General features: G+C 42.5%; 1 protein-coding gene across 1 annotated transcript; it reads left to right on the forward strand.

Moving 5' to 3' along the window:
• The first annotated feature begins 380 nt into the window (after window positions 1–380).
• On the forward strand, window positions 381–29,708 carry LOC147693324 (extracellular calcium-sensing receptor-like). Its single transcript, XM_086935930.1, has 4 exons — window positions 381–1,085; window positions 17,814–18,032; window positions 25,158–25,281; window positions 28,786–29,708. Exons 1-4 carry the CDS (start codon window positions 381–383, stop codon window positions 29,706–29,708), a joined length of 1,971 nt encoding a protein of 656 aa, XP_086792056.1.
• The last annotated feature ends 42,381 nt before the right edge of the window (window positions 29,709–72,089 follow it).

Consider the following 72,089-nt stretch of genomic DNA (forward strand, 5'->3'; position numbering starts at 1 on the left):
GTATGGAGCCTGATTGATTTGGGTCACAAGGTGAGCATTCTTAGCTTTCTGGACTGCTGTACTATTTTCTCATATAATATATTAGCAAAAATCTCTGTTTAATGCAGTTTGTTTTTTCTCTATTATTCATGTTTCCAACCCATTTTTTGATACCTTATAAGGACTAATATGTGGTACTTCTAGGAGTTTTTGTAAGCTTCTACCATAAATAACTTTCTTACTTTAGTTTCATTTTCTGACAGATCAGTCATTCGGCTTCAATTTCCACCTTAAGTGACAAGTTGCAGTTTCCGTCCTTCCTCCGAACACTTCCAGGTAACACGGTTCAGAATATCGCCCTGGCACAGTTAATGGGACACTTTGCTTGGACCTGGGTAGGAATGGTCATTTCTGATGATGATGTGGGCCTGCAGGGAGGCCAGCAGGTGAAGATGTTAATTGAGGAAAACGGTGGCTGTGTGGCTTTTATGGAAAAAATTCACCTTCGGTACTCTAAGGAGAAAGTCTGGCGGGTTTTTGATGTAATAAGAAGACACTCCGTGAAGGTGGTCATTATTCACAGCGCTGCACCACAAGTGAAGTTGTTATTGGAATTGATTTCTGATCACAACGTCACAGGAAAAACCTGGATATTTTCTGCATACTTTGGAATATCTCCAGGATTCCTCACACATCAGGCATGGAGAATACTGAATGGGACACTGGGTCTAAAGCCATACACAAACCCTATGTCAGGTTTCAAAGACTTTCTTCTCCAGCTTCATCCTGGCAGGTTTCCGGGTGACATCTTCCTTAGGCACTTCTGGGAAAACACATTTTCCTGCAGATCGTTGGAGAACAAAGCAGTTCAATCTGTGGAGAAGGAAGAGCTGGTAACACAAGTGGTGTCCTGCTCAGGAAATGAGACAATGGATGAAAGGCACATATCCATGTTTGAACTCAATGATTTGAGCTTCACTTACCACATATACCTTGCAGTCCATGCAATTGCTTATGCAGTGAACACATTGATAAACTGCATTCCGGGGCAGGGGCCCTTCACCAATGGGACGTGTGCAGATAACAACAACATCCAACACTGGCAGGTCAGAGGGGGCAGTGGTAACCATGCTTCTATTGTAAACCATCATGAATCATATCCCTGGGTTCTTTTCCTCTGATTCAGTGCTCCCTTGTTCACTTTTGAGGATAGTGCTACATAAGTGCCCCTACATTCACACATTATGGTATATGAAATAAATACATATTATAAAAAGTGAAAGGTCAGCATGTGTAAGATTGGCATATCAAGAGATAAAGAGACATTCTGGGTAGCAGCAGGGAAAAAGAAAATCTTGCATAATGTTTATTTCTACATTTAAGTTATAAAAACATTTTTTTCTGGTACACCAGCATTACATTAAGAACTACATTGATATGGATTGGCCTGTTGGGGGTAGGGAGTAACTCTAACTGTAAAAGGTTGCAAAAACCCATGAGGTCAATAGGTTTTTGGATGTTTACATGCCCCCGGCAGTTAGTTTTCCATCCTGGAAGCTAACATAAATCTACTCCAGTCAAAGTACAGAGTAAGAACTTTTACAGTGTGGGACTAGCGATGGCACACCTCTGTATTCAATGGGAGTGTAGGAGTAAGGTCATGCTGTTCCCCATGGGAAAAAAATGAAAATATTACAGCCCAGATTTATGAAACATTCACACAGGTTGCTACAATATGGTGTATTAGGGGTAAGATGTAGCACTGTTTTCCTCTCTCCCTGCTCTGTTGCCCTTTAGGTGCCCATGTGCTAATGCACACACCCTGATGCCAGAGTGCAAGTCTGTGTGCATTCTGTACTGAATAGTTTTTGTACTGGTAGAGGACCCTTCCAGTTCATAAACGATCCTTTAACACTTTTCCTGGTCCGTATGTTGCTGCAGTAAGCCGTGCACATGCAAAGTAGGAAAAGCACAGACAAATGAAAATATTCTCCTTGTTACGCTGACCTCGAAAAGGCATAAGATTGTGGTGAAAATCCCTGTCTACAAATGAGTGTAAATAGGGCATTGATGCAAAACCCATGGGTGGTTACATGGAAACCCTCAAATACCACCCATAGAGTGCCCCTTCAATGCAAAGTAAAGCAAGGTAGAGCATAGGGCAACTTTGTGTTACTTTGGGAAACAATTCAACGCAAAAAGCTGATTTGCATTTAATAGTAAATCCCTGCATAACACTTTGAATCCGCTTTGTCTTACGAATGAAAAACAAACCAGGTGTAATGCTTTAGTAAATCTTGGCCTACAAGTGCAAATTCACTTTAGCCAGTACTTATTTTGAAACAGAGGTTATCTGTGGGTGTTACCTGCATTAATTTTTGGGGACAGGCACTTATCTTTCTGCATCAGAAATTTAACAAGTGAAAGAAAGGGAAAAACACACACACCAGAAAGAGGAAAAAAATAAATACAGAAAAGCTGCCTGGAAGGGAGAAAGAGGAACCTGTAAGAGTAAGATAAAAGGACAGGAAGCTTCTGGTAGTGAACTGAAAAGAGTGAAGCAGTGTAAAGGCTGCTTGGTCTTGGTTTTGGGCACAACAACATTAATTGCATTAACTGCGGGCTTCTGGTTAGTTCTGGGCACCCTCACTCATTCTAGTACAAATTAAGCATTACATGTAGAATATCATTTCAACATGCGAAAAAAGTACATCTACAGCATATACTGTATGTTCAAAATGTGCAAATGAATGTCAGCCTAGGCAGTAACACCAATTAAATTTACCCTTCCATATAATGTTAGTGGAAGGTACTTCCAACTCATTAGTGATTTGTCAATATCCTTTGCAACCCGTTCTAAATTATGCTGGGGGATATCCTGTAATAAGTTGACAAAGCTAATTCCCAGATACCTAATCTCTCTCTGGATACCCCCCTCCAGTCTGGGATATTCCAACACATAATCCAAGTTTTCTCCTTGTTCACTAAGAATCCTGAAAAGACCCTGTATTCTTCTGCTAATAGCTTTTCCCTTTGGATTGTAATAGCGGGATCTGCTGTATAAATTATAAGATCATCCACATATAGTGCAATTTTCTTTTCAAATGCTCCTGTATGAGAGGCCATGACCTGCTCATCTTGACGCAGCATCTGGGCAAATGGTTCAATATATATATTGAACAGTAAAGGGAAAATGGAGCAGCCCTGTCTTGTTCCTCTAAGAATCATAAAATTCTGAGTAAGAGCACCATTAAGAAGTATCATAGCTGTGGAACAATGGTATAGGGCTTTTAGTGTAGCTATAAGATGAGGCCCAAACCCCATGATCTTCATCACTGCCCATAGATACTCCCAGCAGACACATTCAAAAGCCTTGGTGGCATCCATTGTAACTGCTGCCAAGGGGATTGACCTTGATGTGGCTATATTGATGCACCCTATTAGCTGCTGGGTCAATTTGTGCATTTGTCTCCAAGGGATGAACTCATTCCGGCCTTCATGTATAAGCTGAGGAACTACTTTGGACATGCTCCCTGCTAAAATACTGACAAAGTTCTTATAGTCTGCATTCAGCAGGGATACCGGCAGATACGATTCTGGTTTGACCGGGTCCTTTGCAGGTTTTAGTATCAGGATTATAGAGGCATCTTTCCATGAATCTTGGACCTGCACCTCACCCTAGTATATCATATTAAACAGGCACTTCTTCCTCTATTACCATTTTATATACTTCTGAGGGAATAGCATCTAACCCTGCAGCCTTCACATTTTTGGATCGTTTGATTGCTCCCATAATCTCTTCCTGCATAATTGGAGCTTCCATTATTTTCCCCCCTACCTCATTCAAAACAGGGAGGCCAAGAGAGCTAAGCCAGCTTCTTAACTTTTGTGCATCTGGAACAGCATCTTCCTTGTATAGCTGCGAAACAAGTGCAACTATATGTTCCTGCTTAGTCTCCCAACTATCTAGCTTCTCCCCTAAATCTTTCCTCAACTCCTTTATCTCATTTCTAGATCTTTCTACTCTGCGTTCCAGGCTAACAAGGCTCCTGCTTTCTCGCCATACCTGAATTCCTTCATATTTGCCGCTTGCCATCTTGCCTTACATTTTTATTCTAACCTGATTTTAAATTCTAGTTGGACCTCTTCTAACCTTCTTTCTAACCTCCCCCTTCCCTCTCCCACACTTACAGTATACAAGGCTTCCTTGAGAGTCCTGAGTTCCTTTTCCATATTCATTAGTTCTGCCCTATCTTCTTGATTTTTTGCACAGGTAAGGCTTTTTTGAAACCCACACATATATGGCTTAAAGGCATCCCATATCATTCCTGGGGAGGCAGTGCCTTTATTATTGTTAAAATACTCTGCTGCCTCTTTTTCAAAGCTGTCTCAATCCCCTTTTCTAACAGTAAGGCACACTTTAGAGTCCATCTCTTAGGGGGTTGTGGTCCTAGGGCTTGTAAGGTTTTCATTAGAGCTGACTGGTCTGAAATATTAGCTGGAAGATGCTCAATCTTTTTAATATTAGTTGCTATGCATTTATCGACTAAAAAATATTCTAATCTAGAAAAGTGATGGTGCTTTGTACTGTGATACGTGTACCCCCTCATCTTCCCTCTCGAATGTCTCCACACATCTAATAAATCAAGATCTCTAATCATACTTTTCAAAGCATTCCTCATTCTGGAGACATATGCACTCTACCTCCTTGATGAGTGATCCAGTACAGGGTCCAACAGTACATTAAAGTCCCCATCCACGATTGCAGGAGCTGAAATATCCCCCAACCTCAATTCTAAATCATTAATATGCTGTGAGTCATCCTCGTTAGGTCCATAAAACCCAACACATATAAAAACACTTTCCGCCCACTTTAAACGGGCTAAAACCCATCTACCTGAGCTATCTGTACTCGATGCCTTGAGTTCTATCCCGCTTCCGCTCCTGATCAATATTGCGACTCCCTTACAACATTATGCTTGGTCAGAAACAATGTAATTTTGGACCCACCCACACCTGCCAAACAGCTCCTTACTTTCATTAGCTAATTAGTGTGTCTCCTGTAACATCATGATGTGTGCCTGCCTATTTTTTAGATATTCCATCACTTTCCTCTGTCTAGGTTTAGATCTAAGACTGTTCATGTTCCATGTGAGGATGTCAATACTTGGATTGTTAGCCATATTGTATGCCATGGTTTTTTACTGCATTGTTAGATTTCTCCTGCTTAAAAGGTTCTGAGGACTTTTTTTATCCCACTGCTCCCCACCTTTGCCCCCCACCTTCCCATCCCACCCCCTACACCTTCCCTGTGGAACCCTCCTTATCTTTTTAGGCATAACAATGCTTATGGGTGCACCATTGGGGGGGATCTTCCTCAGAAATATTAAGAATTAGGAGAGCGACTTATCCTATCCTAAACCCTAGATTAATAATTTTGCTGTAACTCCCTTTCTGATCCTGTCAATCAATAATTCTACATCTTCTACTGTCCGGAGATTGTGCATTTGGGTATTCCACATAATGCGCTACATTGTGGGGAATTTTAGCTGAACCTTTGCTCCCAGCTTCCGAAGCTCCTCCATCTTGCCTCCTAATTCCCACTGCCTCTGTTCAGTAGCCTTAAACAAATCAGATCTAACTAGCAGGGAATACCAATTTATCAATTAGGGGGCATTTTTCAGAGCCCTGTTAAGTATCTCTTCTTTGATGGTATATGAGAGAAAGTTCACAAAGGTCTTCTTAGGTTTAGTTCTTTGCAGGTTACAACTGGAGAGTTCTCTATGAAACCTCTGAACTGCAAACTCAAGGTTTATCTCTCCCTTATCTTTCAAAATTGTATTTCGTAGCAACAAAATTATAAAGGCCTTCATATCGGATCCTTCCTCAGTTTCAGGTACATTTAAAAGCCTTAGATTGTTCCTGCGGGAAAGATTCTACACTCTCTCTATGTCTTCTCTTAACATTTGATTTTGCCTTTCTAATTTGGAAATCTCAGATGTATTCTTCTCCACATCCTGTTTCACTGCATCCACCTCTTCCTCCAACATCTTTATACGGAGAGTTACTTCATCCAGCTTCTGCGTTAGCTCTAAACAATAGGCTTTCATGCCTAGCTGGTTTGCTTCTGAGATCTCAAAGTGCTTCTTTATGTCACTCTTAAGGCCCAAAAGTATACTTTTTAACAACAAGGAGCTACAGAGGGAAAATGCAAGCTAGATCACCCTCCAATCATTAAATATTCAAACAACAAAGATCTGGTAACAGGGGACTGGATTAGACTGTATAACTGATGTAGCAGTTGTTGGGTTGAGTTAGAAACCCCCTATACCAGTCTCACTTAGAATAAATGGGTGTTGCCCAATGTTACCAGAACTTTGTTGTTTGAATATTTACCAATAGTATACTTGCCCACAAGGTTTCTGTGTCTTTGCTTGCCTCAGACGTTCCTATATCCACTCTACACTGTCCCTGCCCTCTTATTACTGGGCATAAGAGAAGAGGGACTTCGCAGCCCCATATCCAAATGCACAGCTTTGTGCCGCTAAAGTAGCGTGCACTCAATGTTAATACTCCTTAGTTCATTATAAATTTTTTAACCATTTTCATCCATATCTTGACTCTTTGACACAACGTTTTGATTCATTATTTCAATCCACCAATCGGGTGAGGTGCAAAACTTTTCAATCTTTAACATTCAAAATGTGCCGTTCCAGGCCTTCATGAAAGAATGCGATGGATGCAAGAAGTCCTTCACAAGTGTTCGTTTATTATGCAGTTAAAAAACCGAATGCATTTCGGGCCTCCAGGTGCCCTTCTTCGGGGGTCACTACAAATTAATGATAATGCAAACAAATTAATCACATGCTGTATATACAATGCTCCATGTTTCAACGCTCTTTTAACATTGTGCTCAACTAACGATAAATGTAGCATTTTCCGTGATGCTCTTATTACTGGGGCCAGAATTCCTGAATCTTCAGGTGGTGGTAGTACTGCATACCTATTACTCAAAGGAACAGTTATAATATTTTCCTGAGATACCGTAGTACCATCTGTTGATTTACTTATTTCTCCTAGACCACCAGGACTGTTTGTGCCACTTTTTGTATTGACCGCAGTGACCTCTAGCATGGCCCTACTACCGGGCGTGACTGGTGCACGTTCTTCTATGCTAGGGCTTAAGCCCCCTACACCGTCTTTTTGCATGCTTGGCAGTACACAAAAAAAAGCTTTAGGTGAGGGGGTTATTTTTACTTTGGAAGGTAAAATAACAGAGGGCATATTATCAAAAAAAAGCAATAATTATCGCTAAATGCGCTTAGCACATTTTTTTTTATCGCTGGCTATCGCCGGAAATCTTCGCTGAGATAACGTGCTATTAGCAACGTTTATCTTCAATGCGATAACATTTCCAGCAAAAGCGGCGAAATGCGTGAATATCTCTGGAAATCCAGTGATATTCACACATTATCGCCAATGGGGACTTAGCTTGAATATCCACCTCCCATTGGATATACAGGCTAAGAAGTGGTCTGAGCAGGCGTTAGGATTTGGTGATATTCGCGCTTAGCGCACATTTTTCAGTTGCTTCGCCTGCCTTGCTAATAGGCTATAGCTGTGTTAGCGACTGTTTCAGTCGCTAACAGGTTGGGTACGCACACTTTGCATATCATTAGCGATAAATATCGCTGACATGCAAAGCGGGCCCCAAACCTGCAGCTCTCGCCTACAAGCTGTCGCATACTGCTGTTAGCGACAGCTTGCTAATAGGGCGATGAAAATATTGCCGCTTTCGCGGGAAAAAGTTCAGCTAAAGCGGCGATATTGCCCTTGATAATATGCCCCCAGGTTTTTTTGTACTTTTCCCCTCTTTGATTTTCCTTGCTGGGGACTTTCCTGATCCCTTGCTTTGGAGACTCCCACCTTGCCGTCCAAGCTATGCTTTTACAATTATTTTCGCTCCTTGCAATAGTTCTGGCAATGAATCCGGTGAAATAGGAAGTACATTTGCCTTACCTCTGATGTTTCTGGTCCTCAACATGTACCTGGAGAGTGCCTCACCTTCCTTAATGTCTCCTGTCTCCATATGCAGGTGCTGTCCCCTCTCCTGCTCAGCACACCCGGTTTCAACTTGCTTGCTGCCTTGCTCAGAAGCCTAGCCCCGTCCCTTGCTTCCTCAGCATGCTGCAGGAAGCTTGACTTGTTCTGTCTCTACCACCTCTGATACCTGCCTTCCAGGCTTGCCAGAGCTTTCCCACTGCCTCACTCCAGCATGTCCCTGGGATCCGTAAACCAACCTCCGGTCTCTTCCAGGCTCATAGATGCCACAATCCAGGATCATCCCAAAACCCAGGTAATCTGTTGATTCTAAAATCCGCGTTTGTACGCGTTTTTCTGACCACATAGCTGCCTCTCTCCTCCTCCAAACTGCCCTCACAATGGCGCCCGCGGCCGTGATCGTCTAGCTAGCAGTAAGTATGGGTGAATTTTGCGGATTCGCGATCCGCGAATTTGAGCGAAATGGAAAAAAAATCTGCGAACTCGCAGATTTTTTTGCTATTTGCACAAATAATGTGACATGTGTGTCTGTAACTTTGCCACCGCGCCGACAGGCGCCGAGGTACCTCGAGTGAGCTGTCCATCATAGCGAGGAAACGGTGGGAAAACGTTGCATACCCTAGAGTGTGTGTGGCGGGGCCAAACAGGCGGGGCTTCTATGCGAGTTCACATGCCTCTTGTTTATAAAGGGTCAGAGAACGTTCAGAGCATCAGATGAGAAGAAAGCAGCCTCCTGGTCACAGTAAGTAAACGGGGATTGCGGTCGAGAAACTCGTGGATGCAAAGACCTCCATCAAGGATTACATCTAATTGTAGGCGGTAGATATGGGGAGGAAGCACACCTGGACCGTGCTTACTAGTTGTTTGGGCTGATTATAATGCGCGACTGAATTAGAGCTTCAACTCGGGCACCTGCTTTTATCTGTAAGTGCTTCCTGTTTAGGTTTAATTTTTGTGACAGAAGCATTGTGCAAGAATAAATCCTGCCTGCATATTTATCCACGATGATGCCACCGGTTGTGCCATACCTCTACTCAACTGGAGTACTTTCTACTGGCTAATCAGTAAATACTCCTTCGTTGGGTAAATGTTTAGTGCTTCTCCTACACTGCAGCTGCGTAAAGGGCCAGAAGATTTGCCTCCAGTGAACGTGTGTGCCTGTAACTTTGGTCCCTTGAGTGAGCTGGCCATAAAAAAAATATATATATCCGCCCGCGAGTGAATTTGCGATTTTTTTGGCATATTTCTCAAGATTTGCGGATCGCGAAATTGCCAAAAATTCGCAAATTTTGCGAGCAGAACGGATTTTGCGCCCATATTTAGCTAGCAGCCGCCATGTTCTCCTAATATCGAGTGCCAGGAAAATAATTATTTTAATGTGATTTATTACATTTAAATTAGTTAGAGATTTAATACAAAATTAGGTTAATAGTCAAGTATCAATTTTTACTTGTGTTATATTTTAAAATAAACATATACAATCAATTTACAATACTTATTAGCATAACACATTTACTAGTTTATTGAAAGGCTTCATAAATTATTTTAATGTTCCCTTTACATGGGGAAATCTTCACCCTAACTATGGAGTCTCCCTACGGGAAAGTTTAGGGAAAAGAAAAAAGTTTATTGGACTAAAAAAATAGCAAAAAAAGACTGGCCTGCACAAACCTTTGTGAGTGGCACACAGAGTTCTTCATTCAATGAACAGCACTGGGGCATGTGCAACATTGTGAGTAATCCAGTCAAGCACTTGGCTTCTGGTGCACTTTCGGCAATCGGGTGGGGTGAGTTGCCATAATCAAGTCTTGAAAGAGCAAGGCCCAGGTCTATGGTTTCAAGGGTTGTTTTTGGTATAAACTGTCCAGACAGTAGCCTCCACAAAGTGAGCAATATTAGTCAAGGCATTTTTTGTGAAATAGAGGTTAACTTTTTTGATTATGTATCATGACTGCTTTTCTGTTGCAAAGGATAGTCAAAGAATTAATGGAATTGATTCAGCGCTGTACAGTCTTGCTGGACTGAATAAGAAAGGTAAGAAGAAACTAAGCAGCCCCCCCGAGGGCCGGACTGGCAGTAGCAGACAGTAGCATACATCAGGTGTTTGCCCTGGATACCATAAGAGTGGGGCCGGTTTTGGAGTGGTGGGGACTGTTTTGTTACTGGGGGCAGGTTTTGCAGAGATGCAGCAATATGGGCCCCTGTAACACAGCAGCAGTACTGGGGCCGGTTTTGTCAATTACCAGTGCTTCACAATAGCACTCCCCTCCCGAGGTGGCAGCCGGTCTAGAAACATTGCCAGGGCTTACTTTGGGTTCCCATTCCAGCTCTGTAGACCGCTTAGACACAGCTGGACAGCCCACCAGTCCCCTAGGGGGCGGAGGCCATAGCCTCAGCCCCCCCCCCACCGGAGGACCGCCCACCCTATCTAGAGACCCTCTCCTTCCAGGCCTTAGAGCACTGTAGGTTTACTGGGAGGGCGCACAAAGATTAAGCTATCTGCTCAGTAAACATTTTTGGTGTGTCTACAACTTCTTCCTAAATTCGCAGACTCTGGGTTATCATTTCTAATAGTGCACGAAGAAGTGTCAGTGTGGGCAAAGCCAGGGACACCAATGAGTGGGCATTTACACGGAAATAGAACAACACCACATCCACTTATCACAATACATGGCACATGACAAGACAAATAAAAAAACAACAAGAATGCAGCAGCGCACACTGAATCCAGATCCAGGTCTACCTATCAGAATGCACTGACACATGCCAAGATCAGTCACCATCAGACCAGTTATTACGTATTGACGAATACAGAAAAGAGTGAGATGCCCACCAATAAGAATGCAGTGACACAGCCCAACACCAGTACACAGAGGGCCATATTTATGAACCTTCCTGCTTTGCCCTGCATTGCAGGGAAAGGGCAGGAATGCACTGTACATATTCAATATGGCTAATTCCTGTTCTTTTTCCTTGCCCTGGTGCTGTTTTGTTGGCCTGGCACCAATGCAGGCACTTACATGCCATGGTGCAAGGGTGGCTGTATTGTAGGCAGGATTCTGCACAAAAACAATCCTGAGAGGCTTTTTAGGTCTTGCATAGAGCAGCGCATGCGCTGCCTCTAAGAGGCATCAAGTAATCAGTATTACTACTGAAACTCCACCCATTGCATTTGTCTTTGATTTGTGGCTTGCCATTGGTGGAATCTTGCATTGCTGTTTTTATCTTGCTGATTGTTGGCTTGTGGTCCAATACATCACTTCCTTTTCCTTCCCTTTCTTGGGGAAGCAGCATGGAACAACTACAGTTAACTTACACTGCTGTTAACTTTCTAATTAGGGACAACTTTTTTCTTTGCTGCTCCCATTTCCACATTTAGCAGCTTCCTGCACTTACCCAACCGTATTTATTTATGTTTAATTTATTCATAATTAAATCACACTTAAATGATGCAGTCCACACTGAGGATCGAACCCTGTTTACCTGCTCCAAAGTCAGCAGCTTTCTTTTTGAGCCACCTCCTTGCATCGTTTGTTATACTTGGTTTCAGATGCTATATTTCTCCATCTCAACCATGTTTTTTTAAATTGTACCTGTCTCCCCCTCCATGTGTATTATTTTTTTTAATTTGTCTCTCTCCGCCTCCACTCTGATTGCTGTTTATTTTTAAATAATTAAATAATGCAGCCCACGCTAAAGCTCGAACCCTGTTCTCCAGCTCCAAAGTGAGGAGCTTCAGTAGCGTGTGCAACCTGCCATCTGTTTTGGGTGGGGTTACAAATGCTTTCACTTTCGCTGCTTCGCTGCCACGCTTGTTCTCTCTGTCCCTTTAAATGCTGTGTCCTGCTGGTGTTCACGTGAGCTCATGCCAGACTTCCTTGCCTCGTCGCCACTGAAGGATTTATATGACACTCTAAGCGAGCCCAGCGGGCATTACTCAATAGTTGTGGAAGAGCGAGGCGGTACTGACAGCTTGTTAATTTCTTGGATGTGTTGGAGAAATGGCTCAGTGTGATGTGTGCCTGATGCAGAGATATTTGTTACTGTTCAGCAGAGCTATGATGTGACTCAACCCTTAATTATGTATTCACAGCAAGACACGATTTGCCTGTTAGTTTTGAGTCTGATAGTGCAGCCCGTTTATATACTTATTGTTAACAATCATGTTTTCCTTTGTCTTTCTGTAGGACCTTTCTTCCTGTTTTTATTTATTTAATGCGATTTTCTATAGCGAGAACATTACCCGAAGATGACAGAGCGCTTTACATAAGAACCAGTTGCGATACATAAGGACTTAGGATTACATGAGTTACATAAAAGATACAACAGAAAAAATTGCAAATGTACAAGTTGTAGAGTCACACAAGGAAGAGATAAAAACAGAAAACAAATGCAAATGTACAAGTTGTAAAGTCACTCAAGGAAGAGATACATATGGATAAACTCTAAGAGTCACATAGGAATGGTAGAGAGTACAAAGGTCTACTACATATACTAGTGGTTAGAGTTATCTCTATATACATAGGGAAGGGATACGAATGGATATACTCTAAGAGTCACATAGGAATGGTAGAGAGTGCAAAGGTCTATTACATATACTAGTGGTTAGAGTTATCTCTATATACATGTATATACAAATAGTAGATTTTCTCAGGTCAAGACCCAAAAAACCAGGAGAGCAGAGTTCCATTAAGTGGGGTCGGAGGGGGGACCAAGGAAAAGAGCAACAACAGGAGGCCGTCCCAAAAGGGCAGGGCGCACACGTGTTTCCAGTCCAAAAGTCACGAGGGCCAAGTCCAAAGAAAACCAGGGAGCCAAACCAACGGAGGAAGAACAAGAAGGGGAAAGGAGCCAGACAGACAAAAGGGGGCAGGCGGTCTCCGAAGCACAGCCGTGCCGTCCATGTGCACAGGTCCCGGGCAGCGGTGGCAATAGTGTCCAATCCATTCTCCCAGGCTGAAGGGAGATCGGCACAGGCTCCAGGGCAGCAGTCTAGAGAATGGGACGCTGCAGAGTCCGACCCAGAGGCGGCGCCACACTGGCAGGGATCGAAACAGACAGGCTCAGAAAATCCCGGAGAGCAGCGCCGCAGTTCCCATCCCCGCCAAAGCCTCCAGTGAGGCAGGCGGGCCAGCGGTAGCGAAAAGCAGCGGCCGTAGCATCAGGAGGGTCAGGAGGAGATAGCCCCAGCCTGGCTCATCAGCGGCCATCCAGAGAAAGCACAGAGGCATCGACAACGTTGCGGCAGGACCCACGGAACACCCGACACCAGGGGAACCCAGAAAGAGGCTGGGAGCAGGAAGACAGGCAGCAGAGATGAGAGGGGAGCTGTGCCCGGCTGGGCAGGCGTCGGCCGCGGCGATACACCGGAGGTCAGACGGCTCCACCGTGCAACGGCCATGCCTGCTCGGACTCCACAGTAGGCTTCACAGGCAGTTCTGGAAACAAACTCTTAGAACATGGAGTATTATTTTCCAACAGCTGCAAGTCATTTGCGTGCCACTGCTAGTGTTCCCTCTCCTCTCCCTGTCTCTCCAGCCTTCTCTTTCATGTCTCTCTGCCCCGTCAATATTCTCTTTTATTTACCTTTGTGAGTCTGTTTCTTTATTTTTTCCTCCAGGGACCACAGTGGCTTTGCGTGAATTTTGTTTTAAGCCCACGGGGCAGCGAGCGCCTTAAAGAGGGGTGTTGTGTCCTGCTGGACACTTTCTAGTTGTTCAAATATGTAAACCTACACTTAACACCCACCCACCACTGATGTCACGAGTCATGTGACACAGTTAATAAAAGGAGCCGAGCGCACGTGCTCGTGGCTCATTAACCCAGCAACCAGTGTGTGTCTGCGTCCAGTCATTACCATAATGAGGGCCTAGGTCCCCCAACACAACAATGGCAACGAGGAGTGGCTGTGCCCCCGGCGTGCAACAGCCAAAGATGAAGGGGGAGAGAATGCTGCCCACCTAGGGGCACCCCTGCAACAATCGGCGCCGGCCGCTAAGAAGCCTGTAGGGCGTGTGCAATGCCCCGGGCCTTTATGCAAATGAAGAGGTGACCGGAAGCCCACCTCGCACGCCTGCAGTGAACTGCCCCTCGGCGAGGCCGTCCCGGGGGAGAAAGGGCTGACCACGTGGAGCCCACCCACGGTCGCCGCAACCCTCCGACCTCACCGGAGAAAGCGAACCGGACAGAGCCCACCTGCACCGGCCGCAACTGTGCCCCCAAATGAAGCAGACCGACCGGAGCCCACCCGAGTCGGCCGCAGCAGCGTGCCCCACCTGAAGAGGCACGCAGGCCGAAGGGGAGCCAGTGTGAGAGGGGCGGCCCACGGACGAAGCAAGGCCAGCGGAGCCCACCCGCGACCTGCCTGCAGCGTCCCCTCCCCCGCCGCGCAGTGTGTGTGATCTAAGGCTGCGGCGGCGGGGTGAATAAACCTAAAAGAGAGCGCCTGCAGCGTGTGAAGAGCTGCTGGGCGCTGTCACAGAAAGGGGAGCCCACCCGCATGATTATGGAGCCCGGCCGGGTGCAATGCGGCTGAAACTAATTGTGCAGTGCAGCAGGGCCAGCGGAGCCTACCCGTGGCCTGCCCGAAGCGTCCCCTGTACCCCCGCCGCGCAGCGAGTGACTGAGGCTGCCGCGGTGGCGGGTTGACTGAACTAAGGCGCAAAATGCCCGCAGCGTGTGGTGAGCTGCCGGGCGAGAGAGCATGACAAGCGGAGCCCACTCGCTGTATGGAGTGACCGCAAACTGAACTGAAGAAGCGGCCCGTCGCGGGGCCGAGGCATGAGGTGAGCCCTTCACCAGCAGAGGAAAAGAGGCCCCGTTGCACCGCGAATCTACCCCGTCTGCCTGCACAGCATGAACACTGAGGGAGGCTGCTGGGGAGGAGAGCCAATGGAGGAGTACCACCCCTGGAGGCAGCCGCGGGCGTTAGTGTGGCCGAGAGGATCAGCTCCTGACAAACGGTGCCCGCCCCAAGGACAGAGCCTGTTGGGTGGCCCCAGTGCAACCGGAGCGGCTGCAAACCAGCAGGAGGCTAGCCCAATGCCGAGATTCAGAGAGCTGCCGGGAGCTGATAACACGAAGTGGAGCCCACCCACATTAACAATGAGCAGTGCCCCCCCCCCCCCTCTGCAAGTATACACGCAATGCCCTGCAGCAGCAAGTAAAGCGGTGGGCAAAATGCAGAGAGTCTGCCCCCCCTTCGCACCATAAACACTTTTGTGCCCTACTGCCCCAAAGTCAAAAGAGAAAAGAAATGGGACTTACCTCTAGTCAGCGATGACTCCAGCCCCCTCCTCTCCTGCACACTCCATGGACAGCTGGTCCTACAAGCTGCAACAGCAAGAGAAACAACAGGAGAGCAAGTCAAGTTAGATGTAAGCTGCTGCTGAAGGGAAGCCACAGCCTACACTGCCATCAAGTGGACACTGGGGAGCATTGCACCAAAAAAAATCCAATCAGCAAACAAGCATTGGACAGGGCAATCACCGAAATCCACCTAAAGCAAGCCTGCAGCGACGGTGACAAAGACTGAGACCCATCATCACTGCTGAGGTGACGCCTAGTGGCCACAGGTGATCACCGCAACCGCAGAAGAAGACAGCATTACCCTGGACAGTAAGGGAGAGTCAAAAGTCTACCGCAAGCAGCAAGATTCAAAGGCAACCGATGGAAGAGCGCAAGTGTACCCCCTGATGCGGACGGTACAGGACAGCGCCTGACAGTAAGGAAGCCACACCTCAAGTACTAGAAGAAGTATGCAGCAAGTACCCAAAGTACTGGAAGAAGCAGAAGTGCAGCACGCACATGGAGTAGAGCGATGATGCCAGAGAAGCTAAAGAAGAACAAGGAACAAAGCGACACTGAAGATGTATCACGGTGGTACGAAGTGAAGCACAAACTTGCAACTGCCATGCACAATGACGTGCAATGAAAGAGTGACGCAAGATCACCACACCAAGAAGCTAAAGAGCCTCACCGGCAGCGCGCACGAGAAGTGCACCCACCGGAAAAGGTCCATGGAGCGGTGAAGTAACCCTCCGGAAACAGCAGAGCACACGAAGAGCGCAGATTATAGCATTTACACACAAAATAATGGAGGTTGTAACAAGTAGATTATTTGTGTTTTAAAAATTATGACCTTTTAACAAAGCCAATAGGCGTGTCTTATATGCTGTGATGACCCTTGATAAAGCCAACAGGTTTGTTTTATTTACAGTGATAAATTGCTATATTTTGATATCTCTCTGGTGTAGGTGTGGAGGGAACTGTGATTAGGAGGGTCATGATCCAGTAGGGGTAAATATAATTACAGAATGTCATGTAATGTATTTTTTATCTGTTTTATGTAATTAATGCATAGTACTTAGTTGTGTGTGTAATAATTGTATTTTTCATTTTCTAAAGAAAAAGCATTGACATTCATTTATTGAGTGTTATTATTACGTGCCAGTGATTGGTGATTTGTAGCTACATCATCCCCTTGAGTATTACTTTAACTGCTCTGCTTCGCTACCCTGTGAGAGTCAAGCACTGCAATGGGGTGAGGATTTGGAAGAACAACGGCGGACTCTAGGTGCTGCACTAGCCTTGGACAGCGTGCTCAAAGTGGAGTCTAAGGTTCAAATAGAATGGAGGGTGGGCACTGTCGTCTCCTGCACCTGCCGTTAGTGGGTGCAGCCCGCAAAGGCCGGGAACAAACGTAGAATAAGCAATCGAGCGGTGCACTTCCCAAGTCATATATGTCCAATATGGAAGCCAAATCAGTGTCTTCGTTGGAAAAAACTTTATTCAGGTGCATCAAACATGATAAGCAAACATTAGCAAACGCGTTTAGTTCGTGTTTCGAACTTCGTAAGGGCCAGGCTTTCCGCTGTGACTGCACACTGCACTGCAGTTATACTTTGCACGCCAGTGCTGCTTTCCCTCCTGAACAAGAAACCATGCAATGCGGTGCTCGGTTCCAAGTAAGGGGGAATTGTGGACTTTGTACTTGTGTAGGTTACACACTCTGCACAATTCATGACCTAATATCGTACATCAAACATTGAAAAGTGAGAAGTAAAGACTGAGCACATTTTTGGTTTACTGGTGCTGGAGGGCCTCTTCTGTAGAATACAAAACATAAATTACGGTTTATTTCAACAAACCTGTAAGAGTGGATGGGCATTCAGGAGGGTAGACATAAACATTTTGATACAGCTCCCTTGATCCTATCTTGGCCAGGGTATTCTAATACGTGGTGAATTGTTGCAAGATTGCTGCCCTATGTTATCATAAGGTGTGTTTTATCAGCATGGGTTTAGCACCTTAAGGCAAAAGTATTTAAGTTGTTTCAAACACAGTTTAGGTACCACTTTGTGTGTCTTTAATAATGAAGTCATTACAGGAGAACACTTTATTTTAAAACCCCTCTCTAGCTTGCCTGTGGGACAAATTATCAAATATCAGTTTTGGGAATAAATATGTAAGTCCAGCAATGTTCCTGAATACCATAAGCAGCATTTGGTGTTACACATTTTTTTAATTAATTTTACTTTGAGCAGTGACCATAACAAGTGGCAAGACAAAGGAACATTCAGATCTAAATAGACAGACCTAGCAAAAACATCTGCAAGACAAAACATGCGCAGCTAAATGTGAAAAAATTGAATTTGATTGTACTATGACACACTCGAGACAAGGGAGGGGGGCTAAAAGGATGATCATAGAAAAGGAGATAATACAATCAATTTTTCGTCATACATTAACCTTTATTTTCTAACATGCCATAGATTCTTCACTATCTGAAAAATCAAAATTTTAAGACTCGCAGCGGACACCAAATATTCTTTGATGAAAATGGAGATCCACCCCCCTCTTTCGACATCATAAATTTTCAGATTTCTGAGGATGAGGAATTCCAGTTGTTCAAGGTGGGAAACATAGACCCCAGAGACAAAGAAATCAGCATCAGCACCGGCGGCATCCTGTGGAGTGACGGGACCTCTGAAGTAAGGCTTGTATGAGTAACAGTAGAGAATTTGGGGATCCAGAAATGACAGCATACATCCAACTAATAGGATATTCTCTCACTTTTATTCCGCTTATATATACAATTGATACATTTACCATGTTCATTTTCCAGGTGGAGTAGTTGGTCTGCAAATCTGTTTAATGTATAGATTGCGCTACTGAATATTGAGGGTAAGAATATTGAGATACAAGAATATCGCAGACAAAATATCAGAGACGAAAATATGAAAGGCGCGCATAGAGGAAGTATAGACTTACCATTCCTAACTCCTCAGATATGTGCCTTGAAAATATATTAATCAAAGAGGTGCACAGATGTGGAGTTAAGTTTAGAAGATCTATACTTACTTACCTTTTGATGTTTGGGATTCAATTTCAATTTCAAAGCTTTTATTCGATTTGTAAATACAAATCATACAAGCAAAACTTATAAAACAATTCATTACATTAAAATTATTATAAAATGCAAGGTTATACAAGAGAAATTCGGAATATTTCATATGGGCAAAGGACATATACTAACAAGCGCTAGACATCAAATCATGATTGGAGATGTAAGAATAAACTAAAAGGTGCGGGGATCATACGCGTACAGACAGGAATAAAGAAATTATCGCATGAAGTGCTTATCCCGGCAACTGTACATTTTAAAGCAATCCCAAAGCCAAAGACATGGGGCATTGTAAATTGCAAAGTAAATTTAAAAGACAGGTAGGTACAGACAGGACGGTGTGAAAATATAGCAGCACTAGACACTTCCTGGCAGCTGTACCATTAAAGATGCTAGAAGTCAGGGGAGCATACATGCACAGACAGGATGTTTGGGATTCAATATTTTGTTCTTGATATTGGTATACTTTGATAGTTGAGATTCAATATCCAGGCAGCATACCAATGTGTAGCATGACACAATAGAAGTGATTCACGCTCAATGACAGACAATGATTTGTGAATTGGTCCCATGGTGTGAGAAAATATGGGACCAGTTCATAGAGTCTGTGAATTTCTTTCAAGATGTTTTGAAGAAATCAGAAGACCACTGAATGGAGCATGTGCTCTAAAACTGACTCATCTATAGTATCATCAGACGACTGCCTAGTCATTTATAAACAGCGCATTGCTAATTACGATTCGCAGGGCCTAATATATGGGAAATTTTGGCGTAGGGCAGCACTGCAAGTCTTCTTGCCGTGCTGCCCTACGCCAATGTGAAAGGGCAGGAATGCACTGTACTAATGAAATACTGTACATTCCTGTCCATACCCCTGCATTGGAGCACAATTTTGTGCCTAGCACCAATGCAGACACCCTTGCACCATGGTGTGTTGATTGCAGAACGGATTGTTTTTGGGCCGGAAGGGGCACCTTCCGGCATAGAAACAATCTGAAGAGGCGTTTTCCTCTTTTTACGTGTACTGCCGAATGCAGCACACTTACAAAGAGGGATAAACAAGTAGAAATCAAAATATTTCTCCTCTGGCAAAGCATAATGTTCTAGCACTGCCCCAGGTGTACGTGATTAATTTAATCTGGGGCAGAGTCAAAATCAATGGGTGTTGCGGAGGCACACCCACCCCAATGCCCATGGAACGCCTCCCTGGTGCACAGTAAGGCAAAACAGTGACTTACGCTGCCTTCCCTTACTCCATATCCATCAGGCCATGCACAGCCATGTCGAGTGGCTTTGCCTGGCCTCATGGATATGATTCAGAGGTTTTCTCCCCTGGAGTATCAAAAAAAGTGACGCTCCAGCAGTGCAAGCCTCTCGTAAAAAAGAGTGCCTTCAAGAACATGCCATGTGTGTAGTTGCCAATGAGCTCACACCTTTTTTTAAAGTCTGATATTAAAAACATCATAAAATATATAAAATTGGATTTCTGGATAACTTGCAGACTGCACTATGTGTACTTCCCCAAGACTACATTTAAGGTATTGGACACGCTCCTGACTACGTTGATGTGGACAGGTAAAACCCCAAATAAAAATAGAGTGTTTCAAACGTGACGCTGGGTGTGGAGGTGTTGGGTCGCCAGACCTTGAATTGTACTACCTGGCAGCACAGCTGCAACAAGCTACATGGTGGTGTGACACAGACGATAACTGGGAAAAGCGACTTCTGAGGGGTTCCTTGGAGGAGGGACTGCTACAAATCACACTAATGAGAGGTAGAGTACTACCTACCTCTGTTCATTATCAAACATGTTGCTACAGCATGGCACATACTAAAGCATCCTCCCTTCTTTAGATCTCTGGATCTACCACTGACAGACACAGATGGGAATCACTGTGCAAACAATATCTAGCAATGCCATGTTTGAGTGAGCGCATTTTAATACTGTGCATCGTCTATACCTGGCCCCTTCTTGACTCAACGGGTACTCCCGTCTAGACCATTGGAGGACCTTCGGTGCGGAGGGGAGAGGCAGTGACCTGCATATGACCAGGAGGTATGCTCGATCATTGGCAAGCGGTGGTCAATAAACTAAGATGCATAGTGCAACTTCAGCTTGAACAAAGTATACGCCACTCCCTACTGAATCTCATGCCCATGCCCCGGGCATCTAGGTTGTGGTGCAAATTCCCCTCAATGGGTTTGGTACTGGCAAAATGCAGCATTGCAAGCTGCTAGACAAAACCGGTTGAAATCTGCATCCGAAAGGCCTGCACAGAGGAGAAGTTTGCTGATGATCTATCTGACTGGTCTGTAATGATAGACAGATGGACGGGTGGGGGAGAAAATGAGTTGAGTAGTCAACCTAGAGATGCTTGATGACAGCCTTTGATGTGAACAAATAAATAAAGGGTTTGCCCAATTAACCCCACATAACCTGGCCAGCTAATACAGAACACAAAACACAGCAGAATAAGATGGGGATACTTTCAAACAATCAAAAATACTCATGCCACAATGAAACAATCAATTTTCACTGGGAATTGTATTTGATCAATTATGACTTCTTGTGTCAATTCATTATGTAAAGTCTGCCTGTTCAACTGTAAACATGCCGAAATAAAACATATTTGTGGATCTCTGAAAAAATAGATAAAGAAAGGACAGTCACAAATATCAACCTACAAATACACGACACAAAGAATTTTAATATATTACAAAGGGCAAAGTAATTAATTGTCCATCTGCTCCTTGTTACTTAAGGGTAGTTATAGATTTAGTCCAGCATTCAATTGACCTGGAGACTGTAATGCAATCAAAGTCAATTCAAATCAAAGGGGTCCTGGGGATGCTCTCCCTTACTTTCTCCTTTGACTGACCCACTCAGCACACAATATATGTTGTTGGCCTCCCCCGAGGAGTCCAACGACAGTACTTGCTATGGACTCATTGCTGGTACCACTGAATATTATGGCTCAATATTATACTGATGCACGTAGTATTGATGAGCATGAACCATGTACTGCACTCAGATGCTGTTATTATTTGCAAAATGCAAACACATCACCCCCTTAAGGGTTTCAAGGTGCTGGGGCCGTCGGGGAGATTAGGGTGCATATTTACAAGCCCTCTCGCCACAGGAGCATCATTTTTTGGGACCTTCCTGTGGCGATAATCCCTTCACCTTATTTACAAGCCAGCATTAAGCTACTGAACGTGGCTTAACACCAGCTTGTAAATGAGACCCCCTTTCACAGTACACTTAGCATAAAAGGGGAGAGCAATGAGTGTTGCGGTGGGCGTTCCGCCACAACACCCATCGATTTTGATGCTGCCCCCTATTTACAAGGGTGGCGTAAATAGGAGGCAGCGCTAAAAATTAAGACCAGGGAAAACCTGGTCTTAACATGGCGAAAAGAGGGGAAATTATTATTTTCTCCTCGTTTTTGCTGTTTCTTTGTGTGCTGCATTGTGCAACACATATAAAAACAGTAAACAATCATTGGTGATTTGTAACTTCTATGTGTGCAGCACAATGCAGCACAAATAGGAGTTACAATTTGCCATTCTGGATTGTTTAAGGGTTACCTTCCTGCACATAAACAATCCTTCCCCTCTCGCAGACGTCCTTGCACTAATGGTGCAAGGGTACCTGAGTTGGCGCTAGACAGCTAGATTTTGCACCTGTGTAAGGTGAAATGCAGGGGTACAGCACATCCCACCTTTTCAGAATGGCAAAGCATGGCATTAGCAATTTTTGCTTAATGCCACAGTTTACCATTCTATTGTAAATATGCCCCTAAGTGAAATATTGCCCAGAGTCACATAATGCTGAGCTAAGCTGCTGCCAGTGCTGGGGATCAAACTGTGAGCCCGGCACTCCAGAGTCAGTCGCTTTGACCACTGCACCCCACCTCTACCCCTGTTATATATAGCCTTTGCTTCATGAAAAGAATATAAATAACATTTGGAAAAAGAAACCACGAAAATTATCTAACCTCTTTTTTCTCTCTGTCTACCTCTACCTCTGACTCTATTTGATTATTCCTGCATTGATCCTCTCCACCTATCTCCCTCGTTCCACAACTTACCTTTCTACCACTCCATCATCACACTCTCCCTGCTTTGCTTCCTCTCTTTACCTCCTGGGCCACACCGCTGTCTATCTCACTCTGTCCACTTAACTCTTTTTTTTTCTTCCCTACTACCTCCTTATTTCTGTATCACTGCTCTACACAGTCAGTCAGTCAGTCAAAATACTTTATTGCGATAACTTAATATCATATAAAGACAATGGCAAAGGCAAAATACAAATTATTTAAGATACAATTACAGAAAATCTCTACACATTCGATAACTCTGTTTTGTTGTATCCTATCCTTGTGTCACCCACCAACCACTACATTCTTGCCTTTCCTTTACCCTCACTTCTGCATCTCCCCAATCTCTGTCGCATTTCTCTACCTAATTTATCTTACTGTTACATGCCTCACAATGGATTTCACCCCATGTCTTTTCATTTATTTCACCAATATCCACATCTTAGTACCTATTCTCCTCTCTCTCTTTTGTTTCAACCCCACACATGTGCTGCACTTCCCTTTCAGTGCACCTTTTCTTCATGACTCTCACAAACTCACATCATTTCTAACACTCACTTTGTTTACCTCTACACCTCTACCATTATATCTGCTTTCACTACCTCAGATGATTCCATATCACCCATCTCTCTCAACCTCTTCTCTTTACCTTGCCTGCCATGCTCAATTTCTCTTTACACCGCACTTCTCTCTCGAAATCTCACAACATTGTTTACATAATCACCCCAACCTCCCCATTTTCTCAATACCTAGCCTCTCAATTTGCCCCACCAGCCATTTGCGGCCTCGCCTCTCCACCTTCTAAGTCTCTTTTTCTCCTTTTGTTCTAACTTGGAAATTGTGATCAGTTTTTGACAGCATATTAAATATCCCTAAAGTATATCTGAGGACTCCTAATACACAATACTGCTTACAACCCCCAAACAATGTGTGCCATAAGTATGTAAACCAAAGAACAAATGCCCATCCGATCAGTTAGAAACACTGTCTTCACAAAAACAGTTAAAATGTGGAATACACCAGCTCGATTAAGAGAATGAGCGACAATCTGTTTTCAATATAGTTGGAAGAAAACCACAAAAAACTCTACCTTACACAAACTGATTGATAATTTACAAAGTTATCCAGCTCATATAAAGACCACAAAAATCAACTCAGTCTTCATTTCAGGGCACAACTGAGTATTAGTGCCACGTGTACCTTTGCGCACCCACTCAGATTGGTGACTGTAACATTCCTAACATTCATCATATGAAGACAGAACAGATACGCTGTAGTCTATGGGGCCAAAATCAATCTGTTAGCAAGACTGACAAAATTGAATTGGCTGGAACAATGAGCTTTTGTCTCTGGCTACCTATTTATGCCCCTACACTATGTTTAATGTTCTTAATCAAACTGAAGCAAAGAAGACACCGCTCCTAGAGTCTGCTACACAATGGTTGATTAAAAATGTATAAAAGCGTAACATTTACAACAATTGGAATCAGTTTCCGCTGTGGTTTATGTTCAATAGAGAATTTAATTTGTATCCTATGTATTGAATGCCTGATTATTGAAACTGACTCTTGTTCTGACTACATGGGATTCTCATATGACAGACATAGTTTCATAGCCACAATACAATCTTATATAAAAAACTAGCAGCCCGCCCCAGCGTTGCCTGGGGCAGAAAGGGGCTGGGGCAGTACACCCGCTCCCGCCCGACCCCCTCCCGCACCTACTCCCTCCGGCCCGACTCACTCCCGCCCTCTCCCGCCCCGACTCACTCGTGCCCCCCTCCTGCCCCGACTCACTAGCGCCCCCCTCCCACCCAACTCACTCGTGCCCCCCTCCCACCCCGACTCACTCGCGCCCCCCTCCCACCCCGACTCACTCGCGCTCCGACATTTTCATTTACTGCTGCCTCCTTCTTGCCTCCCCCTGCATCACACAGTCTCACTTTCCCTTTCCTTACCTGTGCCGCCGCTCGTCACTGCACAGCCACTCGTCACTGCACCGCCGCTCCTCCTTCGTCGTCATCACGCACGTCGCGTCGCGGCCAGTGCTAGGTCCTGGCTGGCGCTACTTTCAGGGGACTACTTTGTTTACAAACGTAATTTTTTTTAATTTACTTTTTTTTTACATTTATATAGCCTATGTCCATCTATACACCCTGACATTTTCATAGATGTATCGGGTGTGTAGATTGGCGCTGTGGTTCCCGAGTTTCCCTGGCCAAAAGGTGCAAGTTCTCTCTTTATAATAGTAGTATAGATAAGAAACTGCTTTTAATAAAATGCAGCACAAACTTTTAGAGGTCCCTGTTGCTCAATCATAGGTCTGTGTACCCTCTCTTCAAGCCTGTCTATCCTTCTGTCCCCCCATTGGCGTTTTAGGGCATGGGTAAATATTCCTAGGGACCACCTGAGTAAGTGAACTTTCTCGCTAGCTCACATCTGTCTATCTCTCCATCTTTACCTTTACCATATTCTTCAATATTGTCTGACATCATGGGGCTTGATTGAGCACAAAATAGTCAGTAATATTCAAAGTTGTTCTGAATGGAGCCCCTAAGGTAGGCCTTCCCCATCCTGCTCAAAGTCCTTATGATGACCCTGTCTCTCTTTTAGATCCCCCGCTCTGTCTGCAGTGAGAGTTGTCCCCCTGGCCAGAGAAAGGCACCCAGAGAGGGGCAGCCTTTGTGCTGCTTTAATTGTGTCCTCTGCTCACAAGGAGAGATCAGCAATGAAACAGGTGGGTTTGACTTTAAATCAGAATGTTTCAATATTGTCAAATTCGTGTATTTTACTCTTCCTCTTATTATTTGAGTTGTTCCATACTCCCATCTTTTTGACTCCAGTACAGACCTCTAGCTTCACCTTCTCTCCCTCACCCTCTTTGTGTCATCTCCCCTATGGATCCTCATCCTCTCTCATACCTATGGTGGCCACTCTTTCTCAACATCTTCCTATGTACTTTTCATTGTAACCACTTGAATCTTCTCTCCAGTGGAAACTATTGCTCTCGTGTCCTTAAGTATCACTTCACAGTATCTATGTTTTCCCAAAATGTTCTTCGAAGTTAATCCACCTCATTGTTTTTTTTACTGTTCACCTTTTCGCATATCTCAGGCTCCCGGGTTCTTACTCCAGGCCGACCCATCCCTGCTCCATCCCTGTCTCATGAGAAAAACCATCAAGACTTTTGGCAGCAGTATTCCCATCTTGCTTCTTTTTGATTTTTCTAGTAAAATGTCCATAAGACTAATGGAAGGCCAAACTCTAGGTTGGTATTCACTTGTTTGGTTCTGCACCTTCTGGCATCTAGGAGACATTCTTAGGGCATCATTCAAAAAACAGGAAGGGGTGGGGGGGTTAACCAGCCTACTCATTTCATAGAGCAATAATGAGAGACCCCTGTCTGCTTGGCAGGGATGTGTGGTGGAAGCACCAAAGGCAGAGCAGTTTGCCAACCAGACATCGTGTTTTTTTGGCTCTGCTCAGCGAGATAATGCAACTGTGTTTAAAACAGCATGGTATAAGTAAGCTACATGTAGAGCTGTATTGGGAACATATTATTCCTAAAGGTGCACAGTATGACTGAAATACTGTGTCTAAAGCTGTGCGGTATCAGGATAATGCTGCATTTAGCCCCTTCGCCGCATGGCTAAATTCCCCACGGCACGGGGGCGCGCACGGCGCTGTGGTGCTTGTGACGAGCTTGGCTCATCATGCTGCATGATGGAGCTGTACTGATGACGAGCTGAGCTCATCACAACTCCGCCCACTCAATGAAACCCCCCCCTGCACAGCAGGGGAATTATCCCTGCGTGGGCGTTCCTCGGCTGTTATGATGAGCTCAGCTCGTCATGAGCACAGCTCCACTGTGCCTCCTCATGACGAGCTGAGCTTGCCATGAGCGCCGAAAAGGTTAAAGCAGAGCAGTAGAAATAGAAAATGTTGCCTGCAGCAGAAAAGTTTTAGGCTAGCACTGTACCTAAAGCGGAGCGCTATAGGATATTACAACAGAGCAGTAATATAATGATAGTCCTGCGTCTAAAGCAAGCTATAACCATATGATATATTGTCTAAAGTATCCCCAGGATAATGCTTTGCACAAAGCAGAGCAGGTTCAGGATGATGCAACTGTGTCCAGACCAGACTAGTATCCGAATTATTGAACTGTGTTTAAAAAACATGGAGCTATCAGGATAGTGTAACTATGCTTAATGCAGAGCTGTATGGGAAAATACCATTTCTAAACATCAGCAGACAATAAAATTACAACTGAAAATATTACAATAGTTTTGTGTCTAAAGAAGAGCAGCATTAGGATAAAACTGTGCTTAAAACAGAAAAGTATTAGGAGAGTATTCTGTCTAAAGAAGAACAGCATTAGGATAACACTGTGCTTACAACTGAAAAGTATTAGGAGAGTATTGTGTCTAAAGACCAGCATTAAAATAATACTGTGCTAGCATTAAAATAATACTGTGCTTAAAAAAGAAAAAAGTATTAGAGAGTATTGTGTCTAAAGAAGAATAGCATTACAATAATACTGTGCATAAAGGAGAACAAAGTATTAGGATAGTATTTTGTCTAAAGCAGAGCAGTGCCAAAGTAATACTGTCCTTGTAAAAGAATAGTATCAAGATAGCACTATGTTTCAAACAGAGCAGTGTCAGAATATTATCATACTGGAAACAGATAAGGAATAGCTTAGTATTGTGTTCAAAGCAGAGTAGTGTCAGGATAGTACTGTGCCTGTAAAAGAAACATAATAGGATAACACTGTCTCTAAAGCAGAGCAGTGTCAGAATAATCCTGTTCTTAAAACAGGTAAGTATTAGCGCAGTAGTGTGTCTGAGGCACAGTGTCAGAATAATAGTGTTCTTGCAAAAGAAGCACTAGTATCCGGATAATGCTGGGTATAATGAGTAACAGTAACCAGTTGATATAGTGTCTAAAATATCCTCTGGATAATTCTGTTCCTAAAGCGGAGCAGGATCAGGATAATAAAACTATGTCTAGTGCAACCCTGTATCACAATAATCCAAATGTGTTTAAAACATCATGGTATCAGAACAATGCAACTGAACTTAAACCAGAGCTCTATCAGGATAACTGTGTTTAAAGAAGAACAGTATCAATGTCTCAAGTAGCAAGATAATACTGTGCTTATACTGAGAAGTATTAGGATAGTATTGTGTCTAAAGTAGAACAGCATCAGAATAATGCAGTGTTTGTAACAAAACAAGATTAGAATAACACTGTCTATGGTAGAGTAATGTTGGAATAACACTGTGCTTAACATAGAAAAGTACTATAGTAGTATTGTGTCTAAGAGATTACAACATTTGATAATAATGTGCTTAGAAAAGAAAAGTATTAAGATGGTATTGTGTCTAAAGTAGTGCAGCATCAAGATAACCAGATGTTTAACAACAGAAAAGTAGGAGGATAACACTGTCACTAAGGCAGAGCTGCGAATAGTACTAAGCTAACAACAAAAAAGTATTAGGATAACATTGTACCCAAAGCAGAGCAGTGTCAGGATAATGCGGAGTTTACAGCAGAACAGTCACAAGATAATACTGTGATTACAGCATAAAAGTATTGGTATATCACATTGTTTAAAGCAGAGCACTCTAGAAAAATATCTGGACATTGCTGTAAATACACATAGGAGTACCGATGTGATAATGTGTCTAGAGACCTATATTGATAGTGCAATGACTGTAGCAGAGCAGTATCATGACCATGGCTCTGTTTCCAGACTGCCTGATCTCAGGATGATACTGTGTTTAAAGCTGTAAGAAAACACAATATTGCAACTGTGCTCAGAATAGTGTGGTTGTGCCTACATTAGCTTGGTATCAGCCTAATAGTGTGCCCTTTGTTACCATGCTTCCACAACTTAACTGTGCAGTAAACAGAGATGTATAAGCATCACATTGACTCTAAAGCAGAATAGTATTAGAAACTACAGTACTGAAGCAATTGAAAGGTAAAAGAAGCAAAGTATCATAAGAATACTGCAGGAAAAGCATTGCAGTATGGTGATAATACTGTGCCCTTCACAGTGCAATGCCTTAAGCAGCTTTGAAGGAATAGCCATGTGATAGGAATCATCAGCTCACTCAGTCAGTAGGTCAGCACAGTAGATAATACTATTTGAATTCAGCTTTGATGAATAAACGACAGTATTCGGCTATAAAAATGACTTAACCAAAAGTGATACTGTCCATCATATTTACAGATGAAGTGAAGTGCATGAAATGTCCTGATGGTCAGTGGCCTAACGAAAGACATGATGAATGCATCCAAAAAGTGGTTGAGTTCCTCTCGTATGAGGAGCCCCTGGGTCTCCTGCTCTCAGTCTCAGCCTCCACCTTGACTGTTCTTACAGCTGTGATCCTTCTTGTCTTCATCAAGTACAGAGCCACACCTATTGCTAAGGCTAATAACCGTGGGTTAAGTTACCTGCTCCTCGTCGCCCTGATGCTCTGCTTCCTCTGCTCATTTATGTTCATCGGTCGTCCGAAACAGATCACCTGCAAGCTCCGGCAGGCTGTTTTTGGGGTGGTTTTCACCATCAGCGTCTCTGCCATTTTAACTAAAACTATAATAGTAGTCATTGCTTTCAAGGCAACAAATCCCAATAGTGCTGCAAGGAAGTGGATGGGATTTAAAAGACTATGCTGGATAATTATGTTAAGTTGTCTGCTTCAAGTTCTCATCTGTGTTGCCTGGCTTCTTAGATCGCCTCCGTACCCAGAACTGAACATGAAATCTTACAATGAGAAGATAATCTTTGAGTGTAATGAAGGGGACACCATCTTCTTCTACTGCATGCTGGGATACATGGGTCTCCTGGCCACAGTCAGCTTTATTGTGGCCTTTCTTTCAAGGAATCTCCCCGGAAGCTTCAACGAGGCCAAGCTGATCACCTTCAGTATGCTTATGTTTGTCAGTGTGTGGATCTCCTTCATCCCGGCATACCTTAGCACACGGGGCAAGTACATGGTGGCCGTGGAGGTGTTTGCCATCCTGTGCTCTAGTGCTGGACTGCTTGTATGTATATTCTTTCCCAAGTGTTATATTATTCTTTTACGGCCTTCAGAAAATATCAGAGAACATGTAACAGGAAACGCTTCTTCATTGAGTAAGAAGCGGAAATAGCTACATTTCACCATAACTTACTTTTTGATATGTTGTCTCATCAGGTTGATTACACATCTTTGTGGATGGAAAATTAAAGATGTAATGAGAAAGACGTGCAAGCTGCTCATTAGGTATTACAAGTGGCTTCTGTATGGTGTGGGTATCTTAATGAGAATCAGTATTTAAAGGTACATGTTAATATCAGTTTTCAGTGTGTCCTAGAACGCACCCCATAACTTGTCCATACTAGAGATGCACAGAACTTAGCTCTAAATTGACCTTTAAAGGCATTATATTGTACCGACCACCAGGCACGAGAAATACTTTTCTAACAAATCTCTATAACCTGCTTGAATCCATCTTTTTAAATAAGGACTTCACCATCCTTGGAGATTTTAATTTCCATCTGGAAGATACAGATAATAGAGAGACGGCTGGGCTTTTAGATACCCTAGGAGCAGTTGGACTAGCCCAACTAGTGCAATTACCCACTCCTGAGGCCGGTCATACATTGGATGGTGTTTTCTCCTGATCCCATGGGCTTATAGTGAAAGAAATCCTTCCTCTGTCATGGTCCGACCATTTATTTATAAAGTTTAGTCTTCCATGCATCATGGTCGGACAGGCTAGCAATATGAAGCCGCCTGTCTCTTCCTGTAAAGCATAGAGCAAAGTGGACAAAACAATCCTTCAAACCCATCTGGAAACCTCATGTCCTCACTTTCAGGGCCATGTGGACTTAGCAGTTACCAAATACACTAATTGGATCTCTGAGGCAGTTAGTGCCTCGGTACCCACTAAAAAACTGTCTGGTAATAGGAATACCACGTCTGCGCCCTGGTTTTCGGAAACACTTTGGAAGAAAAAACCGAACTGTCGTCGAATTGAACGTCGCTGGCGAATACATTATTATGAGTCCGAAAAGCAAGCATATAAAACAGCTTTAATGAATTACAAAAAACTACTTATACTAGAAAAGAGCACTTACTTTACTCAACAGATTGAGTCAGCTAATAATTCCCCCAAGAAACTTTTTTCGGTTATCAATAGACTTACATTGCCCAATAATAAAGGAAAAAAGTGCAATTAAAGGTTCTGTAATGATTTTGCGGCAACTTTCAAATAAAAAGTATTGGACATTTTCAAAGTTTTTAAGGATGGATCAGGGCCTTGTTTTTCGCCCCAAAAGGCATGGTCCAGACCTTGACAAAAGTACCTTGCTTAAATGTTCTCCTGTCTCTGCGGAAGCAGTAGGAAAGTATGTTTTTAATGAAGCCAGGTCAGGATCTCCTCTGGACCCATGTTCACCAGCACTTCTTAAAGAATTAGCAGATCTGGTGAGCCCTGGCCTTGCGGAGATTTTTAACTTGATGTTTAACTCTGGCATCTTTCCAACTAGTTGGAAGGAGACTTCTATCCTTCCTTTATTAAAAAAATGACTTTAGATACCACCAACCCCATTAACTATTGACCCATTGCCAGATTACCTATACCAGCTAAGATAGTGGATTAAATCATGAATATTCAACAGTCTTAGTTTATTAGTGAGAATAGTTTGCTGGATCATTCCTAGTTTTGTTTTCGTAAGGAACACAGTATGGAAAAGGCGCTCATCAAAACTACCAAAGAGATCAGCGCGGCGATGGATGGAGGAGGCACAGCTGCCCATGTGCTCTTCGATCAATCTGCCGCTTTTGATACGATTGATCATGCACTCTTTCAATGTCGGTTGAAGAATTTGGGAGTGGATGCAACAGCTTTGGAACTGCTGTCCTCATTCCTAAAGGATCGGAGATCAACTGTGTCACTTGATGGCTTCAACTCAGCCCACTATGTTCTGCCATGTAGAGTCCCTCAGGGCAGTTCATAGAGCCCCTCTTTGTTCAACATCTACGTCTCCAAACTGGTCCCATTGATTCAGGAATTTGGAGTTAGTCTGACGTCATACGCTGATGACAACCAGATTGTGGTAGCTGCATATAAACATCAAATCTCTCCTTTTCAGCAGTTGCAAAATAGCATGAGTGCTATCAACAAATGGATGAGTACACATTGCATCAAACTTAATTCCGAAAAAAACAGAAGTTTTGATTTTTGGTAACATGCAGCCTACCTGGAGTAATCTGTGGTGGCAGGCAGAGATGGGCATACCTCCTAAACCTGTGGCCAAATTAAAGAACTTGGGGGTACTGATTGACAATAGATTAACACTCTGTTAACAGACTAATGCCATTTTATCAGCCTCCTATTTTCTGATAAAGAAAATAAGGAAGATACTTCCGTTTATCCCGGTGGATACTAGGAAAACAGTAGTTACATCTCGTATTTAATCCAAATTAGACTACTGCAATGGGCTATATTTGAATGCCTAGAAGTAGTGTCTAAAGAAGCTCCAGAGGGTTCAAAACTCTGCGGCATGTCTACTGCTCAATCTTCCCAGGTATAAAACGGTATCTAATGAAATCCGCAAGGTGCACTGGCTTCCGGTACTTCACCGCATCAAATTCAAGGCACTGTGTCTTCTCTACAAGGCCTTGAATCATACAGGCCCTATTTTTCTTCAGAATTTCCTTGTGTGGTACCAACGAACCAGACATCTTTGGTCGATGGGGGCAAGACGTCTGTCAGTGCCTAGAACTCGTACTGCACCTAGGGGTGGCCGCAGTTTTTATAACGGAACATCTAATCTTTGGAATTCTCTTCGCGAGCGCGAGCTCCTTAACTGGCTTCCGGAGAAAATTAAAAACCTGGCTGTTCCAGGACTAGGCGCAGAGCATGTTGATTGTAGTCCTTAGCGCCAAGACACCCTTGGGTATTTGTGCGCTTTTATGAATTTCATTAACATTAACAGTGACCAGCCAGATGTTGTAAGCGAGGCGGGTCCTTAGGTCAACAACAGCAGGGTGGTAAGAAGCTCTATGGAAGACCAGTGGCTTGCAGGTCTCTCAAAATGCATTTTCAGGTTGTTCCTGAGTGTAGGTAGGACCTGATGGGACTGCTATCCCATTCTTGTTTTCATAAACATTCTTGGTTGAAACCAGGAGCTCATTTTATGATTGCGATCTCAATGCCAAATTTTGGTTCCGTCAGGAGGTGACATTTTCTTTGATTCATTGCTTTCAATTTTATTTCAATCTGTATAGTGTGTTTTGGATTTCATATTATATGTGCTTATATTCAGTATGCATTAAATCTTAATTGCATGGCTTTTTATCTGAAACAATAAGCAATTGATTGATATTTTATCATAAACATTCATAAAGGATGCAGAAGACTACTTAGTGGCTAGGGAACTCACTTGATGCAAATGATTCTGTTGGTGGATGAAAAAGGATGACCATGTCCATAGAAGACATCTTTAAGTGATTTGAAAATGGAACACAACATACTGAGCCGGTTCAAGATTACAAGTGTTAGCAATATTTCATAACCACGTCCATCCAGAGAGTCTCTGGGCTGCTGAGAACAGATATCATTTTAAAGGACTGAGGGATATATGAATCCAAGTAAACGGTTGCCATCATCAAAATATGCCATATTTAAGAATTGCATGGTCTTATGAAACATTCATTGCTGCCATATATGATACAACTGTACAGTTACTGAATGCATTCTCCTGCATTTCAACCAGAAGAGGATAAAAGGCTTGAGAAAAACTGCCTTGGTTTACACCTGTGGCCATGGGGTTGACCTACGCACTACAGTGTTCGTGAAAGTGCTTTGAGCCATCAGACTCACTTCATAATCTTCAATGCTAAAACTACTTGAAGCTTAGGCAAGAAGAAAGCGGGAAAGAAGAATGTGCTCTAACAGTTTAATAGAGAAGAAACTCAAATGGCGGTTAAAATAGGTAAATCTAATATGTGTGGTAATTCCTGGAACACATCAGAAATATGGTTTGCATGGTAAGCAATGCAACCCTGGCAGTTTATTCCATGTAAATGATGGCAGGTTTCACCTGCCACTATTTATCAGAAGAAAATGCCCACGAATTACACAACTTGGGAATTTTGGTGGGGAATGCATCGAGCTCCATGTTTTATGACCAATGTTCTGGAAATAAAGGAAAGTGGTGCTATTTATCACACTCAATACATTCCTATATCTACACTGTCAGAATATGTCAGGTGAGATAAATATCACACCTTTCTCTGAGCCAACCATAAAGAGGACCTTAGTGGGGGAAAAAGACTGATGAATGTCAATGTCATAAGATTCAGGACTAGCTGGGCTAGACGAGACATCATCTCAAGGGGGTCATGAACACACGAATAGCAACTTGGACATTAGGACCTTAGCGAGACAAACCAACTTCTCTTTGGGTGTCTCAGCCTTTAGACGTGTGGCTCAGCACAGTGTCTACCTTCTTAGATGCAAGGTGTGTGTGTGGCCACTACAAATAATAGCAATAAAATTACCAGATCTAGGGCCCGATGTAGGTAATCCCAGATTACCGATTCTTAAATATCGAATCATACCGAATCGGTAAAATTACTGATTCGGTAAAATTACCGAATCTGTATTTTAACATGCCCCTACATCTCCATCTTCAAATACCGGTCGGTAACGGCGGAAATCGGCCGTTACCGACCGGTATTTGCCTTCCTACATCTGGCCCAAAGAATGGACACTTCCAAATCAAGAAATATTGAAACAGGAAGATATTTTATGACTTTAAGACACTCAAAAATTGAAATTAGAAAGTAGAAATTGAAATACAAGAGTATCTCAACCATTCTCAATTAAAATGCAGAAGGCTAACCTTTCATGTTGGCTTTGGATACACAGCGTAGTAAGCCCAAGGGAGGACAAAAATAGACATAAGAGCCAGGCAAGAGGATGTGTCTTTTGATTGTTGATTCAGGATGAACAGACTCTAGAAATCTCTGCAGTACAAAAGGGAGTGGTAATGGACAGAGCATCTGAACCAATCAAACACTCACACCCAGTCATAAGATCTGGGTTTAATCCATCACCGTTCTTTAGCCCACTCTACCACCCCAGATCAGACATGGCTATATGCAAATCAGTCTGACCCTGTGCCTCATGGGAACAGTCCAGCCCGAACTGCCAAGCCATGTCTTCCCTGGACCGGAAACAAGCTTCCGAGGACCAGTTTCTGGCATTCCAGCCGTCTTGAGATGGCTTGCTTGAATCCAGTGGCAAAGTGAGCAAGGGACTCACGTCTGAGCATACCCTGCCACACTTATGGCGGCCAAAAGCGGTACAAATGGGGGTGGTAATGGACGGAGCATCTGAACCAATCAAACACTCACACCCAGTCAAAAGATCCGGGTTTAATCCATCACCGTTCTTTAGCCAACTCTGCCACCCCAGTTCAGACATGGATATATGCAAATCAGTCTAGGGTGTGGAGTGCAAAAAAACGATGGATTTAGGCCCAGATCTTTGTACTGGGGTGAATGTAAGACATTGTTCTGCATTCTGTCCATCAACTGTGGTTTTTGCAATTTTCACCTCTAGAAATCACTGGTCAAGTATAAGTATGTATGTCATTGTTGAATACTGATACTTTATAGAACAAACCTGACCAATAGAATGTGGATTGTTGCAAAAGATCAAAGGCAAAACCAGAGTCAATGAGTGATTGCAGTGGAAAAGTGGAGGGGGCTCCTGCTATGATGTTTCACAAGCACACCACAGTGCTCCATAAGTTGAGACCAGATTGCACAGTTTTCACTAATCAGGCTTTGAAGGAGGAAGGCATTTCATTAATCTGATGTTTGTGCCTTTTCTGATGGGAGATGAGTTGTCCTTTTTGGCCATCATATTTTCAGGAAACACTTTCACCAATGAGAAGGTTACTGCTGTCTGTGCCTGGGTGGTAATTGAACTACTATCTAGATGATTTTCGGTACAATTCATGTTCTAGATCATTTTCTAGAAAACATCCCAGAATTCTGTTTTCTAGAACCCCAGCACTGAGGATTTAGTCAGTCAAGAATTACTTTATTCGGTTTACATGAGATCATAAAAGTGCATAAAAACTAAAACATGCATTACATAAGCTACCATGACAATATTTAGAAAACACTTGGAATATTAACGGACATGAACATACTAATTTACAAGGTAGAGCGACCACAAACATATCTTTATTGTCAACCCTGCACACTAATTATGCATACACTAGCTTTTTAAAACAATACAACTGTATGAATAACCTAACAGTAATGTAATAACATGCAATGTGCAATTGCCAGAAAAAGGAAATACTCAGGAAGAATCCTGCAATATTTCCAGCAATTTTCTCGATGATAAGTTGAAGAATTAAGCAATTGCATAGTTTGTGTAAATATCCTGAAGTAGCAGTAAAAACATGAGGGTGGGCCTAAACTGAACACAGTGCAGACATTTCAAAAGGGGCAATAGAAACATTCTGCGAGGGATCGCATACAAACTACTGAAAAAGACAAAGTTCAAGAGATTCTGTGGGGAAAATGTATCACAGGTATAGTGACATAGCTTTTTACTACAGAGCCAGGATGTGGGTATGCCAACAGTACTTGATACTGATTAAACCTGAATCTAGTGAGGAGGAACTGATGGTGGATGTTGAGAGTACTAAGCAGGCATGGTTCAATGGCTAAAAGCAAAGCATGTCAGTGAACCAGGAGTTTCTTAAGCTTGATTGCCTCCCTCGGTTTTTCTCCACAGCATAAAATTATCCCTGGTCCATACAATATCTGCCTATGCTATAGAAAGGAATGACTAAAACAGAACTGGCCTGCTTAGTTTCACAAAAGCGTACCTGATGTACTTCAACTAACTAACTAACCGATCTCCATCCATCAAGCTCAAAGCAACCCTTTATTATCTCTTTGCCTAAATGGTTTTCAGTACGCACCCAGGTGGTCAGCTAGTTAATCGAAGGGCGAAGGGCGGTAAGGTCCCACAGAAAAGATAACCCTAACTCCTCGTGAACCATGTGGGCTGATGTTGATGCAGGAACTTATATTAAACGTCAGCAGAATCCATTTTCAACCACTTGGAGTTCCTTTGCATTAGCATACCATACGTCGCTACCGTAGTTAGCTACTGGGACTGATTTGACCTGATAGATCTTCATCAAAGCTCGAAGTGGCTTGCTGCCACCATGTGGTTCGGTCTTCAAAAACAACACCCAAATAAGTATAAGTCTGGACCTTGGACAACTACTTGCCCTAGACATGGAAAGATCTTAGCGTTGTCTTTTTGGGGCCCAACACCATCACCTGTAAGTTACTGTAATTAGTAGAGAGGTCTAAATTATATATGTACTAGCAGCCCGTCCCGACGTTGTCCGGGTATGAATTGCTGCCGGCCAGTAGTATATTGTTTTGTAGGATTTCGTTTTGATAGCATTTCTTATCTGTGACAGGCCTGTGAAACGCTCCGATTCACAGTGCACTGCTGATGCACTTAAGAGTGTGCGTTCAGTAGTGTGTGAACTCGAGTTTCCCTACTTTATTTTTCCTTGCAATATTATATAGCGCGAACTCGACAACATGGCATGAGCACAATTTACATTACAGAAGAACACATTGATTTGTGGTAGGCACGGGGAGACAAAGCGATTTGCCTGGAATCACAGGATGTTGAGCTGATGCCAAGATTCGAACGTAGCACCCCAGCTCTAAAGTTCGCAATTCTAGAACTTTTAAACAGGAATAATGATAGACTCGGACCAAGAGTGCCGTAACCCCGTCTGAATGACTAGATTAAATTAACGGGTTAAAATCAGGGCCCATAGACTGGGAAACATCTTAAACAAATTGGAGGGAATCTCGTCCGGGCCAGGGCTTTATGGCTTGTCATACATTCAATAGCTAACTCAGCGTCATTCACTTCAAAAGCTAGACTACTCTGTTCTTGTACTATGGCTATGTTGGGGGCTCAATCATACAAACATCATGCTCTGCACCATAAATGCCCTCAAGATGCTCAATCCATTTTTCCAGTGAAATGTGGAAAGAAGTGGCATGGGTTCCATTATCATTAATATTAAGGCGATTAATTATCTCCGAGAATTGGACACCGCCTGCCTTAATCAATGCCTCCAACAAGTCAGACCAGGCGTCCTTCCTAAGTTCCCTTTTACTCTCCTCTTCTGCCTGATTATATGCTATACGTCTGTGAGAAATAAGGCAATGGTCTTTGGGCTGGGCTTTAGGTTCAGACAATAGTAGTTTATGACTAGCAGTGCAATCTTTGTTAAACCTTCTAGGTTTATTGTTGTTCTTCTTTTTGGGAGAAAGGGACAAACTAGATTTTACATCCACTAGAATCACCTGAAATGCACTCTGAAAGGCATCATCATCAGGCAGATCTTCCAAACATAATTTATATTCCTTACCCTAGTGCAATTACTACGCTCTTCACAAGTTTTCGGGGGAAATATTTGCCGATTTCAATCTTTTTCCCTGCTATGTGCTTTTACCTTCCAACTGGAGCATGATACTTTGTGCAGGGGCTCGAACAAAGAGGCTACAAATGTCGACAAAGATACAAACCTGGTCGCAAAAACCAATGATTCTAGCATCAAGAGCCATCCGCGATGAGGTGGTGCCAAAGATGTAATCTAGTAGAGTATGCTCCATGTCCAACAAAAGTAAGGAACAATTACCATCTAGATTTTTAAGATGACTTGGTCATGACACATTCCAAATTCAACTCAACCAGATGTTATTTAAGCAGTCACCTGCCTGGCTATGCTCAAGATGTAAAGTGTTCTCTCTAAAGGTGTGGTCACATGAAGTGAAAGAACATGGGCAAGGGTGTATGTTAAAATCTACCACTAAAATAAAACCAGCTCTGACACACTCCTTAGGTTCAATATCCAATAGTTGGGTCTTAAAGTGCTGAGAGTGTATCACAAATGGTGGAACCATTGGTTGCATTATAGAAACTCAGCAGCATAAAGCCACCAACCAGTGTTGAAAAAACAAATTGGCTTGCACATTAGCAGACGATGTAACCAGTTGTTCTACCTTACAGTCTGAGGACAGAGAGACCAGGGTCAACAGGACACCTTTGGGTTGTCCCCTGGTAGAGGGCACAGCAGAGATAAAAAAAAAGACTTTTAACTGTCCTAGAAAAAAGAATCTTCTGTCTTCCATGTCTCCTGAAGATATGCAAGCCAGTCTCGGTGGAGTGTATTACTCCTTACCCCGGCCACATTCCAGGTAGCCATACTTGGTACTCTAGAAGCCATGCTGTTTTTCGATATTGTGTGTCTCTCTGTCTTAACAATATCAAGCATCGCCTCATTGCTATCGAAGTCAGCAGCTCTAGCCATTACACTCACTTTCCTGGCCAGTAGTTGGTTTTGTTTTAGGCGGCGCTAACAGGAAAAATGGGCTGGTGCAAGCTGCCTCCTTTTCAATGTAACCACTGTTTGTATTGTACTGTGTTATTGTGTTGTGTACTGTTTCAACTGTTTTGTTGTGTTGGGCTCTGTAATTTTGTAATTGTGTTTTTACATTGCGTGTGTAGGTTACTGTGATTCGGTTGTTGACTTTAGGGATGTTATCAAATTTTGTTGCTTCTCCAGCCAGAAGCACAACATGTCTTTAAAATTCCATTGACAAGCAGAAATGTACACTGTCTAAGTTGGTAAAATATTGCAGAACCGGTTCTTCAGCTGCTTAAGACACCAATGAAACCAAGGAACTAGTGGAAAAATTAAAATATCCCCCACTTTCAAACCAATCTCTAATTACACTGAAGGAGTGTAGCAAGTAAAGGGAAACAGCCTTAATAACGAAGTTTGCAAAAACGACTGACCTGAACAACGAATCCTGAACAACGACCAATCTGTTAACCAAGTAAACCCTCTTCCGAGATTCGTTCTATTCACTTGCACACACTCCTATATATCCATTCTACCTCCCACCCGCTCATTCCTTGACCCTACATACCATTGTTTCGGTATTCCAACAATTCATTTACATTCTAACCATCCATCAGTCCACTCATTCACTCCTCCATCTTTTAATTCATCAATTCACTTTTCACCCTTACAGCCATCTGTACATCTAGTCTTTCATCATTCCATCCATTGAATGACCAGTTTATTCACACATCCATGCATTAATTCATTCACCATTCCATTGATTTCTCGATATATACTTTCATCCAACTTTTCATCCACCGCTCCATTCACCTTTCCTTCCAATTTTTACAAATTGATTCTTTTAATCCATCCAACCTTTAATCCCTTTACACTTTCTTCCTCTCCCTTCAATTTTCCAGCTTCAAAAATAATGTTTCTCTTATCTCAAATTATTTTTCTATCTTATGTTTCTTACCCACTCAGTAGTTGCTGCTCTCTCAGTTCTTTTTAAATATTTTCAGCATTTATTGTTCTCTCTCTCCTTTCCTGAGTTTTGCTCACTCAGCAGCTCTTGACCCTGATCTTTCAGACATGCACTGCTCTTCCATTAGACCCGTTGCTTAATTTGTAACACAATAAGTGCCGGGGCTCTCATCACGAGGCCACTGCAGTGTGCACCACACATTGCCTCTGCCATGTTGCCAGAACAACTACTATCCATCACACTCCCACAAGAGTGACAATTGGAACTGTTACAGGCCCCAAAGCTATAAGAATTGTTTGGGCGACAGGGAATAGTAATTTTTAATGTAAATGTAATTAATAAGTAACTGTTGTTGTGGTCATCTCTAAATTAGCCAGACATCACCACCTTGTGGCAAACTGCCTCAAGCGCTGATGCTGACAATTAAATGCTGACACTGAGCACCGGAAACCACCGGCTCAGATTAAGCACTGAATTGACAGTGTTATACAGCAGTGGCAGTGGCATGCCTTACATGATCAGTGCTCACTTTATGTGATATGGACCCTAGTTCGACCCATCAGGGGCCAGTCATTGCTGCCTTTGGTTGGCGATCTGGTAAGGATTAGCTCGAACGTTTTCAAGAATTTCTGCTACTAAAAGTGACTGTTAATGCTACACCAGTGGTGATTTTGCACCTACCTGCATTTTTGCTCCTGAACTCTGGTTTGCACTTCACTGCTATTCAGAATGCGCATGGGGAGATTTTGCACCTAAATATGCTTTTGCACCTACATGTGTTTTTTCACCTGAATCTCATTTCTACTCCCAAGACAAACTCGTTGCGATGTTTCACCAAGGGTGATTGTGCACTTTAATTTCATTTCAACCAACGTTTCTTCCTGATGTACATCTTTTACAACTAATTTGAACTTTTTCTACCAAATTTTCGCTTTCTTTACTGAGTCACCTTGCACCTAAAGTGATACCACACACCTGCTAACGTTGCTCTAAATTGGATTTTGACCTTAAGGCCCTCATTACGATGGCTGGGGAATGTTTGCCTATATCTGATTTTGCACCTTTAACCCCTTCGATGCTGATGACGAGCTCAGCTCGTCATCAGCCACGGGGGGCGTGTGCGGATGACGAGCTGAGCTCGTCATCTAACGCGGCTTTTTGAAAAAAGCCGCATAGCGCAAAAATATGCGCCGCAACAATGAGGTAAAGTCATTTTGCACATAACTGTGTTTCCCCACTCTGACTGGTGATGCGCCAAGGGTGATTGCGCCTCTGCCTGTGATTTATGTTCCTTGAAACCTTTCCACAATGCTGCTGATGGTGTGGCAACAATAAGTTTCGCCTAATGTGTTTTCTTGCATCTTTAGGTTCACTAAGTGTGATGCTACTAAATGCAGTTTACAGTGAACCACAGGTGATTTTGAAACTCAAATGTTAATCTGCACCTAGAGTACCTCGAGTTGCTACATTTGTTTCAACACTTATGCTGATGTTGCACAGAGGGTGATATTGTCTAGACAACTAAATGTAACCTCATAATCATATGTGCCTCTTACATGCTTTTTTTCTTACTTTATTTATTATTTTTCAAAAAATGCATAAAACAGGGATATACCGATTTGTGGATACAATATTCATAAGCATATGAATCTAGATCAGGAAACAATAACATTTGTCTTAAAGAAAAAGAGAAAAAAAAAGAAATTAAAGACAGTGGTGAAGATAAAAGAGATTGAATCAATACCGTTATAAAAATAAAAAACGTAATAAAGAGAGAGGGCTAGATCTCAGAAAAAGAAAATATTTCAAAGCATAGAGCAATGCTCCAGAGGGGCCCAAACCTTAGAGGCCAGCCGACGCCTTCTTCTTCCCCATAACAAATACACAGAGGACTCCAAATTATGCCAAGCTAGCATCCTAGCTCTCCAAATAAAAAAGGTAGGAGCCTCCAGGCTTAGCCACTGTGAGGTTGTACAAAGCTGTATCTTTGCCATAGCTATGAACAGAAATGTTCTAGTATAACTTTATCTTTCAATATTTCCAGAATATTCACACCCCAATATGACTAGCTCTGAAGAGATCTCCACCGGAATAGTTAGCACCTCATAAATAAAAACCTCAATGTCCCCAAGAAAGTCCCTCAAGTTTGAGGTTCCTAAAATATTGATATTCCCTTCCTTATCAAAATGGGGCTTTTCACCTATACCCAGTCACCTACTTTCAGCTTGCACTGCACAATTCATTAAAGGATTTTGTGGGGACTTTATTTCATATTTGCTGCATTTAAATTGTTTTCGGCTGTTTCCTATACATCTTTCACATTACACTCATCATGAAACGGACATAACTCAGTTGATACTTTCCTTCAACTCATAGGTTTTAAAAGACTCCTGTTAGTAGCTAAATTTGGTGTACTGAGGTAAGTTTAAAGAAAAATAGGAATGATGTGCACTCACTAAATAATCTTATGTGTTTTCTAAGTTATCACTCTAACCAATATTCTGTTGTGGGTGGTACACTACAAACTTGTGTTGGCTACACAATATAAATAAAATCTAAAGATGCAGACACCGGCCTGCAAGCAGTGTGCACTGTTCCTTGGAAAACTATATTCCACAATTAACTAAATGCATTATAAAAAATAATAATAAACTCTGTTGAGTGTTTTTTCTAAGTGCGTTTATCTAAAATATTCCAGTCTTTCATGTAAGTCAAACAATTACATCATTGTGACTGTAAATGTCACACAACTCTGTCAACATTTCTCTTTATATCAGAGATCACCATGTAATTTGTATAAAAGTGCGTTTTAACAATCAATGTTTCATATGTACAATAACATTAAGAATTCATGACAATGTGTTTCATTCAGTATCATATAACTTATGGTATCAGGAAGTCCGAAGCCCAATGCATTTTGGCAAATGGTTTTCCCTTCTTCAGGGGAAATTTCCTGAATTCCTCAGTCCTAAAGTTAAATCGTATCAAGTCTGTGCGCAAACCAACTTCCGTCTGTTAAAAAACGAATCATGCAGTATGTGGACGTTAAACTCATTCCAATTTCCCTGTTACCGCCAATGCGAAACAATGATGCTAGAACATCAATAAACAACATGACTCCCTTATGCTTCTGTAACAGTCACAATGATGTAATTGTTTGACTTACATGACAGACTGGAATATTTGAGATAAACGCATTTAGAAAAACACTCAACAGAGTTTATTATTATTTTTTATAATGCATTTAGTTAATAGTGGAATATAGTTTTCCAAGGAACAGTGCACACTGCTTGCAGGTCGGTGTCTGCATCTTTAGTGTACTGAGGTAAGACCACACTGAGGGCCAGATGTAGGTGGCCCATTACCAGTCGGTAACGGCCGAAATTAACGAATTTCGGCCGTTACCGACCGGTAATAGGCTTTTCTTATGTAGGGGGCCAAAATTAAGGATTCAGTACTTTACCGAATCAGTAATTTAAGGAATCAGTAAATTACCGATTTCTTAAATACCGATTCAGTAAATTACCGAATTCCTAATGTAGGGAGCACTTAAATGAGTGCATAGCCTTTGTTAGAATTCGTTATTTACCACCAAATACAAGTTTGTGGTAAATAACGAAAAAAAAACAAAAAGCAATTTAATGCAAATTGCTTCTGTGCCATGATGCAGACACACATGCCCTTAGGGCTTGACCCACACTTATATTGTTACTGTGTGTGCTTGGATACCCTCCTCAAAAAACGTATTAAAGCGCTCAACCCTTCCATTTTACTATGTAAAAATTTAAGTATTTCTGTTGAAACAAATTTCACTTTATTATTAGTCAAAACTTCCTATGGAAAACCTTCTGAGAGTATTTGTTTTTAAACGATCAATTACACATCTGGTAGTTGGAACACTAATTTGTTCCACTTCAACCCACCTAGACAAATGGTCATTTATAACAATAAAATACCTCATGCTCTAAATCAAGCCCTATCCTTTACCATGCTCTGTTCAGCGATGGAACAAATGATTCCACAGTACCCTAAGTAACTATCACCTCGTAACTCCTGTTGCACCTTACACACATCTTGACAAACTAACCAGTTTACCCATCCATTTGAGGCCTCAAGAAAATCATTTTGTATTTTACTTTTGGTAATGGTTGACCCCAAATATGCCGTAGGGGCTGTCAAAATTGTTCTTTGCCAAAAACATTCAGGTGGTACCAATTTGTCCCCTGCTGTAGCTTATTCCCCTCAATGGACAACTTGTCTGAACCTATTGAGAACACTTGTAAATCAGCTGACAAATCTTTCTCCTTAGGCCATCCTATTTTTACTAATGTCATCACTTCACTCAAAATCTGAACTTTACTTACTGCATCTACCCATTTATTCGCTTCAATACACATAATATTGTCTTTGATTCAAGCCATTGATTCTTGTTCTTCAGCATCCTCAATAGGTAGTCTAGACAAACAGTATGCTCTGCAATGTATTACTCCTGGAATGAAATCAATGGTGAATAAAAACTCTAAAAGTTTGGCTAAAAATCTTGCAACATGGGATCTAGGACGTTTCAATTTCTTGCCAGACAAAATTTCCACCTAAGTGTGGAGTGTGGTATTCATCTTTATAAGTTGTCCATGTCCACAGTGGAGACCCAAGCCACGGCTGGGAAATGGCAGCAGTACTCTCTTTGGGGCTCACTAAACTTTTCATCTCATGAAGAACAAATGATTCTGAGCACTCATTTACTTCCAGAGATTCCAGGCTGTGCAGAACTCACTACTCTGCTGCCTACTTTGGCTAGCTTGCTGTCCGAAGCAGAGGCTTCTCTTGTGATGTGCTGATTACTGTCAGTCACACTAACATTTTTGTGAGTCTACTGCATATATTCCTTGCTGCAAACAAATACTATCTTAGTCTGCACTCGGACAATTGGAAACTACAGAAAACATATTTTGACTGTGGGCATAGCAGTCATTATATAGTAGTGAATGCCAAAAATCGGACAAATGAACTGTAAATTACTAACAAGCACAGTACATTTATTTTATATTGATCACGTAGCACAGTATTCATTTTGCCAAGAATCGTCAAGTACAGGGAAGTGTTGTGTGTTTATCTAAGTAAAAAGAGGGTTTCATTTATTTTTGTCTTTTTTTAATCAAGTGCCAGTGGTTTGCTGTGATTGTTTTCTTCACTTGTGCCTTGGCAGTTTATTTCTGTGGTTCATGATTTAATGTTATGGGCCTACACTTGATTATAGTGATCAAACGCCTTCACTGCTACAGATCTAGAGAACAGGAGTGACAAAAGAAACTGAGGAAAGAGAGAGCAACAGAGAGAACCAAAAGTTACTAAAGAAGAAAATGCAGAAAACGGGAGAATCAAGTGAAAAAGATAATTATGTGATGAGGAGGAGTACGTTGGAAAGAGAGGAGACAGGGGGCAAGAATACAGGGGAAACAATAAATGAGAAACAGGAAAAGGTGGTAGTAAGAGGAGTGCACCAAAGGAGAATGAATGGAAAGCAAGTGTAGGAGAGAAGAGGAGGGTAGGTGATGTGAAAGAGTGGGGAGAACTTCTCTGGCTGCAGTGCAACCATCCGATGCTCATCGGCACATGTGTCTTGACCTATGAGGCTCTAGTGATGTAAGATCTGTGCACATTGACATAGAGGCTGAAGAACTGCGGATTTCCACCTGGCGCTCTACGATTTTACCTCTGCCAAACGGGAAAGCAGTTATAAAAATACAGGGGTGCACTCATAATATCACACATAAGGCAGTGACATGTCACACATAAGTATAGTGAAAACAAGTAAATGTCACACATACGTACACCGAAAAAAGTAAATGTCACACATAAGTACACTGAAAAGAATGTAAATGTCACTCAAACGTACACAGTAAATAAGTAAATGTCACACATAAGTACACGGAAAACAAGTAAATGCCATGCATAAGTGTACTGAAAGCATGCAAATGTCACACATAACTACACTGAAAACACGTAAATGTCACCAAAGTGCACTGAAAACAAGTAAACGGCCCGAATAAGTACAATGAAAAAAGATATATGTCATGCATAAGTACACTGAAAACATGTAAATGTCACGCATAAGTATGCTGAAAACACATAAATGTCACACATAAGTACACTGACAACAAGTAAATGTCACTCACACATAAGTACACTGAAAGCATGTAAACGTCATGCATAAGTACACTGAAAACATGTAAATTTCCCACAAACGTACACTAAAAGCATGTGTATGTCACACATAAGTACACTGAAAGGATGTAACTTTCGCACATAAGTACATTAAAAACATGTTAATGTCACACATAAGTACACAGAAAGTAAGTAAATGCCTCGCGTCAGTACATTGAAAGCATGCAAATGCCACACATAAGTACACTGAAAACATGTAAATGTCATACAGAAGTGCACTGAAAACAAGTACATTTCATGCAGAAGTACACAGAAAGCAAGTAAATGTAACCCTTATGTAAACTGAAAACATGAAAATGTCACACATAAGTACACTTAAAATACATAACTGTCACAGAAAAGGACACTGAGAACAAGTAAATGATGTACATAAATACAGTGAAAGCATGTAAATGTACCACATAAGTACACTAAATGTCACGCATGTGCAAGCATAAAGTTGCCAGCTGTGCATAGGTAAAAGAGGAGTCGCTTGAGGCATTGCAGCAACAGTTTTTCAGAGCTGATGTGTGTGCAGATTGTGTCATTGTGAAGAGATCCTTATGAAGGAGAATTGGAAAGTATATTATGCTGGAAATGATTTAGGCACTAAGAGATACTCTGAGTCATCTACACTCACTTCCCTCAAGAGAAGCCGATAAAACTTATCTTAAGCGAGCCATGAACAGAAAACTGCATTCATCGAAGGGAGAGGCTCGCACCTGATGATGTAATTGACCCTTTGACCTTTCCCGGAGTAGCGTTCCTAATAAACACAGCGCACTCTGGCTCTGCTGGGTGCTTTCCTGGCAAAGAAGACGTGTGACTTGAGGATTACTGTTTATGTTTGAACGACCAGGCCCGTAGCCCGGAATTTTTGTTTGGGGGGACATGGCACCAGTGGTTAATTTGTAAAATAAAAAGTGCTGGGGCTCTCCTCAGGAGGCAGCACCAGCAGGAGAAATGTGCTGGATCAAACTGCCTCCTGACGAGAGCCCCAGCCCTAATTTTCTGGAGAGGACTTGGCCCAATGGCTACAGCTGCTGATTTCGGAGCTGGGGAACCGGGTTCGAGTCTCTGCATAGCTCAACATCCTGTGATTCTGTGGAAAATTTCCTTCCTTCCAAAAGAGTGTGCCCTTAACTGGTGCTATAAGCACCGGTGCTGAGGATTAGGTGCCGATGCTGAGCACCGGAAAGCACCTGCTCAAATTAAGCACTGCATGGCACTCGTTATGAGATGAAGGAAATCGAATGGTCCAAATTCTCAGGGTAGTGAGGGAATCGTATTAGAATATAATCCGTCAAAAATGTATTGTTCTGGATATTGTTTATGAAAACATTGCATCACTGGCATTAACCCGCATTGGGAAAGCCAATAGGCCTGGTGTTGGTTCCATGCTTTTGGCTTTGCAAATACCTGTTTTGTTTTGTCGTAGTGTTTGTAAAATATTATTGCTGATGAAGCTGCCAGGCACTTGCCAATATATATTAAAAAAAAAGTGGCAAAAAACAAATCAACTGGTGGGTCTCAAAAAGCACATATTACCATAGTAGTTATTGCAGTAAAGAGGCATACTTTGTGTATACGTGCTGGTTGCGAAAGAGCATAATGCTGTCACTCATTGTGTCAGACAATGCAGAACTGGGCTGTCCTCGTGCCCCATGCTCTGTGCTATAGTGAGCGGAAGAAAATAGTGAATGAAACAAGATCAGAGCATAGGATGGAGAGGGATAACTCTAGACCTAACGATAGAAAATCTACAGGCAGCAGTGCATTTTGTACAAAATATTTAGGTCACAAATTTTACATCAGAGAATATTTGTTATCAATATTCTGACATGCAGTTGTATTGATATCTAGCTCCTTGCAATGTTTTAGTACAATTCTGTACTGACATTGAGTGTTTAAACACTCAATACATTCCTTTACATTGATATCAATAAATCAATCAGGGAACTGTAAACGCACTACTCACCCATGAGGCAGGGGTGTAACACAGGCCCCTACAGCCCCCGCGGTGCAGGGGTGCCCCAAGCTCCAGGGGGCCCCCTCGGCACTGCAGTCTGGCTGGAGAGCTCATGATTGAGCCCGGAGGGGGCCCCTTTACGTACCGTGCAGGGAGGCCCCCTCAATTTGCGTTACACCAGTACCGTGAGCATTTCAAGGTGCTGATAGATCATGGAACTAATACACATCATATATGTAAATATTTCACATCACTTCAAGTTTCCTGCTGGGTACATACATATGATGACTACTAACTTGCAGAACTCCACATAAACCAATCACATATAGCTATCACCAGGCCCACAACATCCTGGCACTAGCCTTTGGAAGACAATTGGATACATACTACAGGTCTTATACCCGAATACAGATAAGGAACATTTGCATGCACAATGATGTATTGTGGCCTCCCCTTAATTGTTCTGTGAGGTCAAATGCACTTTTGCTATTCTAAGAAGGTGACTCTGCACTTGTAAACTAATGATATATCAGCCAACAGGTGTCCATCAGGAATTCTACTGTGGCAATTAAGCACAGGCGGATTTCGCGGACTCACGATCCGCGAATTTGCGGATTTGCGTATTCGCGGATCCGCAAAATCCGCGAATTTGCGGATTCGCGGATTTTGCGGATTTGCGGATTTTTTTTAAATGGGGGGTCTTCTGTGCGAGTTCAAGTGCCTCTTGTGTGTATAAATGGTCAGAGACCGATCAGAGCAGCAGATGAAGAGAAAGAAGTTCCTGGTCACAGGAACAGCACGAGGATTGCGCTCCTGAAAGTCAAGGATACAAAGGCCTCTATCCAGCATCACAGCTGATTTTCGACGGTAGATTTGGGAAGAAGGCACACCTGCCCAGCCTCGACGACGCTCACGATTGTTTTTGGGCTGATGAATGAGTCACTGAATTTGAGCTTCAACTAGTTCCAGTGGCCATGTGTGTGTTACTATGCAATCGCACCGATGTGCACAGGGGTCCCTTGAGTGAGCTGTCCATCCATCATCCTGTAACTATTTTAGGATGGCGCCGGCAAGCTGCCAGCGCCATCCTAAAATAGTTACTAAATTAGCTTCATCAGGAAGCACTAATAGATAAAATAAAGCAGGTGCTCGAGCACCTGCTTTATTTTATCTATTAGTGCTTCCTGTTGAAGCTAACTTAGTAACTATTTTAGGATGGCGCTGGCAGCTTGCCGGCGCTATCCTAAAATAGTTACAACAACTTCAAGCTTGAAGGCTTGAACTTTTGCCCCCCGGATCCGCGGCTCGCGGATTTGCGGATTTTCGGTAAATTCGCGGGAGTTCGCGGATTGCGGATTTACCGAAAATCCGCGAAATCCGCGAGCGGAACGGATTTTGCGCTCACACTTTGTGGCAATACCCTGGAATGATTTTGTACACCCAGAAACATTTGTACAAGCCATTCGCAACCTATAAATGCATGTGGAGTTAATCCTGTCAAGTGAAGTATGAAACTGTTTCCAGGGTGGTAATTAAATTGCTACGGGGTGTAAGGAAATACATTTCTCAATGGGAGAAAATTTTGTCCCCATAGAGGTAAACACTTAAAACCCAAATAATACAAATCACTTTTCCTCTCATTCACTGTTGCACACTATGTACAAATATATAGATGGAGATGCTAAACCAAAGCCCGTCCCACCAACCAGAACCGCGCCAACGGGACCATGGCCCAAATCGCAACTTAAGTATCCTACAGACAGATTTAAGTACCCAGCCCAAAGTAAACCAAGTCAGTAAAACTACGCACAAGGTGATTCTTCCCCCTAGATATGTCATTAAAGGTCAACATGATATTCTTAATAGGGGCAACATACTCAGACTATTTAAGCATATTCCGACTCTCACTGAAATACACTCAAGCAACTTAGAGTGGGTTAAGTTACTGAGCCTTTCTAGTGACTCTCATGGGGAATCAACCTCAATAGGGCTGTGTCGCCATGCCCAGGTGGGGCTCACAGTAGAAGAAATAGCACATATGGAAATACCCACACGTAATAGTAGTATCATCGCCAACGAAGGAGGTATACTCGGTGTTAAGAGGGACAGCAAGCAAACAACCAGGGAAATCTCAGCTGCGGATTAAAGATCTTATAATGCCTATAGGATAACAAGTTCAATTGATTAAAGGTCAGCCCACTACAGTGGGCAAAAGCATAGCATCATGCAAGGCACTGGAGGCCAGCCCCCATGACGGCACTTCTAATATAATAAATGCTGCTTGTCACTTGAATAAGAATAGAACACCGGGAAACAACACATATCTGTCCATCATATCCTGGAATGTCGCAGGGCTAAAAAGATTGCTTACCTGTAACGCAGCACGTATGTATCTTCAAGCAAATAACATTCTGTGATTACAAGAGACGTGGACCACTGAACCCCTAATTATCCCAGTTTTGTATGAATTTCACGCTGCAGTTATAAAACATAACATCTTTGGGAGAGCATCTGGTGGGCTCTCAATTTTCATTATTCATGCTCGTAAAATAGAGGTAACATCCGTAGTAACACGCATTTCCTACTTGCAACCTGTACTGATCGGCGGTTTAAAAAATAATAACATCTCAATCCGCCTTTTGATAATCAACTGCTACGTCAACTCCGCCACTCAGCAATAAATATAATATAATATAAATAAATATGCTTCACATTTTCCAATTATCGTTGGGGACATGAACCCAAGGGAGTTGGGACACGCAACATGGGACCCTCCAAGCAATATAGAATGGGCTCCTTTGCAGTGGCTCCTTTTCATGCAAAATATGGTTTCTGCCCACACCATCCAAAAAAGCTGTGGACCCCCTCTGGCAACCCTTTCCCACCGTCAGGAACAAGTCAACAATTGATTACATCTTTATTTTGGATAACCTGCTAACCTATTTTAACAACTTTGAAGTGGGAAACAGGGATGGGAGTGACCACAGACCTCTGAGGGTATCTTTTGAGCTCAATGGGAAACCAGCAAATATTGGGAGCTTCAACTGGAGAGGAGCACCACGAAGTCTTGAGTAGAATAAAATGGACCATGAATATAGGTCCATAGCTCTTGGAGTGGATCTTATACAAAGAGTCAAGTCTAACAGACAGAAGTATTGCATCCCCATTGGAGCTCTGGAAAGGAAACCATGATGAACTAAAAACCGTTCTTGGATGAGTTACTGGAAGCCCTAAAGCTTAGGACTCCTATCCACAATACCAGTTGTCACAATTAAAACCACGTGCCCTAGCACAAACCAAGCGGAACCTTTCAAAGGCCTTGAAGGCAAGAAGAATACATCAGAAATAAAAGTGCTTCGTAGGGAACACAGGAAGAAAATAAGGAAAATACGATTAAAGAAAATCGAGGCAGAGTGGCTGAAAATTTGTAATCTTCTCAGAGAAAAGGGTCACGTCCAACTCTGGAGATACATCAAACAACAGACCCACACCGGTCAAAGCAAGGAAAACGGGGTGGCAGCCTCCGAGTGGGTCAAACACCCAAAGCAACTGTATACGACACAGCAGAATACGACTGACATCCAGATACAACAAAGTACCCCAGCACCTCATAATAATGACAAAATACCTGTTATTACCAAGGTCGAAATTACCAATCTGATTAAAAAAAATATGTCAGATGGGGCCCCTGGTCCAATGGAGTCCAAGCAGCAGTGCTTAAAGCCTCCCATGGATTCTGGGTGAATCAATTATCACAACTGATTAAGTGACGCGTTTGCCACTTCTACAGTACCATCCTTGTGGAAAGGCTCAATACTCATTCCGATTCACAAAACAGGGGACCGCAAGAAACCTCAAAATTATCGGCTGGTTGCTCTATTAGATATAGAAGCGAAAGCATATGCCAGATTACCATTGAAGGAACTAGAAACCTGGACAAAAGATCATAACATCCTTCCTTTCTTCCAATCTGGTTTTAGGCCCCAAAGCTCCACCATAGACAACATTCTAGCACTGGGACACTTGTCATTACGTGCGACCCAGACATCACAACTACTGTTGTTTTGATGTTTTGTGGATTACAGCGCAGCTTTTGACCGAGTCGACCGTGGCAAGCTATGGGAAAAACGTAGCAAGTGGGGCATACCACAAAAGCTTTTAAAGGCAATAATTACCCTGCATGAGGGGACATAGGTACGCATCAAAACCAGCCAAATGTCTGTGGTACATAAATGATGATCCGTAGTCCAGGTGTAGTAGAAGATCCCTCTTTATTAGCAAGTAGATAGGTGGCAAGTTAGAAGGTAAGAAGATACAAAGGAGAAACCCCACCAGGAGCGAGCTACCAGCTCTTCAGCCTGAGATGACCAACTGACAATCTAGCCATAGTAAGGCACTCAAACATTCCATGATGTCACAGGACATTCTGATGAAGTGGTAGAGAGGGAAAAGATATAGATATCATTTACCACACATCCTCTTCCGTTAGCGAACAACAGCAAATAAGAAGTTAAGACGGAGCAGAAGGATTCAGAGGAAACTGTAGACACAAGAGCAAGGCAAAGAGATAATTCGAAAAGCAGGAAACTTAAGCGTGGAAGCAGAAACAAAGAAAATTAAAAGAGGCATGTAGAAAGATATTCATAAAATGCACAAATGGTCATGGTTGGTCAAAACACAAGAATGCAAATTACATTACATGCCTATCCACCCTCCTTAATAAAACAAGGTAGCGACCCTGGTAAGCCAAATAGGGTGTAACAAACAAATGACACAATGTGTGCAGATGGAAGTAAGCACAATAAGATGTACGCCAGGTCCAGATGTCCAAGGGAAAAGTAGCTAGGAGCAACGAGGCTACAACCACGTCCCTAAAGGAAAGGTACAACTTGTACCAACAAAAAAAACAAAATGGACAAACACCCTTCAAGAAAGAGGGTGCACCTATAAGTACAATAAGTAAGTACTTAGACAACCGTGCAATAAATGTAGCAACCTACACAGAAAAAGAGAATGCTTTGCAAAACAGACTAGTGCATCACAACAACCTCCCCTAATAAAAGGGTACACCATGGAACAATGTAAAAAGTGTTCAACGCAACTTCACCTAATGATAGAACAACACAAAAATAGAGTGATGCAACTTTCTGACAATCACTGACAACCTGCCCTAACAAAGGGTACACCATGGAACAATGTAAAAATTGTTCAACGCAACATCACCTAATGGTGGCGCTGACCACGCACACCACCTTCCCCAGAAAAGGGTACACCAAAGGATACTAATCCTTGAAACTTCTGAACATAGTAGTTACATGCAGACAACCTCCCCTAATGAAAGGGTACACCATGGAACAATGTAAAAATTGTTCAACGCAACATCACCTAATGGTGGCGCTAACCACGCACACCACCTTCCCCAGAAAAGGGTACACCAAAGGATGCTAATCCTTGAAACTTCTGAACATAGTAGTTACATGCAGACAACCTCCCCTAATGAAAGGGTACACCACATTAACAGTGTGTGACGTAACTTCTTTAAAGGGTAACAACATGACCCTAGGAAACAAAACTTTGACACTGACTGGCACCACAACCTCCCCAAAACCTCCCCTAAGTAAGGGTAAACCATAGGGTACTAGCCCTTAGTACATGAATGGGGCATTGATTATACACAAACACCCTGGCTGCCCAAGCAGGGTGAAACACAGGATACACACCCTGTGAGAACAAGACTACAACATCCCCTATATATATATTTATATACAGGGTACACCATAAGGTACAACATCGCCCTAGTTTTAAAAATATAGCATTGACTAGCCCCACACCCTCCCCTAAATAAGGGTACACCGTAGGGTTAAGATGTTGCCTTAGGAACCGAACCCTAACTCCCGATGGTAGGGTACAGCATAAAATAACCACTGACAAGAATACACAAATGGGAAAACACTCTAACAACCTCCTAAAGATAGATGGAACAATCCATTATGCCCAACACACACACCAGCCCACAACATACACTGAGATACAAATAAGTTGAAGCATAAGCATAGGAATAAACAAAAGAGTTTAGCTCCGGTGAGCGATTTCTCACCCGAGGACTTCTTAGCCAGGATTGTCCATAAGTTCCGATGAGTGACTTCACAGCAGGAAACTAAGTGGGGTGACATGCAGGCAAGTCCTGAAAAGTAGGCCACAGGATCCTCTGCTTAAGGAAACGAAGCCTCTAACCAAGACAAGAAGACTGCTGCAAGACTTCATCACAGGAAAGTAAAACCCATATGAGACAGCCAGACAAGCACAAAGTGCTTGACACTCCATTTTCCTACCAGGAATTGAAGTCACCATTAGGAACCGTGTGGCTGCCCCACAAGTGCACCGAAAGTTGAATCAAACTCCTTCGTAGATGTGTACTAGCAAAAATATCCGTGGAACATGAGAAAATGGAACCAGATGCGCTGATGTTGAGGTCGAAGGAATGCTGCTTGCGCGTGATGCATTGTGACTCACCGGGGTTCCCAAAACTTTATCAGTGAGAACAACGTGGTTGGCAGAGGACGTTGTACAGAGAAGACTACACTTGACTAAAGGAACAAGTAAATCGCAAGATGGCGGTGCGCTTATGTGACGCCCGCCGAGTGGTTCCAGGCACGCTTTTGCACCAAAACAACATTAGGGAGCAAAACAGCAAACAATGAAGCAAAACGTCATAGAGGGCTTGCCAGGCGACGGGTGTGAAGAGGTGAGAGGCGCGCGCACTGACTGCGGTTTTGAAAGGCTGCAAAGCGGTTGAAATATTCCAAGATAACTTAAGAACGCTATTGTCCATAGGCTGTATGTCCTTTTAACATTGAAGCGCAAAATCCCTTACTTGTGATAGAAAGGTCACTGCTACACCCAAAACTGTCATCTGGTTGACGCTGACGAGAGAATTAACGTTAAGCAAATTGGTCCAAAGACACCAAGCAACACTCGAAAAGCAGGACAGGCTTCACTTGAAGAATGCTTAAATGGCACTCACCGCCATAGATGGAAAGAGTAGAGACACAACAGCACGGCACCACAGATACTGGCCGTTGTGAGAGAGAGGGTACTGCTAGCGCCGGGCACCTCCATAAGAGCAAATACAGCAAATGCTCGCAGGAGGTGAAGTGCCCACACTGTGGGAAAAGACACCAGTTCCATAGTGGTTGAGGACCAGCTGTCAAGGCGCAAAAGGCAGCCAGAAAATGCAGCAGAGTGATCAGGCCCTCAGAGTCAGTGGCTCCTGTAGCTGGAGACAGAAAGTCTCCAGATGATAGCGAAATGGCAGTTGGCTCTCACACAAAACAAACTCCCAGGGTGCAGGCTGAAAAGGACACTGGTAGGGCTTACTGGGCGTTTCTCTGATCTCCAGGTGATTAGCTTTCTCCAGTCTTGGCTTTTACTGAGTCCCAATACAGTCCTTGGTTTCCTTAAAGTTGAGTTTCAATCCTCTTTCCTTGCAGCGTAGGTTAGTCCAAGAAACATCGCCAAACTGTGGTACATAAATGATGATCCGTAGTCCAGGTATAGTAGAAGATCCCTCTTTATTAGCAAGTAGATAGGTGGCAAGTTAGAAGGTAAGAAGATACAAAGGAGAAACCCCACCAGGAGCGAGCTACCAGCTCCTCAGCCTGAGATGACCAACTGACAATCTAGCCACAGTAAGGCACTCAAACATTCCATGATGTCACAGGACATTCTGATGAAGTGGTAGAGAGGGAAAAGATATAGAAATCATTTACCACAATGTCCATAACAACTATGGTTCCAACCAACAATGGCCTTAAACAAGGGTGCGTTCTGGCCCCTTTACTTTTTAATATCTATACAGCGGATCTGGGGAAAGCCCTGGAGGGGGCAAATCTACTAACACCAAGGCTGGGGAATGTGAGGCTCCAAATCCTCCAATATGCCGATGAGATTGTTATTATGGATCACACTAGGACAGGTCTACAGAAAGCCTTAGAAACGCTGCACAGATTTAATCAAAAGAACAACCTCCTGGTGAATCAGGAGAAGACCAGGATAATAATCTTTGGGAAGTACCATCAAAAGAAGACAGCTCTATGACACGTAGGAGATCTGCAAATCAGAACTTGCAAAAGCTATAAATATTTGGGTCTCAGGATCTCGGAAGGGGCCAAACCCTCAGCCCATCCGAAATATTTGAGAAGTAAAGGGTCCGGCATTATCTGTAGCCTGAGAAATCTCAATCAAAGACTACACAGCCCGACTGTAGAACCTATCTTGAAAGTCTTAAAAGCAAAAGTAGTGCCCTCCCTCAACTACGGCCACCTAGTCCTTCCTGGTGCCTTCACTAAATCCCTTACGAGCCACCAAATCTCTTTATTCAAGAAGGTACTAGGCATCCAGCGACACGCCAGGAAAGCTGGACTAAGGTTGGAGTTGGGACATACCCGTCCGGACAATACTTGCTAAGGGGAGACAGTAAAATATTACATTAGCACCTTGCGAGCTCCAGCAACATCTCTAAAACCGCAAATCAAATCAATTTTTGAAGAAGGTAGACCCGCATGGCAGGTGCAGTTGACAGCAGACACAAAATTGTTGGAAATTGATGTGCAAAATGTGCACAACCCAAACATTCCAGTTGCGGCACGGAAAAGATCACTAAATAGACAAGCCAAGAAAATATCCTATGAAAGAGATCTGGACAGCTTACACCATCAATCCAATCTCCTAGCACTGGACACCTCCTATATAGTGGGTAAACCACAGCCTTATTTCGAGCAAGCAAAGTCAGTCCCGGCCAGGAAAAAAATCACTGACATGAGACTTCTTGCATTGCCCATTGTGGACTTTAACCAAGCCTGGGCCAGGCAGGAACATTTAGTCACATGTCGACTTTGTAATTACCATGGTGAATCCTGGCTCCATCTGCTGTGCTGTTGCCTTACGTTAGCCAGCGAGAGGCACTGATTAGTACATCCAATCTGCAGAGCACATGGCCTTGTACGATGCAGTGAAGTCTCTGATTTGTGTTTCTCGGCTAAAACAGCTCAAACAGCAGCGCGGCTGGGGAAATTTATAGAATAAATCCGAGCCGCCTTTATGCAGAATAGAGAGTTACAGAAAGAAACCAGTCAGCTAACAAGCAAGAGAGACCTTGACAAAATGTTCCTTTAACTCTAATGCATTCGCACTTTACAGCCAGTGTTGATATTAATTTTAAGGTTTTATGTTCTACCAGTTTGTAATAAAATGCATAGGATTTTAACTCTGTTCTTTTTAATAAAGACAGCATATTGTAACAATTTTAAGTAATTGAACAATAAAACTAAATACAATAATAGAGGGAGATACAGTATTCTGAGACAGCTTTGTGATTCTCAGAAATATGAACCTCTTCAATTAAGCATAGGTTTGAATCCAGCTGTACATTTCTGAAACATTGAGAATTGAGTACTCATGATTAGTGGATATGGAAGGTCTGGCAAACATTGTGTGTCATACGTCATTATAAAAATGAAGTCAATGTCTTGTGGAACTACATAAGTAGACCATAGTGAAGAAGTGAAGTGTGAAATGGGACTGTGTTGTACCAGCTCACCCTCCTGAATCTATGTGTAAAGGGCTCCCAGGACTCTCTGCACCTGGGTATTCATGATACCACAGCAACTACTCTAAGGACTTGGGGTGGACAGCAGCGGTTCTGTAATCCAGTCAGTGAACCCTGCCCATAAAACTGAATTGTCTTCAAGACCCAGTGTATCATCTTCAAGTCCACCACAAACAAACCCCATAGTGTACCTATCCGAGAAGGTAGATAGCCATCTTGAGGGACAATACCACACCAAGGGAAAAGACATTTCCAAACTTGACAATGCAGGAAAAAGAGACCAGGTAAGAACAGAAGGCAAACGTTATCAATCTACGCACTGGTATGGTAAATGGTATGGTAAAAAGTTTTGTACCGCGCTCGGACACCGTTTGGTTTCATGACGCTCATGACAAATGCGGGAGGCAGGGACGTGTATTTTACTCAAAAGCAGACTGGAAAAGATAAGTGTTTAACAGTTTACGAAAACAGCCATAGGTAGGGCAGTGACGGATGGCAGGCGGGAAAGCATTGCAGGTTTTGGGGGGGCAGAAAGAAAAACAGGAGCCGCCATGTTTTTTTCCGTTTAGTTTTTGGAATGACTAGCAGATTGTGGCCAGAGGAGCGGAGATTTCTGGAAGGAACATAGCATTTCAATTTAGAGGAAATAAAAATAGGAGCAAGATCAGATAGGGCTTTAAAGATCGTGCAGCCCAGTTTAAAGATGCAATGCTTGGCTACAGGGAGCCAATGAAGGCTCCGCAGTAGCGGCGAGACATGTTGGTGTCGAGGTTGATGATAAAACAGGCGTGCAGCCTGATTTTGCACAAGTTGCAACTTGTGAAGGAGGTATGCGGGAATACCGGCATACAGAGTGTTGGCGTAGTCAATTCTTGACGTAACCAGGGCCATGATGACAAGGATCAGTGCGTCTCTGGTAAGAAATCTACAGATTTTTCATATCCTGCATAGTTGGAAGAAGCAGGATGACGTCACCGCACTGAACTGGGGCCCCATGGATAAGTCACTAGAAATGACCACGCCAAGACTCTTCACAGAGTTGACAGGACGGGGAGGGAGCCCTAGTGAGGGAGGCCAAAAGCTGTCATTCCATGGATTGGCTGCTCCTCCCACCAGAACAAGCTCAGTCTTAGTAGGATTTAGCTTGAGTTGGCTATGATACATCCACTCAGAGATCTCAAACATGGTGGACTGAAAAGTAGTACAAGAGGAGAGGGAGGTATCAGTGGGAAAAATTAACTGCAAATCATCCGCATAATTGAAGATGGTAGCGGCGGACTTACAAAGGGAAAAGATCAGGGGTTGCATGTATAAATTAAATAATAAACGGGATAAAGCGGAGACCTGAGGAACACCGCAGGACAAGGGAGAGTAGGAAGCCGAAAAGGTAGACAAATGCACTGCCTGAAAGCGATTATCCAAAAAGGACTTGACCCACTCAAGAGCCATGCCCTGAATACCGGCGTTCCTGACACGGTCGATCAATATTGCGTGATCGACCGTGTCAAAAGCCGCCGATAGGTCCAATAGGACAAGGGCTTGAGGGATGTTATTATCAGCGCCCTTTCTGAGGGTGTCCATGACAGCCACAATAACCGACTCAGTGGAATGGAGGGGGCGGAATCCGGCTTGCTGGGCCTCCAGGAAAGATGAGGTCTCAATGAAGGTGCTCAGGCATCGGGTGACATAGGTCTCCAAAATTTTCGCCAAATAGGGAAGGGAAATAGGTCTATAATTGCTTAAGACCGTGGGGTCGGCATTGGTCTTCTTTAGGATTGGTGTCACCACTGCCTGTTTAAAGGAATCCGGAACAACCCCTGTCACCAACGAGTTGTTGAGTAAAGCCAGGGGAGGATCAGGGCAGGCCAAAAAGATTTCCCTAAGAACCTGGGGAGGACAGCAGTCGATAGGGGAGCCTGAGCTCACTTTATGCAAGAGTGAACAGAACTCTGAAAGGGAAATCGGAGGAAAGGCATCCAAGCAGCAAGGGTTTCTAGGAGGCAAGGAGGGGGGGTGCGGGGATGAGGGCAAAGGAATTTTGTTCTTAATGGTGATGATTTTATCGGTAAAGAAAACATTAAGTGAGTCACACAAGGATTGGGAAGGTTGAGGTTGAAGGGTGACTCGGTCTGGTAGGGAGAGCTCATTCACAATGGAAAAAATATCCTTTGTCTTAGAGGCGGACTCCATGATTTTTTGAGAAAAGTAGATAGTTTTGGCCGATAGAATAGATTTTTTATAGGTTCTCAAACGGTCCACAAAATCAGTTGTCAGCTGGTGGTCGTAATTACGCCTCCAACGGCGCTCCGCCTGACGTAAGGCCAGTTTATCTGCCTTCAGTTGGTCCGTAAACCAACGCTGGGCGTCATGAGGGCGCCTGGTTTTTATGTTTTTTAAAGGGGCGATGGTATTGCAAGCAGACAATAGCCATTGATCAAGGAGAAAAGCCTGGTGAGACACCAGAGTCGAGGTCGGAGGGATTGTAGAGGACAAAGTGGAGTGAAGTTCCACCAGATTTGCTTTCTTCCAGTTCCGGGCAGTGAAGTTGGTCAAAGGGGGAGGATGATTAGGAGTGATCAAATTAAGAACAAAAGAGATAAAATAGTGGTCTGACCAGGAGCATGGGGTCACAATAGGGGAGGAGATATCTAGATTGGTTGTCCACACCTGATCTAAAATGTGGCCTTTACAGTGGGTAGGATTAGTAATGTGTTGATAATAGTTCAGGCCTGATAAGAGGTCAGAGAATTCCACCGAGAGGTGACTTTCTCGGGGATCAGAGGGCCAATAGTTAAAATCACCGATAATCATAACCTTGGCATTGTTGATAGTCAGCTGAGAAATATAATCAGCAAACTGACGAGGGAAGGAGGGCATAGGATCAGGAAGTCGGTAAATAAGAACAACAACAAAAGAGAGCATAGGACACGTAAATTTAACAGTGAGACATTCAGTTCTAGGGATCGCTGCACAGGCTAAAGTAGTAAAAACATACTGGGAGCGAATAATAGCAGCCCCCCCCCCACCGACATGGCCTGTTGGTCGGTTAGCTTGCAGGATATAGTAGCCGGCAGGGATGGCAGCAAGAATATCAGGGACAGAGTCCTCAGTCAGCCAAGTCTCTGACAGGAGAAGGATATCTACAGAACTGTCGTCCAATAGTTGGAAAATTTCCAGCTGGTGTTTCACCAATGACCGCGTGTTAAGATATACCACGGACAGTGGTGTAACCTCCAGTGGTGGGGGGTGGAGGTGGGGGGATATCGGCACAGGACAGGGAAGCGAAGTAACAGGGCTGAAGGTGATTGAAGGGACAAGGATACCACAATCCAATGCAGCCTGTTTAGTGTGGGCTGGTAAGGAGAATGGGCAGCAAAGCAGTAAGAGATCAGAGGAGGAGTAGGTGATAAAATGGACATTATGAGCGGCCGCGGGCCACGATCGGCCACGGACGGGTGCAGACGGGCTTGACTTGAGCGCGACTTCGGCGCGACTTCGGCGCGAAGTCGGCGCTCCCGCTGCGCTCGCCCGCTGCGCTTCCACCATGTGACCATGATATACCCAGAGTGAAGTGAGCCGCTAGACCGCTGACCTGCACGATGGAGAGACAGGGCGGAAGTGGGGAGAAGGGCAGGAAGTGGTGCTCAGTGCTGCGACCCTCCTCACAAACGGCACAATGCCGGGGCAGAACGGGGTCTAGAGCGAAGGATGAAGGTACAACAAACCCGACCCCAGTGCCCAATAAAATGCAATAAACAAATGCAGGTAAGCGCTGTAATCACAATTTTTAAAATAAGCTTGTATTCAGTAAGCATGGGCGGAAAATCCGTTTCGCTCGCGGATTTTGCGGATTTTCGGTAAATTCGCAATCCGCGAGATTCGCGAATCTCCCGCAAAATCCGCAAATCCGCGAGCAGCGGATTTTGCTCGCACTGTTCGCACTGTTCGCGTGAGTTCGCGGCTTCCCAGTACAACTTCGCGCCCCGCGAATAAGTGCAAAATTGCAGAAATACGATCTTAGCAAAACTGAAACTACTTACCAGGTTCAAAAGTTCAGGCTCATCATTAGTAGCCATTTCCTGTAGTGCTTCCTGAGGGGCCCCTCCAGAGTTCAGTTGCCAGTTGCAACTATTATGTGACCCTGCTCTGAACCTCAGAATAGTTACACATATGCCACAAAGGTCCTGAATTACAGCTAAGGGAGACAAGCAGGAGCCAGGCTGGAAGTTCAAATCCATTAATCAGCCCCTAATTCATTATTGTCAGTTGGGGCAGGGCAGGTGTTGTAACTAATTTTGCAACAATGAAAGCACTTAGCAAGTGCAAAAGATCACTAATCAGGAAGCACTAAGGAAGCAGGTGCCAGCTAAAAAAATATTCTGTGACACATTAATCAGCCCCAAATTAATTCAGGTCACTTGAGGCAGGGAAGGTGTGCTTGCATTGCCACAATAATGTACACTGACTGGACAACCAGAGGGTGCTGTGATGAAACAGAGGGTGGCATGGGTGGGCCAGAGGGTGGCATGAGTAGTCAGAGAGTGGCAGTGGTGACAGAGAGTGGCAGTGATGAAGAAGAGTGTCCCAAACAGGCTGGACACGTAGAAACAACAAGTTTGCGAAACTTGCGACCCGACAGGTAAGTTCGCAATTTGCGACATTGTACAAAACCCTCGCGAACTGGCAGAAACCCGCGCAAACACAAAAAAAAAAATCCGCAAATTCGCGAGAATTCGCGGATTTTGCGGATTGCGAGTTCGCAAATCCGCAAAATTCGCGAACGCGAGATTCGCAAAATTCGCCCATGCTTAGTATTCAGCTCAAGGAGAATTAAAAGCCTGCAGCAGCGCAATCTCACGACCGCAGCCTCAGTCGCCGCGTTAGCCACCTGCAGCAGAGTACACATTAGCATCCCAGCAGCCTATCTGTTCTTAGATCTTCCAGCCATTTCTCTCCCTTGAAATTCAGGAATGGAGTGAAGGCTCATCTGTTCATCAACCTACATCCCCTCACTCCTAGTTAACCACCATTTTTCTCCCTCACTGTTAACCTCTTAGCAATGTATCTTGGTTCTTTCCCTTCTGTTCAGTGCTCCATTGTTTCCCAGCTGTTTGCACTTTATAATTACCCACACATACATACAAATTTATAACAGGTGATCATTTCATAGAGGGAATATTGAATGGGCATGGCGATTGATATATTTTATGAGCTAGTCCGACATTATAAGAGATTGCTCTAAAGAGAGATCAGTGATGTACAGGCATTTACACCAATCTTTCTTTAACTAAAATTACTTTTTTTTTCTGAAAAGAGTCTAGGGATTGAGTGGACCAAAACCTGTATCGGGACAGCTGTCCATCTTCTTTCCGACTGTTCATTCTGTTGGCACTCTTTCAATACCTACTTGTGTACTGATTGACTCTATCTCTGTTTTGTGGAGCAGAGTATGTGTGCAGGAATGTTAATTGGTGCATCATAGACTCAGTGTTTTGGTAAACAGATAAATGTACTTGGCTTGTCTAGCAATATACTATTCCTAAACATAAGTTGGGACCCCATTTATATCTCCACCCCCTCTGTAGCCTCTTTTCCTTTCCTTCTTCCTCCCTTCCTCTAGAACAAGCACACACAAAATGTTAATTTGTCAATTGCAGCTGACTTCCATGATGGCAACGATCCTGCCTTTCATTAGGTCCTTCCTCTCTCCCTCACTCTTCTTCCCTTCATTCCACTCTCCTGTCACATCTAGCACTTTTACACACCCTTCCTACAGCTTAAAGTTCTATTTAAGTAATCAACATAACACATCATGTGGTCTCTGTATATGAGTGATTGTTTTGCTAGGTGGTTATTGTTTATGGGTGCCGGTAGGTAGCGGCTGTTATTTACTCATTGTGCTTTGATTGCACCTGCGGCAGTATTCATAATTTATTCCAACTATTTTTAACTGATATTGTTTGAACAAGAATTGTTTAAAGATAGAGAAAAAATTGCCACATTTCCGTTTTCCATTTCCGATCTAACTTGCCGTTTTCTAGTTCATTCTGCTTGTTCCCAAAATTTTTATGTTTGGATTTCTATATTTTCTGCATTTTTCAGCCTTATTTCGTACCACACATATTTATTTACTTTTAAAATATTGCTCGTGTCTTACCTGCTTGGAATTCTCCTTCGTGTCAATGGTTCTAATACGCATGCGCAAATAACCTCATCGCGCACGCCGCACTACGTATTAAGTCTGGCGGCCATTTTCTTTCTAGTTTACTCCACTCCGATCCTTCATCAACGGAGTTAACAACTGTTTACCATCATTTGTGGACAATACTTTCCAGTAATCTATGTTATAAGCAGATCGTTCTGGACAAGAATTCCTACAAGCGTTTTGAGCAGAAGTAAGCCTTTCTATTTACTGAAGTAAGCATTCTTTTTTTGTGACTTTTTTACGCAGGAAATTTCTTTATGGGCAGAAATGTACGCTGTATCTTTACACCTGCAATTTATTACTTTATTATTCAATTTCTAAAGGAAAAGTGTTCATTTTCTTAAGACTTTTAAAAAATTTTTTACATTTTATCCTATTTACAAGCAAGACATTTTTTACATTTTATCCTATTTACGAGCAACATGCAGTTTGATCCTCCCACCAAATTTCTTCAAACAAAAGGTGATCCACCTATGCCATGGACAAGGTGGAAGGAAGAGTTTATAAATTACATGAAAACTATTGATGGTGAAAGAATGGGCGCGGAAAGAAAAAAAAGTATCCTTCTCCATTGTCTTGGTTCAGAAGGCCAAGACATTTTTAGATCTTTACCTCAAGTTACTTCTACCAATGAAGGTGGTGGTGGAGATAATTTAAATCCTTATACTGAAGCTCTTGCAAGACTTGAAAAAAGATTTAAACCTAATTTAAGCATTGCACTCAAACGTTTTAAGTTCTATACTAGGAAGCAGAAAGAAATTAATCCTTTGAAGACTTTTTAACCTCTTTAAGGTCTTTAAGCTTACACTGTAACTTTGGTACTATCACTGATGAAATGATACGAGATCAGATCATTGTTCATACCAAGTGTAAAAAAACTCAGGATAAACTATGGGCTATGGGAGATCCAAATTTAACCGAAACTATTGCTGTAGCTAAAGCACAAGAACAATCTGATTTATGGATGAATACTATTAAAAGCAACGCTGAGAAAAAACAACTTGATGAAGAAGTTTGTGTTGTAAAACATAAACAAGGATCTAAACAAAATTTTTCTTCCTTCAATAAGACTAAACAATTTCCTCCTCAAAAGTCTTTCAATCAGAATTTTCAAGGAATGTGTTTCAGATGTGGTAATAAATTTCACATTGCTTCTTTTTCAGGTTGTCCAGCTTTAAAAAGAGAATGCAATTTTTGCAAAAGACTTGGACAAAATAAACGACCTGTATCTATTGTTTCTGAAGAGATTGTAAGCAACTCTAGGAATAGTGAAACTGTTATTGAGTCTAACTATGAGTCTGGTTTTGTAGTTTCAATTGTAAACAATCATTCAGATTTACAACGTAATTCACCAAAATGTGTTTTTACAATTTATGATATTGATTTATTCCTTATGGTAGATTCAGGATCTCCATGGACTATAATTACTCAAGAGTATTTTCAGAGTATGTTATCTCATTCTACAAAGTTAGGAAATATGAATGAATTCGATATTTCTGCTGTAAATTTTTCTGGCACAAAGATTGATATGATTGGATTTTTCAATGTTGAAATTCAATTTAGGAACAGAAAAGCTTCCATTAAGCTATATGTTTCTCTTAAGGGTATCAATGTCTTGGGTTGGTTTGACCAATGGAAGTTAGGCATTATTTTGAATCCCAGGGCAAAAGAACCGGTATCGTTGTGTGATGATAGTCTGATGAATACCATTTCTGTGGTTGAGTTATCCAATGACCCCATTCTAACTAGTAAAGGATGTGATCTTATCAAACATTTTAATACAGTGTTTTCTGAAAAGTTAGGGAAGCTCAAAATTTTTTCGCACAGTATTTTGTTAAAAAAGGATCATATGCCTGTTATTCAAAAACTTAAGCGGGTTCCGATCAACATTAGAGAGAAACACAAAGCCATGTTATATGATTTATTAAAGGAGGGGATCATTGAACCTATAGAATCATCAGAGTGGGTTTCTCCCATAGTTTTGGTGAGAAAACCTGACCAAAAATTAAGATTATGTGTGGACCTGAGAGCGTTGTATTCCAATATTGTTATTGATTGCCACCCTTTGCCAAATATAAATTAGTTAGTGTCACTATTTGATGGGGCAAACATTTTCTCCACATTAGATTTAAGATCTGTCTACCATCAGATCGAATTAACAGAAGAGTCTAGAAAACCTACAGCATTTATAACACCTCAGGGTCTGTTTCAATATATACGCATGCCTTTTGGACTTGCGTCCGCTGCATCAGTTTTTCAAAGGGTGATGTTCCACATTTTCAAAGATATAGATATGTATGTAAAATGTTTTCAGGACGATATATTAGTGTTCTCAAAAAATACTAATGAACATGAACATCATTTGCAAGAAGTATGTAAGAGACTACAGAGTAATGGTCTAACTGTGAAAGCACATAAGTGCAAACTCTTTCAGGAGTCAGTGGAATATTTGGGACATACTTTATCAGGTAAAGGTGTATTTCCAAAAAAATCCAATGTGGAAGCTATCACCAAAGCTCCGGTGCCATAAAACAAGGATCAATTGTTATATTTTTCTGGTATGTGTGAGTATTATAGCAAATTTGTAGAAAATGTTGCTAATAAAATGGAACCTTTGAGAAGGTTGTTGAGACATGGTGCAGAATACGTTTGGTCTGATGTTCAACAACAAGCTTTCGATGAGGTCAAAAGAGACATTGTTAAGGCTCCAAATCTTAAACCTTTTAGAATCAACAAAAAATGTATTATCACAGTTGATGCCAGCCTATATGGTTTGGGTGGGGTGTTATCTCAAAGGGAAGGTAGTGAGGAATGGAATGTAGCATTTGCGTAGAGAACTTTAAATGAGTGTGAGCGTAGATACTCTGTGATAGAAAAGGAATTGTTAGCGTGCGTTTGGGCCATTGAGCATTTTAGACTTTATGTTTGGGGATCAAAATTTACCCTAAGAACGGATCACAAGTATTTAGTTAATATTTTATCTGTGGGTGGGGGATGGAACTCCACAGCCAGAATCGCGAGACTAACTTCTAGGTTGCAAGAATATAATTTTGTCACAATTTATGTTCCTGGGAAAAAGAATGTCACGGCAGATTGTTTGTCACATTTGCCATGCAAGATGGAGAATGTCAGTTTAGTTAAGGAATGTGATTTTGATGGTGATTTTGTTTTAGCCATTCAAGCTGTCTTACAAGGGAAATTCAAGAATGTTTCTGAATCTGATTGGCAAGAGTGTTTTAGAAAAGATTCTAGGTGGAAAGATTTAATGAATTATATTCAGAATGGTTGGCCAAATAAGAGCATTATCAGGTCAGAATTGATGCCATTTTACAATGTTTTGGATGAATTGGAATTGGATTGTGGTTTCATTTTCAAATCTGGGAAATGTATACCTCCAGAGGACATGCAGGACATCATTTTACAAATTGCTCATGATACGCATCCTGGTATCTCATCCATGAAAAGGTTTGTTCGTTCTGTGTTTTGGTGGCCAGGTATTGACAGATTTGTTGACAGGACGGTTAGGGAGTGTCAAGAGTGTGTGTGTAAAGAAAGAATGCTAAAAGTGTATACTCCACCACTCAAAATTGTTAAATGGCCTTCGGAACCGTGGCAAAAAATTGCTTTGGATATATCAGGTCCTTTCAATGTTTTACCTGAGTCTTCACGTTATGCATTAGTGATAGTGGATTATCATTCCAAGTGGCCTGAGGTGAAGTTTGTCCCTACGGCTACTACTGAAGCTGTCATTAGTTTCTTCAAAGAGGTGTTTACTAGAGAAGGATGTCCTTCTGTTCTGGTGTCTGACAATGGTGTTCAATTAACATCTGGTGAAATGGCCAATTTTCTTAAGAATTGTAACATTGTTCACAGATTTACTTCATTATACAAACCGCATGAGAACGGCCAAGTTGAGAGATTCAATCGAGTTCTGAAGAATTTTGTGATGGAATCAGTCAAATCTGGAGTATCTTGGGTAAGTGCTTTGAGGGAAAGGCTGTGGACTTACCGTATTACACCTCACACTATCACTGAGGTAAGTCCTTTTAAGTTGTTCAAGGGTCGAAATCCAGCTTCAAGAATGTTACCGTGGTGGTTAAAAGAGAAATGCAATCAGTTTTTTGTGGACCAGGTTAATATGGAGGATGTTGCCAGACGTGTGGAGAGTAAGCAATTTAAGACTAAGGAATGGTATGACAAAAAGTGGAATACAAAATCTCAAGAATTTCAGGTGGGAGAGTGGGTGAGAATCCTCAGACCGGGTTTGTTATCCAAAGGTTCCAATAAGTTTAGTGATCCCATTCAGGTTAAAAAAATATTCTCTAATAGTGTCATGACTCAGGATGGCAAATTTTGGAATGTTAAGAAATTAGCAAAGTGTACTGTCATGAGTGATAAGAGAAACCCATCTAATAAGCAAAGCGAATTGTTGGCAGATGATTCTATTGCTCATAGAGTGAAAGATACCAAATGTGTCATCAACATTCCTAAAAGATATGTCAATTGATTCTGTTTATGTTAAGATTTTATATTTATGTTTTCAGATATGCTATTTAGTTTATTGTTGTTTAAGTTTCTTTTCTCTTTTTGTTTTGTTTTGATAAGGAGGGAGATGTGTTATATTGTTGCCTATCACTTTCCCTTTAAGTGTACTGCTGTGGTCGCATGCCAGTGCATGAGACATGGCATGTAAATGTATTGGCATTTATATAGCGCACTACTTACCCGTAGGGTCCCAAGGCGTTTCGACCGCTGCGAAACCCTTCCTGGCTTCCCTGAGAGATGGTCCCTTAATGGGTATCTCCAGGGTGAGACCAGGCATCCCCGGCGGTCTGGTGGGGCCGTTAGTGAAGATGAGGCAAGCTAATGCCCAGAGTTGCCGAGTGTGATCGCTGATCAGAGTGGGCACCGAGGCGAGAGAATTATCGAGTCCGCTGACCCTGGTCCAGAAACCTGCCGCGCCGGGAATCGAACCTGGGCCCGGGCCGTCCTCTGCTCTCAGGTCTGCCGCCTCTAACCAGTGAGCCACACTACTTCACCATGCTTTTCTTTAAGAGTGTTCTGTGTTCCAGAACTGTTTTTCTGTGTGTATTAACTGGAGAAGCTTAGAGAGAGCTTGAACTGAGATACAGATGGATGTCATTCCTGCTGCCAATAAACCAACATTTCTTTTATTATAAATCCTGACTGGAGTATTACTACAGCCTATATGCATGTTTATCTGCTGACCTATGGCCATATAGGGGTTTTCTTATGTCTGTATGTTTGCATGCATGTATTATCTATATCAGTGATTCTGTGGATTGTTTTTGGAGCATGCATTACATACTGTCAAGCATGTTGGCTTTGCCAGTGTGCTTGTTTAAACTACCCAATGCTCCAGTTCCAAAATTCCAAATGCAGCAAATATGATTTTACTGTTTCCCAGTTTAATGATACTTAAATTATTATTCTCAGGAAAAAAGAATGGGTGCCCAGTTTGGGATTCAAGACTGAGTAAGATTCTGTCATGAGACTGGAGCCATTTTGGATATGGTCTGCTCAAATATAGCACAGATGATTAGAATCTCCTTGTGTAGGGGTCTCCCATTATTTTGGTTCTGGGTGATAAATGTTAACCTTTGCATCACAACACTGCACCTTCCATGTTCTAAAACAACACGAGCATAAAGCAGATGTATTCCCTCACTGTTGACTGTTGCAAGTCATGATACCCATTCATTGTCAACCAAGCGTCTGCACCCCCACCCTCAGATCACCCCTCATGTGACAGAGATTCTTTATCCACGGATCACAATCTGCAAGACAAATATTGCCAAGGACAACACAGCCATGAAGATCATTGTACTCTTAGAACCTTGCCCTATTAGATAGAAAACAGTAAAATCAGACCATGACTAAACACATAAAATGCCATAAACAGGATAAACACATGCAAAAAGACAAACCTAGAAATTGATGAAAGGACATTTACTAGGTGCTATTAGACTTCACAAATCACCCCCACTGATGCACAGATCTACAACACTTATGCTCATGTGCAGGGACACTCAGTGCACTGTGCACTCACCACGTCATAAAACTTCACACAACACACTTAAGCAATATGTTCCCTTTACATCAAACCAGAAACAACCCTGTTTTACCCATGCACTATTAAGGGTGCCTAGCCACTTGATGCAAAACAGATCACCTGATGCCCTTTACAAAGAAATTCTGTTCTATATATATATATGATAAACTGGACTTTCTAAGAAAGCAATTTAGGCCTCATGAGGGCTATGGCAAGTGCTATCCATATAAAAAACAATGCCATTCCTCAGTTTCAAAGGAATGCCATGAACTCACTTCTAAAGATGAACTTAGAAACATTCATAAAGCCCTTCCTCTGCCCAACCCGCCTCACCACTGCACGATAAGGCCATGAGGAAGCTAAGAGAAAAGCCAGTTGTTATGTGCTCGCCTATTCGTAGCCAGTATTGTTATTATAGATGAACAACATTATAGTGGTAAATCCATACACAAGAGAATTTTGCATAAGTCAAACCCCGATCTGAACTACTACAAGGTGGTCTTGAACATGAACATCGAGGAAATGGGGAAACAGTGAACTAAAGTGGTTTGCATAAGATCTTACAACTTAGTCAAATCAAAAAGCAGTGATTTGGAGTAGAAGTGTCCTGGTTACATCATGTGCAATTTAGTTACTCGATTGGTATCTTCTAGTTGAACAGCAAAGGATGGAGCTTTTGCTTAATTCTACAAACAGCTTACTAGTGCATTGTGTTAAATAAAACCCCGATCACACAATAAATTAATCAGATGCAAGCCTTTTTTTTAAGAAAACAGTTAAGACGTCAGTAGTGTATACCATCTCATTGCGCAGTCTCAGCAGTACTCTGGCGCTTGTGATGAGGGAAGATGTAAGGTACATGCACTTTCTGCTGGAAACAGCTAGGGTGGCAGCAGCTGCAGATGCTGCATTTGCACCCTGAGCACCAGATTGACTGTTTCTCAACCCAAGCAACACTGCATCAAAGTTGCTTCTCTCCTTTATTTATTTATTTATTTTTTTAAAGCTTTTATTCGACAATTGGTCATAAAGCCAACACATATAAAATACATACATAATCATATTTTAAAACTAAGTTACATTTGGCAAAACATTCACAGTACAAAAAGTGCAATATGTGCAGGTCCCAGACCGTCATCGCAAATTATTTGTAATTTTAGGATGGTGCATTACTTATTCGCTATTGATAATCATACAATCGAGCTTTCCTCCATTTAATTACAAGACCAGAATTAAAAAGCAGCTAATTACATTTATAAATAGTTAAAAATGCCAGCAATAAAAACACACTTAAACTCTATATTTTCATTCCAAATTTCTTTCTAATCAAGCAGACACTATGGAGATACCTGCTCACTCCAAATGTTATCAACCTGGTGGTTGAAGACCTAAGTAACCGTTCTGCCTCTTTATACGAACGTGTGCCCAAATTTTTGCAAAGGGGTCTGATCCATTTCGTACGTTGTAATTTGTATAACGGGCAAAAAAAAAGGATATGGGCCTCGTCTTCTTTTTGTTTCAAATCTCACAATTTACAAAAAGGATCATTTCTTTTGGAACTTCCCCACCGACAAGTGTTTAAATTTATCTGTAAAACCCCATATCTGTATTGTAGATATACGGTTTTAGCCAAAGGTGGCTCAACTTCGTCCATAAATTGTTCAAATATGGGGGAGTCCTTAAATTGCAAAAACTTGTGTGTTAAAGAACCAGTAGCACGTTCATATGCATTAATGTTCAAGTAATTCCAGTAGGCAGATTTTACTTGTTCTTTGCAGATAATTAACGAGGTGATTGATGTTGCTGGAGTCCAGTTCCCTAATTTCCAACAATCCTGCTCTGTATTCAACGAGTTCCGGGGTAGACCATAATCTTACCCAATAGAGCAATGGCCTCAACCAACACAAATGGTCTGTACGTTTTAGACTAATATCTAAGTAAACAGGCACCAAAGGCGTTCTTACTGGTAGTCTTAGTAGACGTCTAATGAACGCATTCTCGTCGGTATCAAATGTTTTATTT

The sequence above is a fragment of the Lissotriton vulgaris genome, chromosome 8 (genome assembly GCF_964263255.1).
Source record: "Lissotriton vulgaris chromosome 8, aLisVul1.2, whole genome shotgun sequence".
NCBI lineage: Eukaryota > Metazoa > Chordata > Amphibia > Caudata > Salamandridae > Lissotriton > Lissotriton vulgaris.

What these genes read in the sequence shown, in the direction of transcription:
- LOC147693324 (XM_086935930.1), top strand. Translation starts at nt 381, where the DNA reads ATGGTCATTTCTGATGATGATGTGGGCCTGCAGGGAGGCCAGCAGGTG. An exon ending in ACAACATCCAACACTGGCAG is followed by an intron (nt 1,086 to 17,813) that starts GTCAGAGGGGGC and finishes AACATGCCATAG; the next exon opens with ATTCTTCACTATCTGAAAAA. An exon ending in GGAGTGACGGGACCTCTGAA is followed by an intron (nt 18,033 to 25,157) that starts GTAAGGCTTGTA and finishes TCTCTCTTTTAG; the next exon opens with ATCCCCCGCTCTGTCTGCAG.